General features: G+C 41.6%; 1 protein-coding gene across 1 annotated transcript; it reads right to left on the reverse strand.

Annotated features, from left to right (window-relative positions):
• Window positions 1–18,045: 18,045 nt before the first annotated feature.
• Window positions 18,046–54,672, reverse strand: LOC126418555 (endocuticle structural glycoprotein ABD-5-like). Its single transcript, XM_050085370.1, has 3 exons — window positions 54,623–54,672; window positions 34,125–34,246; window positions 18,046–19,516 (listed from the first exon to the last, which is right to left on the reverse strand). Exons 1-3 carry the CDS (start codon window positions 54,635–54,637, stop codon window positions 19,273–19,275), a joined length of 381 nt encoding a protein of 126 aa, XP_049941327.1. The 5' UTR covers window positions 54,638–54,672; the 3' UTR covers window positions 18,046–19,272.
• Window positions 54,673–72,089: the final 17,417 nt, after the last annotated feature.

The following is a 72,089-nucleotide window of genomic DNA, read 5'->3' on the forward strand; positions in this document are numbered from 1 at the left end:
AGATATCACACAATATTCACCGAATTTCACTGTCGACACGCACATGAGATCAATATTCGCCTGCTTTACGTCACGTGCAGTAATTCATATCACTATAAATCGTACGAACATATCTGAAATAAGTACGTAGTGTCCACCATTAACGATAATTACCGTTGCATATTATTACTAGTGAGTCTTGGGAAGCCTTATAATCGAAAAAACTGTTATTCTCAGGGATCACAAACTTTTTCTCTGACGGAACACTTCGAGAATCCTCGTAATTTGATGGAACATGCTTTTTTTTAAATTTTGAAGGTTAATAAAATCTATTAAAATGAAAGAAGATGTTTAGTAGGTGGTTACTTAAGTATAAAATCATGAGTAATAATACAAAGATCATAAAAAACAAATAATTTAATCTCATCGAAATGCCAACAGAACGCCATGTTATAGTTTTCCTCGGAGCACTTACTCTATTCCCAAGGAACACCAGTGTTCCGCAGAACACAGTTGGGAAACCGTGCCTCAGACGGACTGAGATTTATCGTACTGTATCACGGACGCCATTATGCCGTAGGTGTTCCATTATTCCACGACAAGTAGCCACATTCCGTTGAGCAGACAAGATGAAGAGCTTACGTTGATCCGTCAATCACAATGTCTCGTTGATGAACATCACTGCCTTCATCACTGCATTTACTTTGAGCTTCAGTATAACACTCAGACAGTACAGAGATCTAGTTCTACAATAATCAGTTTGTCCAAGAAAAAGGTACATTAGTATGTAGATGTTTAATGTGACCTGCCAGTTAGGGACTGATGACGTCTGCAGTTTGGTCCCTTAGGAATTCACACACACACACACACACACACACACACACACACCTGCCAGTGTTTGTACTGTTGCCTTGGACAAATTGGTTCTAGCAATACTAGAGCAGAAGAGTATCCGCATGTCATACTGAAACCGGACACAAAAATAAATACTACAGTATGTTGATTCTGCCAACTAATTTTTTCTTTGAGCAAATAGCTGTTACCCTTCCTTGCGACATCAGGTATTTACGTCCACAGGAAAGATGTGCGACTAAAGCGGAACAGCAATTGAAACAAGAACATATGAAAATCTTGCAGAGGAAGACTGATGTTGAGTGTCTCAGTTAATTACGTATCATAATGGAACTGAAAAGTGATGTGATATCGTGGTAAAATTCTGTAAGCAGTATCAGACGGCTATAAATATCACACTGGCGTTCATCTCTACTTTCACCAGAATGGGGGAAGTAACCAGACATGTCTCTCACCCAAGTACTATCAAGGATTTGCCACGTAAATCGAATGCTTCAGTCTCGAACTGGACAATGCCACGTGTGGTATAGGCAGACGGCAGCATTCCTTATTTTCCGTAGCCAGGATATAGACGGGCAACATCTCTGAGAAATATGGGGAGATTTTCAAATGGAAGACATTGCTTTGGCAGGCGTAAGTTATGGAAATACAAGTACTGAAATAAACAGGGTGTTTCTATAAGGGCGCGCAAAAATGTAACAGGAGATAGAGAATGCTCCACTGAACAATTTGAGATAGGGAACCTGGGGTCTAAGAAGTCCGTTAAGGAGATATGGAAGTAAACTTGTCTATCGCTTTGTCTAGCATTACTGTTTTCCAGCTTATTTACAACAAACATGCGTACAAGTTTCCACATACTATGCTGTTCTTTATGTGTACATTCTTTATTTCCTGCTAGGAAATAAGGGGGACGAGCCTGATTAATAGGAAATCATGAAGCAAGTTTTGTTTACTTTATTTGTCCATAAGGTGTTCTTTTGTATCGTATTTGCACTGTTCCATGACAGAACGTCCTATGAATCAACGTCAGACGCAGTCATTACTCAGTGCTATTCAGAGACGTACAGTACAATGCGATGGAGCAGTACCGGTATTGTTACTGGTACTGGTACAGTACCGATACAGTACTGGTCACTAGATTGGAAGAGGAGGTCCTATTCCACGGCCCACGAGATCATCTGCCCTGAATATCCTTGACTATATCCTGTGGGGATGTCTAAAATCACTTGTGTATGAGACCACATTGGATTACCCGGAATTAGTTGCCAGAATTGTAGCTGCCTGTGATGTAATTCGTAATACACCAGTGATACTTGTCAGGGTGCGTCACAAGTTTGTTCGCCGATGTCATGCTTGCATTGAGGCTGATAGCAGGCAGTTTCAGCACATTTTGTAAGATACAATGCAACTAGTACATTTATTGTGTCAATGATGGTATTTACAGTAAATGTAACTAATGCAAATAAAGACGTACACGGTAACGTTATTTTAATCCTATTATTTCCTTAAGCTGGCTTCTCCGACCTCATGTTCCTTACCTCAAATTGTTCAGTGCAACATCGTTTACGTTCTGTTATATTTTCGCACTCTCTTACGAGAACACCCCATATACACTTCATCTCTTTCCCCCGACGACCTTTTTTCTTCATAAATGACGTTAAGGATATCCATAAACGTTCAGTGTTTTTGCCTTTAGACAAATGGAACGTAGGTTGAAACGAACTGTCTAGATTGGCTGACGAAGTCGTTGTCGACGTCTTCTTCTCGCAAATTGCGACAACACTTACACCCATCTAATATGACTCCCGTAACAGGTAAAATAAAATGCTTTAACAGGGTACTAAAGTTGCCTCACCACGAGAGTACACACGAAAGACAGAGCACATCATCGATGCACTCTCTATGCCATCAAATACGCAAACGTGTTCGATTTCGTTTTTCAATAGACGTCCTATGCCGTGCTTAGGAGTCGCGAGGGGAAATTCGTCAGTTTCTACGTTGTTGTTGTGACCACGTGTGAGGACATTTCCCGTTTCCAACACTAGCATAGTACACCTCTCGGTACAATATTCACACACAGCCTTGACGAATACTTAACTTTCAGGAGCAGTGGCTTCTAATGTACAGCTTCTCACCCAGTGGGTAACAGGAAGAACAGCTACTCATAGCTCAATTTTGACGAGTATTCATCTTTATTCACTTCCTTTCCTTAGATTTGGTAAAATACAGCTAGAAGGGGAACACATCACCAGATTTCTTATAAAGTTTAACACATGTCTGACCATGAAGTTATTAATTTATTACGCATTTGCCAGCAAACTCTACTTCCAACAAAACTTTAAGCACTTTCCCACTGTATGTATTCGAGTAATTAATTTCCGCCACGAAATTCTTAATTTCTTTCCGAGTGTTTGTGCGCTTGCATATTTAATTACATAAAATTCTTGCGTACACTCGTATTTGAGGGGAGTAATATTGCTTATTGATAGCTGTAGAGTATAAATTCGTGAGGTCGTTAGTCAGTTGTTTGTTTTGGACAGCCAGTGCGAATTTGACACAGCTCAGTGAGCCTTGAGCAGCCGCTGGTGAAGTATCAGTGCAGCAGCAGTGCAGTAGCGAGTTGCATATTTAGCTTTCATATTTGTTTTGTAGTTTGATCTTAATTTCTTTCCTAGTGTTTGTGCGCTTGCATATTTAATTACATAAAATCTTTGCGTATTCTCGAATTTAAGAGGAGTAATATTGCTTATTGATAACCGTAGGGTGTAAATTCGTGGAGTCTTTAGATATTAGCAGTAGGATGGATAGGGTGTGTGCGTGCTGTGTGTCGGCGCAGGAGGAACTGGCCGCGGTTCGCGAGCAGCTGAGCGTGCTGTTGGCCACGGTCAGCCGCCTTCAGGCTGCTGCCTCGAGGTGCAGCGACGGCAGAGGGTCCGGCGCGTAGCTTGAGACACCCCAGGTGTCGCTTGCTGCATCCGCTGACTCAGCCGCCGAGGCACCTTCTAGTGTACCCGGCGCATTGGGGCCGCCCTCACCTCAGGGTGAGTGGCGGACTGCAACGCATTCGCGTCGCTCGAGGCGGAGCGCCAATGTGGTGGCTGGCCGGCTGGACTCGCCCGTTCATCCTGTCAGTGGAAAGGTGGCCGCTCCTTCAGCAGGGCCTCAGCAGGCACAAGGGGGCAAAGGCTTGCTGGTTATTGGGACCTCCAACGTTAGGCGGGTGATGGAACCCCTTAAGGAAATAGCGTACAGGGCTGGAAAGAAATCCAACTTGGTTTGTCTGTCGGGCGGCCTGATCCAAGATGTGGAGGCGGCCTTGCACGCGGCTATCGAGCGTACGGCGTGCAGTCGTCTGTAAGTAGTTGCTCACGTCGGCACCAATGATGCCTGTCGCTTGGGTTCTGAGGCGATCCTCAGTTCGTACAGGCGGCTGGCGGATTTGGTGAAGACTGCTGACCTCACACGTGGGGTGAATACAGAGCTCTGTATTTGCAGCATCGTTCCCAGAGTGGATCAGTGCCCTTTGGTTTCGAGCCGAGTGGAGGGTCTCAACCAGAGGCTTCGTCGACTCTGTGACGGTCTTGGCTGCAGATTTCTAGACTTGCACTATTGGGTGGCGAATTGTAGGATGCCCCTCGATAGGTCAGGGGTGCACTACACAAAGGAAGCGGCTACTCGAGTAGCAGAGTACTTGTGGCGTGCACATGGAGGTTTTTAGGCTAGGCAGTAGTGCGAGGTGTCCTGATGATCACTCACCAGTCGACGTGCGGGCAGGGAAATCAGAACGCGCTCAGTGTAAAGACACTTCAGCTATCAAGATATTTGTAGTAAATTTTCAGAGTGTTCGGAATAAAGTTCCTCAATTTACTGCCCTCCAGGAAGCGTGTTGCGCGCAAATTATTCTCGGGACTGAGACCTGGCTGAATCCTGAGATAGGAAGTTCTGATATATTTAGTGAGGGTTGGCGTGTATCGGAAAGACAGATTAAACACCGTAGGAGGTGGTGTCTTCATTGCAGTTGACAAAAATATTGTGTCTACTGAGGTCCGAGTAGAGTGTGATTGTGAAGTTATCTGGACACGTTTAACAGGGCTAGGGGAAATAAAGTTAATTGTGGGGTGTTATTACCCGCCACCGGGTTCCACCGTGACAGTTCGGGAATCATTGAAAGGGAGTCTACTTTCTGTATCGCAGAAGTACCCGGATCATGCTATATTAGTCGGAGGCGACTTCAACCTACCTAGTATAGACTGGGATGTCTATGGATTCATTACAGGTGGTACAGACAAGCCGTCGTGTGAATTACGTTTGAACACATTATCCGAAAACTGTCTTCAGCAGCTAAATCGACAGCCAACGCGTAATGGAAATATTTTAGATCTGGTAGCCACGAACAGACCAGATCCCATCGACGGTGTCAGTGTCGAGACAGGGATTAGTGATCATGATGTTGTCGTTACGACTATGGTTACCAAAGTAAAAAAGTCGGTCAAGAAGTCTAGGAGAGTATTCTTACTAGAAAGAACAGATAAGCAGTTGTTAGCATCCCACTTAGTAAGTGAATCGACTTCATTTACTTCCGATACTATGGACGTGGAAGAATTATGGGCAAATTTTAAACACATTGTAAATCACGCTTTGGACAAGTATGTGCCGAAAAAGTGGGTTACGGAATTTAAGTGAGCTACAGCAGTTATTTGAAAGCATATTTTTCATTGTGAAAACAGGACTAACTACGCAAAAGACAAGCGCGACCAACGATGGTTTACCTGTGCAATGAAAGTGTAGCACCCGAAAGTTTTCGTTTTAGAGAGCAAGATGGCTGCCGAGTGAGATCACAAGTATTTTCTTCGTCCGCTAAAAGAACTTATTGAAGAGGAAATAGTGACGAATTTAAATTTTCTTTGTTTCGTATATTTGCTGTAGTGTCAGTTCTTGTCACACAACCGAATATTAGCGACCCAGCAGAGCTTATTCTTGAAAAAACTTCATGTTATCTGAAGTCCCGATTATCGCGACATAACCTGAAATTTTGTATGACACAAGCACAAGTGAGTAGAGGGATTTTTAGCCAATCTTCTAAGAAATATTTTCACTGGTGGGTAGGTGGGGGGGGGGGGGGATGCAGTAGGGAGAATGTTGGGAGAACAGAAGAGGCTTTCTCCTGGAACTGCAGAGTATGCAGTGGGAATATTGTGATTGGGGAACAGGAAAGGAAAATCTGTGTCCTTCAGGCACAGTTGGAGGAACCAAGGAAGGAACTGATAAGGATCAAGGGAGATAGTGGGAGAAGGGTGGCAGGGAACTGGCAGCTGGTACGAGGATTGGAAGAAAGAGAACGCGATCTGATAGTTTTATCATCAACACGAAAAACAGGTATCTACAACTGCCAGAGTTAAGTGGAGAAGAGCCTCAGGTAGAACGAGGAGCAAGAAATGTGCAGCACACTTCAACCAATGCCAAGAAGCCTAGGAATATACCAAATGTTAGGAAGAAGAAAGTGCCGCTGCTAGGTAGTAGCCATGGGCAAGGTGTAGGCCCTCAGTTACAGAAAAGTTGAGGGCCAGCGTACCTGACCACCAGTATCTTCAAGCCAAATGCAGGGCTAAGTCATGTGATAGAGGACCTAGGGTCTTTAGGTAAGGAGTTTACAAAAAAGGCCCATGCGGTTACAGTGGGTGGGGCAGGAAACAGTTTGGACATAGATGGGGCATTTGACTTAGGTGGTGACCTGGACAAGATTGCTTCCCTGACTCATGGCACCAACGTACACTTTGTTGAGCTGCTCCGGCGTCATGGATCACACCTTGATGGAGCTGTGAGGCGAATCAGAAGTTAGGGATGGCTCTGACGGCAGCCAATTTTGTTCATGTTCCTCTGGTGCCCGTCGGGACTATCAAGAGATGGGGTTTCACTAGGCATGGCCTACATCTAAACAGGACTGGGAAGAGAAGACTGATGCAGCTGATTCATCAAAGTATAGGGGATGGATCTCGGGCCACACACAGTCAAATACCTGTTGTCATGGGTAGGAGAAGCAGGTCTAAAGACTACCTCCTGCTATTTAAGAAATACTGAAAGAACCACTCACAAGACAGATTTTAACACTTCAAGTATCACACATACCAGATGTCACAAAGAAAAGCAAACCATTGGAAAGAGTAACATGGAGCATTTGACAGACTTAACAATCCCCCATCAAACATGCAATCAATAAAAAATAAAATACAACGTTTATAAGTTGAGCTCCAATCTTTGAACTGCACAGTTTTTTCTGTTACCGAGTGCTGGTGTAGAGACACAGATATTCAACGTGTAGTATTATCATTGTATGAAATGGCAAACTCTAACCGCAGAACTGCTTCAAGAGGTGAAGTATCACGCAATTATATCAGGAAACGAACACTGTTCAAATCAAGACATGACCTCAGTATAGTAAGTGAAGACAAACTCTGCTATATATCAGCTACTGAATTAAAAGGACTTTATATCACCAGGAAATTAATCAATTTTTGTGTGTATAGATCTCTCAGACACTTTTTCCAACAAATTAACAGAAGTTCTATATAAAGTCTCAAATATAAGTTTCTGTGTAGGGACATTAACATCAACTTTAATAACATAAATGAATCCAGCAGCACCATCGTAAATATCCTTCACAGTTTTGACATGTCTCTATTGGTCAATAGTGCAACAGGGGTTACTACAATGACTTCATCAGTAATTGACCATGTGGTCCCAAATATGAACAGGGTAAAAGTGTGATGTAACTGTAAAAGATCTCGGACAATCAGACCATATCTGCCAAATAACAACAGTAAAATCAGGCATCGAACCATTCCCTAAACTAAAAGCCTACAAACGACGTCTATCAGAAATCAAAATAAAAGATTTTTCAAAAGAGCTAGAAAAACAAAGCTGGTACTAAGTCTATAAGGAAACCAATGTGAATACGAAAGTTTCTCAATTGTCCACATTATTTAAATTGAACTTTGATAAGGTATTTCCAAAAGTATGCATGTCTGTAATAACATCACACAAAAACTGATGGATAACTGCAGGTATTAAGAAGTCCTCACAAACACTTAAGTACCTCAATTCCATGAAAAAGAGTCGCAATGATCCAGAATTCTTAAATTTCTATCATTGATACCAAAAGATCTATAGGAAGGTGCTGATTGCTGAAAAAATTCATTTAATGACAAAGTAATACATAATGCAGAAAAGAAAAGCAAAGCAGTCTGGGATGTTATAAAAAACGAAACGGGGAGCGGCAAACAAATGCAGAACAACATACTGCTAAGGGAAGGGGATAAGGTAATAAATGATCCACAGCACTTAGAAAACTATTTAAACGAGCATTTTTCAAGTATTGCAGAGAAGTTACCGCAAAAATTTCCCAAAACAAATATAACACCTGTAAATAGTGTTGGACGAAATACAATGATGTTACGTCTGGCCAGAGAGAATGAAGTCAATAAAGCTTTTCAAATACAAAAAAATCAAAAGTCAGTAGGCTTAGATGGAGTACCAGTGTGTTACCAAAACAATGCATAGAGATTATACAAGGCCCTTAACAAATATAATAAATGAATCCTTCACACCAGGGACATTTCCAGAGCAGTAAAAACAGGCAAGAGCTGTACCTATGCCTAAGAAAGGTAATGCAGAGGACATAGAAAATTACTGGCCTATTTCCCTGCTGTCACCATTTAAAAAATAATAGAAGCAATTATGAAAAGCAGTTTAATAAATTACCTGAATAAACACAATCTTTTAAGCGAATCACAGTTTGGTTTCCGAAGTGACAAAAATACAGTGCCAGCCATAGTACAAAAGATGTACTTGAGGTTCTTGATAAAGATGAGTGTGTCACAGGCATATTTTTGGATCTTTCTAAGGCCTTTGATACAGTCGACCACAAGATTCTATTAAATAAATTAGAAGCATTAGAATAAAAGGGATAGCTAATGACTGGTTTCGATCATACCTAGCAGATAGGGTACAAAGTGTAGAGATAACACATACTTCAAATAGATGGAAACATTTAGTAAAACGCTTATCAGAACCAAAATACATTTATATAGGGATTCAACAAGGTAGCATATTATGACCAATTTTATTCTACATCTACATCTACATCTACATGACTACTCTGCAATTCACATTTAAGTGCTTGGCAGAGGGTTCATCGAACCACAATCATACTATCTCTCTACCATTCCACTCCCGAACAGCGCGCGGAAAAAACGAACACCTAAACCTTTCTGTTCGAGCTCTGATTTCTCTTATTTTATTTTGATGATCATTTCTACCTATGTAGGTTGGGCTCAACAAAATATTTTCGAATTAGGAAGAGAAAGTTGGTGACTGAAATTTCGTAAATAGATCTCGCCGCGAGGAAAAACGTCTTTGCTTTAATGACTTCCATCCCAACTCGCGTATCATATCTGCCACACTCTCTCCCCTATTACGTGATAATACAAAACGAGCTGCTCTGTTTTGCACCCTTTCGATGTCCTCCGTCAATCCCACCTGGTAAGGATACCACACCGCGCACCAATATTCTAACAGAGGACGAACGAGTGTAGTGTAATCTGTCTCTTTAGTGGACTTGTTGCATCTTCTAAGTGTCCTGCCAATGAAACGCAACCTTTGGCCCCCCTTCCCCACAATATTATCTATGTGGTCTTTCCAACTGAAGTTGTTCGTAATTTTAACACCCAGGTACTTACTTGAATTGACAGCCTTGTGAATTGTACTATTTATCGAGACATCGAATTCCAACGGATTTCTTTTGGAACTCATGTGGATCACCTCACACTTTTCGTTATTTAGCGTCAACAGCCACCTGCTACACCATACAGCAATCTTTTCTAAATCGCTTTGCAACTGATACTGGTCTTCGGATGACCTTTCTAGACGGTAAATTACAGCATCATCTGCGAACAACCTAAGAGAACTGCTCAAATTGTCACCCAGGTCATTTATGTAGATCAGGAACAGCAGAGGTCCCAGGACGCTTCCCTGGGGAACACCTGATATCACTTCAGTTTTACTCGATGATTTTCCGTCTATTACTACGAACTGCAACCTTCCTGACAGGAAATCACGAGTCCAGTCGCACAACTGAGACGATACCCCATAGGCCCGCAGCTTGATTAGAAGTCGCTTCTGAGGAACGGTGTCAAAAGCTTTCCGGTAATCCAGAAATACGGAATCAACGTGAGATCCCCTGTCGATAGTGGTCATTACTTCGTGTGAATAAAGAGCTAGCTGCGTTGCACAAGAACGATGTTTTCTGAAACCATGCTGATTACATATCAATAGATCGTTCCCTTCGAGGTGATTCATAATGTTTGAATACAGTATATGCTCCAAAACCCTACTGCAAATCGACGTCAATGATATAGGTCTGTAGCTCGATGGATTACTCCTACTACCCTTTTTAAACACTGGTGCGACCTGCGCAATTTTCCAATCTGTAGGTACAGATCTATCGGTGAGCGAGCGGTTGTATATGATTGCTAAGTAGGGAGCTATTGTATCAGCGTAATCTGAAAGGAACCTAATCGGTATACAGTCTGGACCTGAAGACTTGCCCGTATCAAGCGATTTGAGTTGCTTCGCAACCCCTAAGGTATCTACTTCTAAGAAACTCATGCTAGCAGCTGTTCGTGTTTCATATTCTGGAATATTCCATTCGTCTTCCCTGGTGAAGGAATTTTGGAAAACTGCGTTCAATAACCCCGCTTTAGCGGCACAGTCGTCGGTAACAGTACCATCGGCACTGCGCAGCGAAGGTATTGACTGCGTCTTGCCGCTTGTGTACTTTACATACGACCAGAATTTCTTCGGATTTTCTACCAAATTTCAAGACAATGTTTCGTTGTGGAACCTATTAAAGGCATCTCGTATTGAAGTCCGAGCCAAATTTCACGCGTCTGTAAATTTTAGCCAATCTTCGGGATTTCGCGTTCTTCTGAACTTCGCATGCTTTTTCCGTTGCCTCGGCAACAGCGTTCGGACCTGTTTTGTGTACCATGGGGGATCAGTTCCATCTCTTATCAATCTATGAGGTATGAATCATTTGCTGTTGCTACTATATCTTTGAATTTAAGCCACATCTCGTGTACTTTTACATAGTCTGTTCGGAAGGAATGGAGATTGTCTCTTAGGAAGGCTTCTAGTGACACTTTATCGGCTTTTTAAATAAAAGTATTTTGTGTTTGCTTCTGGTGGATTTGGAAGAAACGGTATTGAGCATAGCTACAACGACCTTGTGATCACTAATCCCTGTATCAGTCATGATGCTCTCTATTAGCTCTGGATTGTTTGTGGCTAAGAGGTCAAGTGTGTTTTCGCAACCATCTACAATTCGCGTGGGTTCGTGGTCTAACTGCTCGAAATAATTTTCGGAGAAAGCATTTAGGACAATCTCGGAAGATGTTTTCTGCCTACCACCGGTTTTGAATAAGTATTTTTGCCAACATATCGAGGGAAGGTTGAAGTCCCCACCAACTGTAACCGTTGGAGTGGGGTATTTATTTGTTACGAGACTCAAATTTTCTCTGAACTGTTCAGCAACTATATCATCGGATATAATTCTGATATAATTCAATGATTTTCCCAGCAGTGTTACTCATGGCGATAAAATTCTGTTCGCTGATGACAGCAATATTATAGTCGCTGAGAAAACACGAGATCTCCTCACAGAGAAAGAAAATAAAACTCTCAAGGAAGTTTACGATTGGTCAATAACCAATAAAGTGACACTGAACATAAAGAAGACTAATGCCATGAATTTCAGTTTGAAGAGGGAAAATGGCAGTGTTACATTAAATATAGATGGCACCTCTATAGACTGTGTAATAAATGCAAAATTTCCTGGAATGAATGCTGATTCTCAGTTGAAGTGGTGTGAACACACAAAGGTGTTATCAGCATGTTATGAACTTAGAATCCTGTCATCAGTGTGTAACAAGCGGTGTCTTTTAGTTACATACTATTCATGTGTACACTCACTTCTTAGCTATGTCATTCTGTTTTGGGAAACAAATGCACAAAATATGAACACAATCTTCAGACTCCAGAAAAGAACCATAAGAATAATAACCAAAAATAGTAGTCGAGCTCATTGTACAGATCATTTCAAAACACTGTCGATTTTTACTGCACCATGTGAATATATTTTCCACTCGGTTGTACACATAAAAAATAACGTTGGTAATTACTGCACAAACAGATCTGTCGACGACCGTGGAACAAGGAGTAGACTCATCTTACATTTACGAAAAAAATTAAAAAAAAACATAAAACTGAAAACAGCTTTTTCTATCAAGGAATAAAACTGTACAATAAATTACCCAAAGAGATTAAATAAATTGAAAAAGTACAGTTTAAAAAAACAGCTAAAGCGTACCTGTCGTGCAATACATTTGATAGATTCAAGGATTTCTTATATAAAAGCGAGTATGCGTTTGGTAAAAAAAAAAGTTATACGAATAAATAATAATAATGATTATAAAACATCCAACATTCCGTGTAACACCTTTACACTATGTTTTTTCCTTCTTTTTTCCTATTCTATAAATACTTACCAGCAAACTACTCATAGCAGAACACTAACACCTCTTCCTCTTTCTGAGGTCAACACCTCATACAGAGGGATGCTGACTCAGTTTTTCAGGATAGCAAATGGGAAGTTGTGATACAGAAAATGGCCCAGAGATCACCAGTGTGTGTGTTTGTTTTATGTGTGTAGTGAGTGAAGTGTTGTGAAACAATGTGTGTGTAGTGTGTGCAGTGACTAATAGTGAGATATGTGTGAACAGTGTGGCATTACATTATTTAATAAGTTATTTGTAATAAATTTATTGCATACCAGAAGTAAATCTAGTGATTGTCTCTAACTATTTGGCTGTAAATATTTGTGTATGTAAAATAGCTTATTTTAAATTGATCTAAACTTGTAAACACTTAGACATTTGTTATATCCTTGTAAAAAGAGATATACAGATGAATAAAGCTACTACTACAGCACCACTACTACTATTTCTACCTCAGAGATACCATCGATATCAAAAATTCAACTGTAAATATTGAGAGAGGAGAGGTTACTCTCTCACTTATTTTCCAAATATGCACCTTGAGCCAGACTCTAGAAAGATAACAGCCTGATCAGACTCTGATGGAGCCTGGTAGGGCACTAAAAGCATGAGGTGTTTTTATGGTTCTTAGCTCATAGAAACGACATATTTGGAGGTGAAAGCAATTGGCGGCATACCATCCCTCAGTAAATCTTGCCGGACCGGCCCACAGCCATACAGGACTGGCAGGGCAGTCCCTTGTCGAGACGAGGCAGGTCTCCAGCAGAACAATGCCGAGCTACCTGTCTTGGTGCCCGTGGAAGGCAGGGCTGGTGGCGACCTGTCTGAAGGAACGTGTCTACACAGTGGAGTCGTGAACTGGGCTTGTGTGCAGAGCCACATATGGTAAAAATTCACTTGTTTTTGTATTTGCCGATAGTGCAAGTAGGACTGTGAACCACTTCCCCAGCTGCCTCGGTTGTAGTCCGTTTTGCAACCTGCACCATGCAAGTAACGAGCAGCCCTTAGTGGCTCACCATCAGTTTTCTTTATCTTAAATAGCTTTGTGACTAATGCCCTTTTGGCATATTTATTATTTTATAAATGATGTATAAGTACTGTCAGTCTTTTATGATGATTTCGTACTTGTACCCTATCATACGGTTTTAGACGTTATTCTGTGACCATGTTATAGAATATAGATCATTCTTTGTTTTAAATTCTGAAGAAGACACTCCTAGCAGTGTTGAAAGCAGGTTGATTTGTTAAAAATATAGTAACTGAGGGCTGTTTCTCTTTCAATTGTAACTATTCACGGTCTCTGAACGTGCAGCCATGTTCAAAATTTTGTATGAAAAAATCCAGTGTCTGAGAAACGTTTGGAGATTGAATCTTGATTACACCTCATAGCTAGGACTAACAAGCTCCAAGGCACAGGCGATTTAGATAAAGATGTTTAAAATTGTATTTGTTCGTGGGAAGTGACACGACTTCGCGAAAAATCACCTTTCCCCTCCGCAAAAACTTAAAAAAGCCAGTAATTGGCGGTTTCTTTTTTTCCAGAGATACAGGTTTCTCAACCCTTGCCTTGGCTCGATTAGAGTTTGTGCTGTCGTGTCGGAGGGACGATGTAGTGCCTCTAGAGCCCTGTGATTGGCTCAAGTCGGCGTGAAGGCAGTGTCGTTTGTGCTCTTTGCGGGAAAAACGGATTTTTTTCTGATGAGCTGCGAAGCACACGGGTGCGGGACCTTGGCCTGGTAAGCACTTGTGTTCGATGCTCTGGCACGTGTGATTGGTTCTTGGGACCTGTCCTGACATTGACTTCACTTGCTAGTAATTTAGATGGGGGGAGTCTGTGGAGAAATTCTTACTGTACCGACAGGGAGGCTTCAAATGTCTCGGACTACTCGTCTGCTGAGGGCACACTTTCGTTTTTGGTTTTCCAGTCCTGACGTTTGATATCTTTGGGCGCTCTGTCGTATAAGTGAGCCAATTGGTCCTTGGTACGACCAGCGAACAGGTGTGTCACACACTGAAATCTACCATGATTTGAGGGCTCTGGTAGATAGTAAATTGCGATCCGTCTGCCTGATCGCTAGACCGTGAGATTTTTGCATTTATTTCGTGGCCGTAACCGATTCACAGGTGCCGCCTCACGTCTCGCCTCCCCGGCAAACATCTCGATCGTCACATCACCTCATGAAGCAAACAGGGTTGCTACTCCGGTATTGTCAGGGGCGTACAGCTCTCAATCGACATTTGCTCTCAGCTGCACCTGTGTAGTGAAACTACAGTAGAGTTGATCAGTCAAACTCTGCTCAGCGTCAGATTGATTCAGGTTGCGTTATCCACATCTTCACGGCCAGAGTACTTGACTTACTGATCACCTAGTTACACTGTCTTCGCCAACTATGGTCCACCCAGTGGAGAATTAAATCATCTGTTAGTTGTTTAGGGTATGCAATCTATAACTTCTTTGGTATAATTTATGTCTTGTTTTAAAAAATAAGTGTTGTAAATTTTACTTCACTCTCAGTCATTTTATATAGCCCCCACAGAGTTAACTTTCAATAAAAAAAAAATGTAGCCAGACCAGGATTCGAACCAAAATATGATGCTTCTAAAGAGCTCAAGCATTAACAGTTATGCTGTCTCCAAGTTTCATTGTTTCTAACGGTTCCACATTTTTCTCAGTAATTATCCTGTAATTGTTTCGATGCGGCTCGCCTTAAGTGTCTCACCTGAGTCAACCACATTATCTCAGAGTAGCAGTTACATGGATTGTACTCAATTATAGATTGAATGTATTCCAATCTCTGTCGTTCCCTACAGTTTTTGCCCTCTACATCTCCGTCTAAAACCACAGAACTCACTTCCTGGATCCTTAACATACTTCCTGTAATTCTGTCCCTTCTTCATCTCAGTGTTTTCTAAACCTTTCATCGTCGATTCTGCGGAGAATATTCTCATTTAATATCTAATATCTTTCTTACCTTCCACCTATTGTTTCCGAAGATAGCAACCAGGCCTGCTACCATGGGATGGGTGTGAACAACAGCACCCGTGGAAAACATGTGTTGAACGATTGTGGCTTTCTAAGTCTCAGTGGAGACGTATTACATGAATAAGATTGATTTACATTTTAGTGAATGTAATTCAACTGAAAAAAGTGGCATTACAAGCAATGTTTAATACCCTCTATTGTGAAATCATAGCACAGAAAGCATCCACTATCAGTATAACTGCTGTGGTACGTTGCACGGTCATGTATACAGCACAAGGACACAAACTAAAATGATTGCACTTAATGTTTGTAGTCCTGGAATAAATTCCTATTTAGAAGGAAGTTTCAAACCCCATTAGAAAGACAGAAGTTACTTCTCCCCCAAGTTACATAATAAGCCGTGGCGGCTCATTTCACTTTCCCACTGCAGTGCAGGCAGTTTACGTGCAATCTTCACACAGTGTGGAGCCGGGGCCAGCGGCACTGATTGGAGCAGCGGACACTGGGTGTGGATGGACACGACGTCTTTTCCGGGTCGTCGTTCACACTTTCCCTGCCAGGACACGGTAGAAGCCAAAGAGTTTGGTTGGCCTGTACCATGCATATCTGGTTATTCAAATCTGTGCAACGTTTGGCCTCTCCGCAAGCTGTTTGAGCAGATGTTCATGTTTATATTCATTGAGTCGTCATTCACGCCTATGTTATTTGACTTTGTATTTGGTTCTAGGACAAATTTATGTCCTGTCTGCTCTGTGAGTTTTACGAAGTGACTTGTCTCTGACCAGTATTGTCTCTAAGAGTTTACTGTGGCTAATATTGTTATGGCGATTTTTGTCACTATGTAACGTACATAGCTTTTGTGCATAGTTTTTTGAAGCCTATGAGTTATCTAGCTGTTTTACGGCAGAGAACAAACTGTTTGTCAATTTTAATATTTGTTTTCACCGTTTTTTAGAAGCTGGTGTGCTCTCTGGTATTATTAGTATCCGGCCCTTTATGTTTTGCGTGTTATGGCCTCCAGTCAAGACCTTAGCGAATTGTTATTTATATTTCGTCTGGGAAGAATTTACTGCTCTCTTTGATTAGTTCTCTTTCACACCTTACATTTTTAGTAAGGCTTAATTCCTGGGTCGTATAACATTACTGCAAAGGTTCTTTGTGTCTAGTCGTGGTGAAACGATAACTTTCAGTTGTAGTGTAATCAGTAAGACACTTCGGTGTTTGTTCACAGCACCAGATAAGCTACCGTTAGAGCATTCCGTGTCGGCAGCTTTTTGCCGCTTGGGCCTGGATCGCTTGCGGCTACGTGCACGGCTCTGGAGCATTTCCTAGCGCGAACAGCTATTTGTTTGCAGTGGCGTGTCATGACTGTCTGTGCTCAAATTGAGTACCTTGTGTTATCTGAGTTGCAAAGTAAATACAATTTTGCTGGTGGTCAAGAGGCATTTATTCGATTAAACTGTCTTTTCACGGGGAATTTTCCCTTTAATGTTGTTGTTTTGTTTAATATACATTGTAAGCTTGTTCTAAACTTTCTTCTAAATTATTTAGTGTAAAACTTTTGAGTAAGCCTTAAAGGCGAACTGTTATTTTTTGTTAACTAATTAATATCTATCTTTTGGGGGCCAACTTGATGTTTCGGTTCTGAGCTTGCTTGTAAAAAATCATTTAGAAGTCAGTTTTAATTGTTTGCTGGTTTATTTAAATCCTTTTTTTTAATTTAAAGTTTTTTAAAGGCCAATATTATTAAAGCGATATATTCTTGCCTCTTGTTTATGGCCATTAAAAAAGTAACTGTGTTTTTTAACATTTTAACGCTTTTCAGGTGTTTAAATTTAACGTTGCAAAATATCTTTGAATATGCCTATATGCTTTTTCTAAAGGTGACTTGTTGTTAGTTTGAAAAATAAGTGTTTCTTGTCAAATGAGTAAATGGTGTTAGTTAAAGGGACATAGTCCTTCCATGTCATCTCCTTGATCACATTAATTAACGATTACACTTAAGCTAAGTAGTTGCTTCGTTCGTAATTGAGGGAGACGAATGCCTGCACCACAACTGCCCAAAGGACGTGGAGCTCACTTAAGAATGGCTTCAAGGTGATCTGAAAGTTGAGTTCTCTATTACTGCAGTTTTTACCAACGTTACTGCTTTCGCATTTATAATGAATCTTATAGAGAAAATAACTGTTAATGACGGAATGTGTTCTGAAACTATTTTGGAGTACGTAGTATGTGTAGTTTTTGATGAATAGCATATCAATGTGTTTCTGGCAGGAGTACATGTTGGATAGAAATCGAACTAGTACAAGCTCTTTTTGCTATGCCATTAAGTGAACATTAAATTTGTCCTAAGATTTGTTTCACTTTCAAAGGCTTTCGAGGCAGCAAAAGTATGATAATGAACACAACTTTATTTATGTTACATTCCATAAATTAGCAGTTGTTAATATCGTAATATTAGTCTTTCACGATTCTAAGTTGTCACGGACAGAATCTTCGTAACAGAAAGAGATGAGATCGACAGAAAACATTGTACGAGTCCCAATCGTAACGTACTACGGGATAGGAACAGAAAGTTTAGGAAAGTTAAGTACTTTCTCAGAAGTTCTGAGACATGGCACCTACTCAGACATAATTTATTTGTAAATACCTTGATCGCTTATAACTCGTTAGTCACAATAGCTTATTCACAACTGACAGCTTCGGTTCACTGCCACCATCAGATCTGTTCTAAAAATAGAAAAAACACTAATGTGGGAATAGTACAGTTCATTACATACGGCGCCTAATAACTTATAAAAATATGAAATTAAGAATACTTGAAAAAGGATAACTTTCCACTAAAAGTATTCTGGTGAATTAGTTTTAATTAATGATTGTGAGTATTTTATGCTATTAAATTTATGATGCTGATTACTTATGTGCCTCAGAATTAGCTTCCTCTGCTCGTTAGAGTTGTGTATGTATAAATATAGGACGCTCTCAGGCCATCACTAGCACTTAACATTGATGCTTTTATCTGATTACTTTCAATGGCACGTTATCCTTTTTTATGTATTCTATCTGTTCTTACACATTTCTTTTTTACAGACACTTATATTTTCAGTTAATTAGGTTTCAATCTGTTTCAAATTATTATTCTCACTTTAGTATCTTTCCCTAGTTTTCGTAACGGATCTGATTATGGCAAGAAGCAGGAACCGATCACCATGAATTATTTGTACTGTTATATGCAATCAAGAGGCAAATTTATGAATGAAGTGTCAGAAACAAATGTAGACTCTTTTACAGACAGACGAAGTGGCTTGTCATGAACTTTCAACTTTCAGAAAAATTCATGCAGCGATATCGTCTTTCAGTTTGTCACACTACTTCAGAGACGATGACATTTCAAGAAGATTCTAAGGTGTAAATGTCCCACTGACACATTATTCATAAAGCTATCTTTGACGTGTGATATTAGAGCTCTAGGAACTGCGTCATATAGCTGCCGAAAAGACAACAATTTTTATTGGACACACATTAAGAAATATTTGATGATAAATCTGTTGACTCCATACAACGTGAGGATGATCCTTGACACTGATACCAAATGGATTAATTTTGAAACCATAGAAATTGATAATCTGTCAGTTTTCGTGACATGATCCGAAGGTTGTCCATTAAAACAGTGAGTAGAGCCTACGAGTTTATCTCATCTGTACCTTCGCCTGATCGCATTTGTATCAGTCTCATAATATCTGCAGGAAGGCTTCATTTGTAAAAGTGTTCTTCACACTATCTGAGAGGGACAGAAAATGAGTTTTGGGCATGTGGTACGTCGTATATTGGTAAGAACTGCGGGGTTCTTTAGCGGCCGATGAGCGATAGTTTGGCGTTGGGGCTGAGGAGGACTTGCTTCTCGAGCTTGGGCGGCTCCACCGTCTCGTCGACGGCCTCCAGCTTGGACTGGTAGCCGTCCTTGTCGGCGACGTAGTTGACTGTGTACTTCTGGCCGCTGGGCGACTTCCATAAGTAGCTCCCGACCGTCTTGAGGAATCCGTCCACTATTCCACCAACCTCCTGTCGCTGGCTGCCGTCACTCGACTTGTAACTGCAAGAGAGGATCTTGAATGAGAATAGTATGTTAGGTACGTGTTTGGAACCTCCTCCTTTATCATCAACTCGTTGAGATGAAATTCTAATCCTCCTAACGTGCGAGGTCACAATCTTTAATTGATGGTACATTCCTGTAATGAAAGGCTTAGGACAAGGCTGTAACGGTGACAGTTTAACACAGAAATGGAGAGCAAATACTACGTTGTTCATCTCATTTACACAAAACATCTAATTTGAATGTTATTTATATCCTTAAGGGCTATGTGCCATGAACATAACATACTAACAACCCTACACTTAATACAAATAAAACTGGACCAGTGGTTTTCAGACTTTTTCGGTCAACGCCGCTCTTGGTCCAAACGTCAATGTTCACTGCTCCTTTTGAATCAGAAGCCGACTCGAAATGTGGGATAAATAGACTTACGTTTACAAAGATTTAATAAGAATAGTAGCTTCTTCATTAACGCCAAACACTTTAATCAACTTTTAATGTTAATGTACCTCATTCATGTAGCGATCTGGAAAGGATGAATCGCTTCTTCATCGCCCGTTCTTCAAATCTAGGCACGAGACTGGAAACAGTGACTCTTATCTCTTTCTCCACACTCATTCCTGAACTATACTTCGCGTTATTGGCTGGAAATTCAGAAAAATCCGCCTTAGATAACGAGGTTATTACAAAAAGTGTCAAAACTCCTTGCAGTTTGTTTTTAAAAGGTGCGATTTAAAACTTCCGCTCGGATGCCGCCGATCCAGAATTTTTTTGCCTGCAAAATTGACGTAGACACTGAGGCCATCTCCTCGTCCGATAAGAATGCTCGACTCTTCAAGGCTATTTTTCAGGCACTGAAGACCTGATAATGGCAAGCGGAGAGGACTGTAGGGCGAGTGCTCTCACTTGAGTTGGCTTAACTTACGCGTTACCACTGTTTTCGAAAGATATGTTTCCCCATACACATACTTCATTCACTGATAAATGTCTGCGGTATCTGTCCTTCCACAGCCAAGGAACGAAGAACAACACGGTGCTCCTGATTGGATGCATCTGGTAATAACGTAGTCACAGCACACGTTAGCGAATTTACCGTCGCAGATCGGAAAGACAAGAACACCACACTTATCCCTCCCCTTTTTTTTTATCTTAGGTGGAGCCCCTTCACGACCACATCAGTATGATGGCCAACTCCTAAGTTCTACTGCCATCTCTGCATAAGGGTTAGTTTTCACTAAAGTTAGGTGGCGCTGGATGGGGCTACTGCGATGTTTTCGTACGTCTGGTTAAGATTAACCATTTATACGCGCTCATCTGGAGACAGCTTGGGTCGAAAATCGAGCGAAGGGTAGCGGTTTGAAGGGTAGAAGGAAAAAAGTGCCAAGGCAAGCACCAAGGGAAGAAAAAACTCTGCGATAGTTAGATCAGGTACTAAGAGCAGTAGCGGATGTCTTGCTGACTGCGACAGTTCATGCAAGGGTAGGTTATGTTAATAGCGGGTATCGTGCAAGAAGAAACCGTGTCAGTGCCATGTTCGTTATAATAAAACGAGTCCGGTGGGGCAACGCAGTGCGTTGACTTACGCCCTCTGCTGCGCTGTGTCTACAGTAACTTGGCACAGCTTCATCAGGATGGTGCTGAGTGGCGGCAGCTCGCTGTTGGTCGGCGTCTCCTGCTACTGCGTGGCGCAGTTCTGCCACAGCTGCTGCTCAAGCAGCTCTGCTTGCTCAGTGTGCTGCGTCGCAGTGTCATCGGAGACCTGCAGGTCGTTCTCTCGCGCTTGTTCGATGTAGACTGCCCTTCTGACTTCTCGGTCCCTTGCGGGGGCTGCCACCGATACCGTTGGAGCGGTGGTTGTCTTCTTTGCACCCTTCCCCTGCGGCGCTGCTGGGGCGGCTGGCGGGGCATGCGACTTTGCAGGAGCGTTCGTAGAGTTTCAAACCACTTCTGCTGCACTATTGGGCAACGGAAAATCCACGATGGCTGCGACAAGTGATCATCAGCGACGTTCGCGGGTTAATGTATGATGCGGCATTATGGGAGGAAGGATAATTGGCCACCATTTTATCGATGGCAATCTAAATGGTGCAATGTATGCTGACTTACTACGTAATGTTCTATCGATGTTACTACAAGATGTTTCACTGCATGACAGAACGGCGATGTACTTGCAACATGATGGATGTCCGGCACATAGCTCGCGTGCGGTTGAAACGGTACTGAACAGCATATTTCATCAGAAAGTGGATTGGTCGTCGAAGCACCATACCATGGCCCGCAGGTTCACCGGATCTGACGTCCCCGGATTTCTTTCTGTGGGGAAAGTTGAAGGATATTTGCCATCGTGATCCACCGACAACGCCTGCCAACATGCGTCAGAGCATTGTCAATGCACGTGCGAACATTACGGAAGGCGAACTACTCGCTGTTGAGAGGAATGTCGTTGCACGTATTGCCAAATGCATTGAAGTTGACGGACATTTTGAGCATTCATTGCATTAATGTGGTATTTACAGGTAATCACGCTTTAACAGCATGCGTACGCAGAAATGATAAGTTCACAAAGGTACATGAATCACATTGGAACAACCAGAATAAACTGTTCAATCGTACCTAAGTTCTGTATTTTAATTTAATAACTTACCTGTTACCAACTGTTCGTCTAAAATTGTGAACCATGTGTTTTTGACTATTACAGCGCCATCTATCACAAAGCGAAAAAAGTGGTCCAACTAAAACATTCATATTTCTTTACATACTACAGGAATATGTAATAAAAAATGGGGATTCCTACTTAAAAAATACGCAGTTGATATCCGTTTGACCTATGGAAGCGCCATCTAGCGGTCCAGCCATAGCGCCATCTGGTTTCCCCCTTCAAGCTAGACGACTTTCGTTCTTTGTAGTATTTCCGTTTGATGCTTATTTCGTGAGATATTAGGCCCGGCCACTATCAATGGCCCACCATGTACACACGCTTCGGAGTCGCGCTATCTTACAGAATCATGACACTATTTTTCAAAAGGATAATGGTCCTCTATAAATGGCATGCGTCTCCATGAACTTCGGCAATGTGATGAGCTACTCCCATGGCCTGTAGTGTTTCAGGATTTGTCTCCATTGGAGCGTGTGTGGACCCCACCTAGGCGCCTACGGCGTCGCAGTGCCAGCATTGAGTATCAAGGACCTGTTAGAACAGTTGTGGGCCAGCTTCCCTCTATAGAGGATAGAAAGGCATGACACCATTTCCAACCGAACCAGTGCTCGCATCCAGTTGACAGGGGGTGCAGCGTACTACTGATAAGTGGTCCCAGACTGCCAAGTCCTCTGTAAATTTGAGTCGATTGTGTGATCACAGAAGTAAGATCATACACCCTCTCAACCCGTGAAATTTAATCTCGTTTCTTCCTCCACTTGCGAGTGCTACACCTTTTTTCAGGAAATGTAGTTTTCCATTACAATCTGACATGTTCGATGTCCTTATCTCAGTGGTTGGAGGAAACTACTCTATATGTCTTTGAGTTGAAGATGAGTGGTGATGACCAAACTCGGTGATATCTCATTGAAAGGGTGTTTGATCGTGTCGGAAAACGAACGAGTTTCAAAATAAGCATTTGAACAGTCATTCACGTCCGCAATATGACTCGAAAGTCGTTGTAGCCGAAAGCAAATAACCATATTCCTCCATTGATTACTAATGTCAGATTACTCACTTAAAGATTCTCAAACATTTGCACAATTTTGACTCAAAAGACTTCAGATTTTAAGAAAAGTCTGAATCGCAGTCTTAAATCAGCCAGTTGTAATGGACAGTTCTCATTACTCACTGTCCACTAACATTAATACGAGGAAGGATCGGAGAGGAACGCACAATAATTTTTTTCTCCTGGTATTCCAGCTAGAGTGTTCAAATTTCACGACGATATTGTCTTAAGCTGGCACTGCGGAGAGTATTTTGTTTTCATGTACAATTCTACTCAGAGAAGCCTGAACTACAAAACAAACATGGTGCGCATGTTACTATCGTCCAATTGTAAAGAGCAGGGAAGTGTAGTTCGATATCTGTGAGCCAAAGCGCATAAACCGAGTGAAATTCATAGGAACATGCGTGGTGTATATGGGGACGACTGTATAGATCGGAGCCATCTCTCCAGGTGGCTTGCATTCTTCAAAGGCCGTCTGAACCTTAGTGATCCGTCATGCTCCGGACGGTCGGTTGCAGCCGCAACCCCGCAGGTTGGCGTATCCATTGAGCCAGAAGTTTTTAACGACTGTGGTGAGCAATTGCGAACAGCATTCAACATTTCCTATAGTGCGGCGTACGATTTTGTTCATCATACGTCGAGATTTCATAAAGTTAATCTTCGCTGTGTGCCTAAGACCTGACAGAGAACCGCAAGGGTCAGCGAATGAGGACAAGCTTGAATCATTTAACGCACTACGCAGCAGAAAAAGGCATGACTCTCTGAACAGAATTGTCATTGGTGATGAGTCGTGGGCGTACCACTACACGCCTGACATCAAGCAAGCCTCTATGGAACGGCAACATGCTGATTCCCCATTATGAAAAAAATTCTAAGTTAGTCAGTCTGCTAGCAATTTGCTTGTGAATGTGTTCCCGGATTTGAGTGGTGTGCTATTGGTGGACTTAACTCAAAACGAGACCACTGTAAACGCTGCAGCCTACATTAAAACTGCGGTTCAGTTCCGTCGTGTTCTTCGTGACAAAAGCCACAACATTAATTCCGACGGTGTCAAAGTTTTTCATGACAATGCTGGCACCCATGTGACTGCTCCTGTTCTTGAGAAAATTTGGATAGGAGGTGCTTCAGCATCCACCATGCTGTCCGCACCACGGACTTTCATCTGTTTGGTCCCATGAAGAAATTCCTGTCCCGCCAGCGCTTTGTGACAGGTGTGGAAGTGAAACTAACATTCTGCTGGTGGCTATACTCCAACCAAACGGACTTCTACGATCAGGGCGTATTGAAACCGGTATCACTATGGTAGAAATGTGATGAGAACGTTGGCAACTACGTAGAAAGGTAGATAAAAGATGTAAGTTCGTTTGTGATTTTTTATGTTTTGATGCCCGTAAAAGTTTTTGGTAACAAAATTATTGTGCGTCACTTTCCGATCTTCCCTTGTATTAGTGTGATCATCTGTAGATAGCCTGAATAACCCACTGTTACAATTAATGGATATTGCGTTCCTATGTGGCCAGCCACAGCAGCTCTCAGCAGACCCATCGGATCAGCGACACATAGCAGTAAGCGGCAATGTAAGAGGGTCATTCAATAATTAAAGATACAAACTCGTCTGGAGAGAAAAAAAACGTTTATTTTTAAAAAACAATACTTTTTCTCCTCTTTAGTATAATTCCCTAGAACATTTATGCACTTGTTCCAACGGGCTACAAGCTTTTTTTTTATTTTGGCTGCAAAGAACTGTTTATCTTCATGTCTGAACCAATTTCCCACAAACTTTTTCATGTACCCGTTGTCCTGGAACCTTTTCCCACGTAATTCGTCCTTCAGTGTACGAAACAAATCATTGAATGCTAAATCACGAATGTAAGGGGGATGAGGCAGTATTTCCCAGCCCATTTTGTCGATGGTTTCACGAGTTTCTTCAGCAATGTGAGGACGTGCGTTGTCTTGCTGGAGAATCACATCTCTCGTCTGTGATCCACGACGTCCCTCTCTCATGGCTGGTTTCACCATGTTTAAAAGCAAAGCCGAGTAGTATTGGCAGTTCATTGTACGCTGTTCTTCGAGGTAATCACAAGAAAACTGGACCTTCAGCATCCCAACACACCGTGAACATGACTTTTCCCGCTGATGCTTGCGTTTTGAAATTTTTCTTGTCGGGTGAGTTGGTGTGCTTCCATTCCATGCTTTGTCTTTTTGATTGTGGCTCACAATAGTGAACCCAAGTTTTATGACATGTTAAAATTTTGTTGAGGAAGTGCCCACCTTCCCTTTCATAACGTTCCTTTAGCTCTGTGCACACTCTCAACGTTGTTTCCTTGTGTAGCCGCGTCAACTCCTTTCGGACCTATCTTGCACATGTTTTGGGGTACTTCAGCTTGTTACAGATAATGTAATGAACTGTACCAGTACTAAATTGAACCTTATAAACTATCATTTCCTCAGTCACGCGGCGGTCCGCACGAATAATGTCATCAGTCCGACTTTCAAGTGAGGGAGTTGATACCGCAACTGGTCGGCCAGAACGGTGTTCGTTAGTCACTGAGAAGCGACCATTTTTGAACAGCTCTACGCACTTGTAAAAATTTGCACGATTCATACAACCTTCACCATAAATTTAGACATTCTACAGTATAAATTCACTTGTTCCTCGCCTTCAGCAAGTAAAAAGCGAATAACAGAACTTTGTTGAACTAATGTGGACGTTTCAAGCGGGCTCGCCATCTTGAAATGTATTTTTGAGGTTATAAACAAAAAAATGTTGATACATCAGCGGATGAGGGCTCATCCCAGCTATGTCAGCTTAAAGCCATGAAAGTACGAAACTGGCCCTACTAACAGTTTTTCCCCAGATCAATTTGTCTCTTTGATCATTGAATGACCCTCATAGAAAGATGTAATGTTGACAATGAAATTGATAACGAGACTCTAAAATGTAGTAATCTGGAGAACAATTAGAAATATTTCACTTAAAAAAAGCGCGAAAGAGGCACAAGTCAGGTGGTCAAATTTATGGTAACACCAAAAGCACTTCACATTATTGTGCATAAAACGCTGTTGGCACTCTCAAAACAACCTCCAGTCCTCTCGGAATGGATAAATATAGGTCTTTTATGGTTTTCAAGACGCTCTTATACCGTTCTTCCTGCAAAACAGTAGCAAATTCATGTAACGATTTTGGGGTTGGGTAGCGATCACGCACCCTTGTCTCCAAACTAGACCACAAAGTCTCAACTATACTGAGATCTGATTAACTTCACACGGTCGAGGTTCACAGTCACAAAGAATTTTTTTTAATGAATAGCGAATATGTTCATTAAAAAATATTCAGATATGAGGACCGTTATGGCCAGGGAGATGTGACAATTAATCCCCGTGCTCTTAAAACCAGTCCTGGATGTTGCGAGCTTTGTGAACAGTGTCTCAGTCATCTAATAACAGCATTCCTATCGTATCATGGAGTGGATCGTATCATCAAACATAGTCACATCTTTCTTTGTCAGTAACGCGACCTTGCAGAGTAACGACAGGGCCCACGATAAGGTTGTCCAAAGCCTCACTGAACCCCCGCCGTCTTTCACTCGTGGGACGTAAATTCGGCCAGAAGTTGGAAAAAATCTGGAGTAACACTCATCTGACCATATGAATTTCTTACGTTGCTACATTGCCGAAATGTTGTAATGGCTTTACCACTGCAGTTTCGTTTAACTGGGATTTATATAACTAAAGAATGATATTGTATTTACGGAACCCCCCTTTGCGTTCTTTTGGCGCTGATAGGGTTCGCGAGCGTGACCTATGTTACGATAACTCATCGCACACTTCCCAGCGCATTGTGACTTAGCGGAAATGTTTTTTTGCGTTTTCCCTGTATGAGGTACGAACGTTCAGCTCGTTGCCTTTTACAACACCCAACACTTCAGCTACCTTGTTTACGGAAGATCCCACCTTTTGAACACCAACAATTTTCACACGTTCCAGTTCACTTAGCTTCGATAATGCACTTAGAACTGCACTGTTCAGGTCACGGCTATCATTTGCCTGAGGACAATGCGCAGGTGCCGTTTATTGTCACATACACAGAGCAACCTGCAGGTTTCTCTAGCTTATATGTTCATGCATGAATTTCTCGCGGTGTTTCCAAACTTTTATCCAACCGATGGATATTACTGATGAAAAGCTTGCAGGTTTCCAGCGGCATTGCCCTGCCAAGACACCGCGACATCTCGACGAGTATCATACTCATAATTTTCTGCCGAAGTTAATGAGGAATGTGACACTGGTCGAAACTTCGCGGTATCTTAACGCCGTCACCCTGCAGGAAACTCGAGAGCTACTCATCAAGGAACACACTACTCAGAACACTTTACAAATAACATGTTAGTCTAAGTTCATAAGAACGATAATCGGGAAAGCTGACGAAAAATTTCTACGAAAGTTAAAACTGCGTATATGTTACAATATGGAAAAAATGCTTTACTAATGTTGCTGTCAAAACGAAGAAGACGATAACAGTTTTGAAAATAACTCTTTTTCTCTTGGGTCATCAGTCCTCTGACTGTTTGATGCGGCGCGCCATGAACTGCTTCCCTGTGCCAACCTCTTCACTTCAGAGAAGCACTTGCAATCTATGTCTTCAATTAATTCCTGGACATATTCCAAATGTTCAAATGTGTGTGACTTCCTAAGGGACCAAACTGCTGAGATAATCGGTCCCTAGAATTACACACTACTTAAAGTGACTTATGCTAAGAACAACAGACACACCCTTGCCCGAGGGAGGACTCGAAACTCCGGCGGGAGGGGCCACGCAATCCGTGACATGGCGCCTCAAACAATGTGGCTATTCAGTGCGGAGGATGTATTCAAATCTCTGTCTTCCTCCATACTTTTTGACGGCTACAGCTCCCTCTAGTACGATGGAAGTTATTCCCTGATGTCTTAACAGATGTCCTATTATCCTGTCCCTTCACCATTCAGTGTTTTCCACATATTCCTTTCCTTTTCTATTCTGGGCAGAACCTCTTCATTCCTTACACCAGTCCATCTAATTTTCAACCTCCTTTTCTGTTCCGGTATCCCCACAGTCCATGTTTCACTACCATACAGTACTGTGCTCAAAATGTACATTCTCAGAAATTTCTTCCTCAGTTCAACATGTCCTCCTTGCTCCGTCCGTCATAGGTTATTTTCCTGCGTAGGTAGCAGAACGTTTTAACTTAATCTACTTGGTGACCACCAATTAAGTTTCTCGTTGTTCTCATACATGCTGCTGCTCATTACTATCGTCTTTTTTCGATTTACTCTCAATTCATATTCTTTACACGTTAGATTGTTCATATCATTCTGTGTATCATGTAATTCTTCTTCACTTTCACTCAGGGTAGCAATGCCTTCATTGCTTCTTCGATGTACAGATTGAACAGTAGGGAGGAAAGACTACATTCCAGTCTTACACCCTTTATGATCCGAACTCTTCGTTCTTGTTTGATCACTCTATTATTCCCTCTTGGCTCTTGCACATATTGTATATTACCCGTCTCTCCCTATAGCTTACCCTTATTATTCTCAGAATTTCTAATATGTTGCACCATTTTACATTGTCTAACGCTTTTTCCAAGTCCACAAACCCTAAGAACTTGTATTTATTTTTCTTTATTCTTGCTTCCATTATCAACTGCAACGTCAGAACTGCTTCTCTGGTGCCTTTACCTTTCCTAAAGCCAAACTGGTCGCCATCTAACACATCCTCAATTTTCTTTTCATTTCTTCTGTATACTATTCTTTTCAGCAATTTGGATGCATGAGCTATTAAGCTGATTGTACGGCTCTTGCAGTCTTCGGAATTGTGTAGAAGACATTTTTCCGAAAGTCAGATGGTATGTCGCTCGACTCATACATCCTACACACCAATGTGGATGGTCGTTTTCATCCCACTTCCCCCACTGATTTTAGAAATTCTGATGAAACATTGTCTATCCCTTGTCCCTTATTTGATGTTAAATCCTCCAAAGCTTTATTAAACTCTGATTCTAATACTGTATCCCCTAGCTCTTGTAAATCGACTCCTGTTTCTTCTTCTATCACATCAGAGAAATCTTCCCCCTCATAGAGGCTTTCAATGTATTCTTTCCCCCTATCCACTCCCACCTCTGTGTTTAATAGTGGAATTTCCGTTGCATTCTTAATGTTACCACCCTTGCTCTTAATATCGCTGAAACCTGACTCTCCTGTATGCTCAGACAGTCCTTCTGACTATCATCTCTATTTGGATTCCTTCAGATTCTTTATGCAGCCATTTCGTCCAAGCTTCCCTGCACATCCCATTTATTTCATCCCTCAGTGACTTGTATTTCTGTATTTCTGAATTTCCCTGAACGTTTTTGTACTTTCTACTTTCATTGATCTATTGAAGTATTTCTTCTGTTACCCATAGTTCTGTTACCCACAGTTACATTCTTTTTAACTATGCATTTGTTTCCAACTTCTGTGATTGCCGTTTTTGGAGATGTCCAGTCCCCTTCAACTGTGCTGCCTATTAAGCTATCCCTTATTGCAGTATCTATACCCCTAGAACTTGAAGCGTATTTCGTCATCTCTTAGTACTTTTGTGTCCCACTCCTTTGCTTATTAACTCGTCCTGATTAATTTCTTGCACTTCAGCGTGCGGTTGATAAATACCACATTATGATCTGAGTGTATATGTGCTTCTGGGTACGCCTTACATTTCAAACATGATTTTGAAATCTCTTTTGCAAATATATCTCCTCCTATTGTGATTCTTGAACAGAGTATTCGCTATTACTCGCTGAAATTTATTACAGAACTCTTTCCTCTCTCATTCCTTGTCCCAAGTCTATACACTACTGTAACCATTTCTTCTACTTCTTCCCCTATAACTGCATTCCAGCCCCCATGACTATTAGATTTCCATCTGTCTTTATGTACGGTATTACCCTTTCAATATCCTCATATACTTTTTCTATATCTTCATTTTCAGCTTACTATGCCGGCATGTACACCTAAATCACCTTTGTTGGTGTTGGTCCACTGTCGATTCTAACAAGAACAACCCTATTACTGAATTTTTCTCTGTAACCAACTCTTTACCCTAGCTTTCTATTCATAACGAATCCAACTGCCATTATACCATTTTCTACCGCTATTGATATTACCCTATACTCATCCAAAGAGAAATCATCGTCTTCCCCTGCCATTTCCATTGAAATTTTGCCTTCAAAATGGCAGGGGGACTTCGTGTCGAAATATCGGCTGTTTTCGACGACGTCATCGAGCTGCATTCCTGTGTGTTATCTGAACAAGGCTACACCCTGATTATAGGTCAATGTTTCCTACATAGCTCATGCTTTCCACAGAGGGCGTCAAATATATTAAAAAATGTTAACACATCGGTGTTAGAAGCTACGGAATTATTGGTCTAAGGTATTCAAAGTGGATATCCAATGATTATGACACGCGTCTACTGATACGTTACTGAATAACTGTGTTTTATCAAGCATTCAGGAATGAAAGGAAATATTGGAGTGTAATTTTTGATTAATGTCCCCTACGCTTCGCTTATAACCAATAGTTATGAGGATGGGTGCATACAATAGGACCTAGGTCACCCAGTCGATTAGTTCTTAAGTTGCAACAGGATATCTCTAAAGAAAATCAGAATTTTTTTTTAATCTCTGTTGGAACTGCGATGATATTGTTGACAATGACGAAGTGTTTTGACGAGAAAAGTCCTTTCACATTCCCGCTTAAACCACAGCGTATGATCACCGTCTGTGTGTGTGTGTGTGTGTGTGTGTGTGTGTGTGTATGTGTGTGTGTGTGTGTGTGTGTGTTTAGGGGGGGTGGGTGGGGGGGCGGTTCTCAATACTCTCTGGTTTCCTCACGCCACCGCCTTGGTCGGCTGTTTCGTGAACATTAGTAGATTAATGTTTGCCGTAAGGCTAATGAAAGAAAAAAATACTTTTGTTAACGATCTACAAAAACTAATTACGTTGATAATTTAATCTAAGCTTAACCCTTGGAACCAAGGTAGTTTATTAGCAAGAAGGACAGAGAAACAAAACGTTTGTTTTTTAATTTCATGCTGTCGATATTGACAATATTTTGGGAAAAAATTTTGCACAAATGTTAATTTTACATTTCGCAAGTGCAAGAAAATGTGGTTTTCCATACTTAAGGATGATTTTAGCCAAAACCGCGAGTGACGCACATGGGCAGTGGCTTAGGTGAATTTTGCAGGACAATTTTTAGATTGTTTCCCGGCTTGATACATCAGAAGTGTCCTACATTATTCTGATACTCTTCACCTCACCTACATCACTACGATATGCTGTAAACAGTTATCGTATACACACTGTATACCACACTATAAAAACTGCAGTTATTTATCTCTTGTACTGAAACAGAATACACGACGGTGCTTTTGCTTTTTGAATTCACAGGTATGAGAAAATCAAATAGTCCACAGAAGAAGCACAACGTTGACGTAATTGTGTAATTGATGTCCGTGCAACATTGGTACTAACTCAATAACGAACCAGTGTATGTAAATTGAAGGGGGTCCCTGCTATCAGCTGCAGCGGGGCATTAAGCGCAACCAGCGGCGACGAGTGAAAATGTGTACGAGACCGGGATTCGAAACCGGGATCTACCGCCTACTATACAGTTGCGGTAACCACATCACCATTCGGGACACAGCATATTCGCAATTGCACGTATTATCTCATTAGGCCTCATTGCCGATCCACACTCCCATCGAACGGCACCTATATGCAGTCGCTGTCTCTTACCATCAAGTGTTGAAAAATATTTGGAGATCTCGTTGCCCTTATAAAAATATACAGGGTCATTCAAATGCTCCTACTCGTGGGCTTTATGCTACCCACAACACCTTCGCCTTTATATCTCGCTTGCTACATCAGTAGTGCAGGAAAAATGAACCTTTTTGTAGGAAATTTAATGTAGCTAAATTTTGAACTGGGATACATTTTCGCTAGAGGCCATAGTTTTCAAATTAATCAATAAGAAAATGCGACAGTGACCTTCTGGCTCATTTTTATTGAATAACTCGAAAACCACAGCCTCCAGAGAAAACACATTCCGGTACCAAATTTTACATTAAATATGCTGCAACAAGGATCTGCTCATTTTTCTGAAGCACTAATAGTTTGCATGTAGTGAGGAAAAGAATACGGAAATCTCCAACACGATTTTTGAAGGTGTTGCAGGTTGCATAAAACCTATAGTAGAGGCAACTTAATCACCATGCAAATACAGGGTGTCCCAAAAATATTGTGATAAGCTTTGAGGGTTTGTAGAGTGTGTCCTAAGGAACAAATCGTGGATAGGAACCCATGACCGAACACGTTACCAAATGGCGCTGCAGAGCTTTATAGATGCCAGCGCCTGCCAACAGGCCATGCCTTCGGCATTAAACGTGACTTTTTACACGGATGGATCGTAGGAGGAACATCCAGCAACGTTGTTTTTTATTCAGTGATCGTGACTGTTACGATCGCAAGTGGAGAAGATGGAGCTAGCAGACACATCTGGTCTCATGTGAACGTGGCGCTCTATTGCATTGGTGGATGATGGTTTCGGGTTTCCATCTGCAGGTCACTTCTCCCCTGTATACTTAAAAACAATGGAGATTTTATTCCTAGAAAAACACAAGCAGTCGATGGAACTGCGTACAAAACTGTTATCGACCAAGGCATCAGAACACACATTCACAGGAGACCATGTCTTTTTGTGCAGCAGCTAGCTTCATCTTCACCAATAGCGATAGAGGCAATCAGTCTCGATCACTGAATAACAAACAAGTGTGACACTCCGCCTACAGGCAGTCAGCATAAAAAGTCACGTATGCTGCCGAAGCATTGGCATAGTGACAGCCGCGCGTAACTACGATACTCTGTAGCATCGTTGGGTGATGTTATCCGACACGCATTTCTGTCCACTGTTTGTTCGTCAAAAGATCTTCTACAACGCCTCTAATTTGTTTCGAAAACATTTTGGGACATCTTGTATATTACTCTCCGTGCTGATCTGAATATTAGGCTGATGCAAGTGTCGCACTATCAACTCTGATGAAATGTCCGCTCGTATTTACCAGGACCTGGTATGAATTCGTAAAACTGAGATCACTCTTTATAATTTGATGCGGCACTTTTATTTATTTAACATCTGAAAACATGAGCTTTACAATAACCGTACGAGGCTGAAATTGAATTTACCATCGTCCAATACACCCAGAACGCCAGGCTATTCTAATTTTAGCAAATATACTTATCATTGCACTCTATAACTCATCATAAATTGCGGAATTGATATAACAGATTCTTGTGTCATAGACCACTGCTAACCAGACACTGGATCAGACTTCGTTCAAATGACTTGGTGGTACATCCCTGTTCGGGAGACAAATTGTTATGACCACATTTTTTTTCTTTACGTTCTTTGACAAATCTACAGCGAAGGTTATCAAACAGAAAAATAGTGTTTTGTGTTTTGTAGTCCAAAATTTCTCTTTTGTAGTGGGATTTATGACTCATGAACATAACATGAAGAACAAATACCAACCAACGGAACACTAGAGTGTAAGTTCTCTCATTTTGGATTTGACGAAAAGTCCTTTCTTTCACGTACAGTATTAGTACACGGAGCAGAAAACATTGAGAAAATGAGACACTGTATTTCTCTTCGAAAAGATCAAAGTCTATGGTTATTCTTCTGTAATTACATGATAATGAGCAGAAGCGCTCTAAACGTCTTTAGAAAGGTTGTTTCCACTGAATCCTCATAACTGGAGCTGAGTCCTTCCCAGAGTTTTTATGATATTCAGTAAAGTTACTTATATTTTAAATGTGACTCTATACCTCCAGCGCCAGTTGTCGACGCCATTGAAGTCGTTCTCCTGCTCCAGAATAGTAGCGTCTTTCGGATTGTCACGTTGGGGTGCCGCCAACACAACAGTCACCAACATCGCTAGGAGGAACAGCTGAAAGCAAAAAGCAGAAAATAAGTAGAAGTGCTGCCCGACGTCAAATGAGGCTCCGTTTCAATCAGAAAGCACGATTTTGTAGCCCTGATTTATACAAGGACTAACGACCGGCTGGCTATTCATTACTTTGGGTGTACGACGTTAGTCGGAATGTAATCACTTCAAGTTCATTGTGAAAGGAATACTAGTCAAAAATGATTAGGAATGTCGTATTCACAGCACACACAAAAGTTGTAACTGGGGATGGTAATTAAAGATGTCGAAGAAAGAAATGGCGTACATATGTATACAGGTTTTATAGTGTGAGCTCAAAAATGTCAATGATATAAACGTGTTATAGAAAAACGAATAGACACCAAACATAAAGGCTTATTCAACGTGCAATAGAACAATATCAATGGCAAGGGATTTATAGGCCCACCCTGATATGCGGTGGTCAGACAGGTCCCATATAGTCTTTTATAAACACGGACTGACAGGGAGGAGAGCATTATTAAGCGCTCAACTGAGAATGCTTCTGGGACATCTAAAACCGATACAAGTATTTTCCCCAGTGGTAATATGGAAGGACGATGTACTTGCATTGTAAACGAATAATGGTGATCGATTCTATGATAAGGCAGTGAAGTTGGCCATATTACAGTTGCCACAGAAGGCTATTTTAAATAACATTCCGTTTATCAAAGTAGAATTTGGCTACCCACACAGATTGACGTAAGCAAATACTGATGTAATGTATTGGGTAAATCCCATTGCCGTGGAGAGGGAGAGCAGCTAAAACCATAAAATGAAACTAATACAAAAATAGTTTGCTACGTACATCGAATGATATGTTAATTAGTAGATTACGGCTATGGAATCGAGTTCCATTTACCTAAAGTACCTTGAATGTATCTAGAAATTTTTCAATATTTTAATTAATTATCATCGTATAAAATATAATAGTCAGCTATCCGTTTGGCTGACTATTACATTTTATATAATTGCATACACGGTTGCTGAGCTCATAGTGACAAAATGTTTAAATTATCATAATTAACATTGTCTTTTTTACCTAACAAGTTACTTATATAGAGGTATCAAGGTATTTGGCTGTTGTACTTCTAGTGAGGTAACTCAACTGTTTCAGTATGAAGAGTAAAAAAATTGGTTGAGCTATGCACTCTATCAGACTTGGTGGGATTACTTAACATATGTACTGTGTACTATGTTACTTGGAGTCTAGATCTCAAGGAGGAGACACTTCCTGCAAAATAAAGACTTATGTCCAGCACAGGCAGACTCGTTTCCCCACCATATTCCCCCACCCTAGACCGCCATCTTGGGTTATGTCACTGAAGGGGTGAGAGTACCCTCTGGAGGCAGTACTGTATACTAGGTTAGTTGATTTCTGGACCCCATGGTAAACACACTGTACTGCCATTTCCTGTACTGCCATTTCCCCCCACCATCTTGGATTACATCATGGAAAGAACGACAGCACACTCCAGTGGCAGTAGCATGTCCTAGGTCCTGACTTCATGGTGTACATACTGTTTGCCGCCATCTTAGATAATGATACTTGCGTCATCAGCTGACTTCATGGCTGTCATCTTGTATTACGTCACAGAATTGACGACAGTGCCCTCTGGTATTGGTACTGTGTACTAGGTCATTTGGGCTCTGGACCTTGTGGCGAACGCACTGGATGGCAGTAGTGGCTCAAATTGTTTGAGTGAGGACTGGTACATGATTTCCACAGTTGACGATTAGCAAGCATGTTTGCAGAGTCTTCTAGTGGTTTGCGTGCCTGTAGGCTGTGTGGTGTGACCCAAAGCATGTCAGAGCATGTGTTTTCTATCAGTGTAATAAGGATACTATCTCTAAAAATCCGTCCCTAAGTAAATTGTTCAAAAATAAATAAAGTACACTCCCTCCTCTCTCCAACAGGGTAGCACTGGTCCTTTTCCCGTAAATCCCTAGGAGGAGGTGGCAGACAGGTGACTGAGGTTAGTCCAAATGCCCTTCCTTTCCCGCCATTTTCTTACATTAATAGATATAGCCCAAGTGACCTTTCTTTACCGCCAAAATTCAAACTTGGCGCCAGTTCCTAGGAGGAGGCGTGGTCAGGTGACTTAGGTTAGTGTAGGTAGTCCATGTGACTTCCCGCCATTTTCTTAGGTTAGTAGAAATAACCGTGGTGTGATGCATTATCCTGTTGGTATTTGAACTTCCTGCCATTTTTCTAGGGGAGGGGAGGGGGATTAGGTTAGTGGAGGTAGCCCAGCTGATCTATCTTCTCACCAAAATTCAAACTTCCCACTAAAATCCGCCAGCTTGAATGACGCCACAGCCGCCATTTTGGATGACGTCATGCGGTGTTGCTACATCTACAAGCCGCCATCTTGTATGACGTCATGGCCGCCATCTTGGATACATCTGGCAACAATACGGAGTGGGGCCGCACCCCTATAGCCCTACTGCTGCCTTGCAGTGAGTGTGACCCAGCAAATGCAATGGACTGTGCAATGCCACCTCGCCATCTTTCCTGCGTCTTTATTTCTCCGCAGTTCACTATGAAGTACCTGGCTGAGGGTTCATTGACCACATCTAAGCTATTTCACTACCATTCTACTCTCGAACAGCGTGCAGGAGAACAAATGATTAAATGTTTCCTACGAGCTCTGATTTCTCTTATTTCATTAGGATGATCATTTCCCCAGTTCAGGTGGACACCAACAACATAATTTCGCGTTCGAAGGAGAATCGTGGTGACTGAAATTTCATCCGAAGATCTCGTGTTAAAGTGAGACGCTTTTTTTTAATGATTGCCGCCTCAATTCGTGTATCACACCTGTGACACTCTCTGTCCTTTATCACGATAATACAGAACGAACTGGCCTTTGAAATTTTTCGATATATTCCGTCAATCCTATCTCAAGGTTAACGCACACTGGATAGCACAGGAAGGACAAGTTTAGTGTAAGCAGTTTCTGTAGTAGATCTGTAGCATTTTCTAAGTGTTCTGCCAATAAAGATAAGTGTTATGCATTTAGTTAAATTGAGAGCTTTTAGATATGTGTGTGATTTATTGTCTAACAGATATTTTGCACATCCTTTTTAGTACTCATGTGGATGGCTTCACACGTTTCAATATGTAGAATCAGTTACCAGTTTTTGAAATATACAGATATCCTGTCTAAATCATTTTGAAATTCCGTTTTGGACGATGACTTTACAAGAGGGCTGCTCATTTTGTCTCACAAATCGTTTGCACAGATCTGGAGCACAAGAGACAGAAAAGCCAGTAGGGAGAGCGCGTCCCCCTTTTATTCGCCACCAAAACTCAGTTCTCCATTTTTAAGAATTTCTGCACAAAATCGTTCATTTTTTGGAGAGAACAACGGAGATTTCCCGTAAATTCTACAGAAAAAAGATTTTGTGCATATTTTAAGTCAGACGTATAATTTTCGAAATATGAGGGTTGGATTGGATTCTGCCTTTGATATTTGGTCATTTATGCAAATAAAGAGAGTAATTTGGTATGTGGAAATATTTCGCAGATTTTCCACTTGAAAAAATTTCTTGTGCCTTCAGTACTGTTCGAATCAGGATTAGGAGCCCAACAATGAAAACGGGGAGTTCCCATTCCCATCTGTCACCGGTCCCGTGGAGCTGTCGCTGTCGTTTCTAACAAAAAGCATCCAGTTCAGTTGACTTTATGTCGTGCGCTTATTAGAGCCGTGCGAAATAATTACGCCTGTTGTGTTATGTAATGCTGCTTCTTACGCTTTTGTTCTGTGGACTGAGGGAGAGATCATGCTCGACCCTACCATCTGTTTTATTTGAGGTCAATTTATTTCGTAAAGAAAGGAGTCAAAAGTGACGAAGGCGTTAGAAAATTTTGTACGTGTCATCAAGGAACGGAAGCATGAAGCTCGTACTCTTCTACAAAACGTTGACATGAATGAAGTGAATAAGCTATGTCGACGAGACTATATTAAGAAACGTAGGGTAAAGAAATTAGTTAACCAAACATTGATACAAGCAGATGATAGAGGTTTAAGATCGTCTTCGTCTTACCAAATTGAATTTCAAGATAGGTTCTTTGATAAGTAGTGAGAACTGTGACATGGAATTTGAAATAAAAAAGTTTCCAGTCCTGAGGCCACTGCGAAAGCGGGAGAAAAATACATTTTCTCTCTCTCTCTCTCTCTTTCTGTCTCTCTCTCTCACTCTCTCTCTCTCTACCTCTCCCTCCTCTGTCTCTCTCTGTACATAAAACACGAAATAGTCGTAATTGTGCCACCTTAACTCATAAAAATTTTCAATATTTTAATGTGTTCGTGGGTCAAGCAAGCAATGCTTTCATACTCTCTCGTTTGCCACCCACCACTGACGCAGGACGCCTCAACTCCTTCCGAGCGTGTCTACAAGTCCAGCTAGGATTGGGTAACAGCTTGGATCCCAGAAACTATAATTGGAGGGAATAAAACTCATCACGCTCTCCAGTTCAAATGGAATGACTACCATCTACAGACAAGATAATACTAGTAATTTCATGTTGCTGCACTCAAGGTCGCGGAAGAAAATGCATGTATATGAAGGCTGACTTATTCTGCACAGCAGCGTGTAAAATCTGTCGAGCATGGAGATGAACCAGCATAACTCGCACTGCTTTGACAGAAGTTTCAGAGGAGAGCTTTCTTGGAAATAATGATGCACAGCGGCTTATTTGTTCAACAGATATTGCAGTATTTTAGCTGTGTAGGTGTTGTGCATACAACGAGACGACAAATGTCGTGGAATAGCGTTATGCACATGTGCAGATGGCAGGTTTAAAAAGGCAGTACATTAGCGGAGCTGTCATTTGCCATCGAGTGATTTATATGTAAAGGTTTCCGACGTGATTAGCTGCACACGACGGGAATTACCAGGCCTTGAACGCGGAATGGTAGCTGGAGCTAGACCCATGGGGCATTCCATTTTGGAAACGTTTAGGGAATGCAATATATTCCGAGATCCACAGTGCCAAAAGTTTGCCGACGATACCAAATTTTAGGAATTACCTCTCACCACGGACAACGCAGAGACTGACGGTCTTCACTTAACGACCGAGAGTAGCGGCATTTGCATTGGGTTGTCAGTGCTAACAGACAAGCAACACTTCGTGAAATAACCACAGAAATCGATGTGGGATGTACAGAATGTAACCGGTAGGGCAGTGCGACGAAGTCAGGCGTTAATGCACAGGGTCCCCTTGTCCAACTCAACCGATAGTTGACTGGAAATGTTTGTGTTCGGCTTCTTGGAGACCTTTTGCAGTCATAGACCATTAGCAGTCATTCACGGACTTTACGCTCCCACAAGTCGACGGAGTTTTTATGGATGAGAATGCTTCATTTCACGGAATCACAGCCGTTGGCGATTGGTCTGAAAAACATTTGGACAACACGAGCGAATAATTTGACCACCAGAACACCGGACATGAATCCAGTCAAACACACATGTGACGTAATCGAGAGATCAGTTCGTGTACAAAATCCCGTACCTAACACTTCCGCAATTACGGACGGCTATGGAGGAAGCATGACTGAATATTTCTTCAGAGTACTTCCAACAATTTCTTGAATCCATGCCGTGTCAAGTTGCTTCACTATGCCGGGCAAAAGGAGGTCCGACACGGTATTAGGAGGCATAACGTGACTTTCGTCACGGCAGTGGATGATCATTGTAAATATATTATAAAGACAGTAGCTGTTACATAATTCTAGAACTGTTATTAATTTTATTGACAAATAATTTTAGGTCCAATATAAATATTAAGGTGCATAACACTGAATAAAAATCTGTATTACAGAAATGTTCAGAATCAATAAATGTCAGTTTTAAAAGCAATTTCTCTCTCCCCCTCTTTTTTCTTTAACCCACTTGTTTTAGTACAGACATTTATGTGATACGTATATGTTTCTAGATGTAGATATATGTTTCTAGTTGCATATAAAGCAAACAGGTCAGAAGAAACAGAGGAAATATTTAAATGAATTAAAATCGAAGTTGAAAATTTTGCCCAACACGTAGGCTAATGTATTTTTACTCTTCCAGCTAGAATGTCTCGGAAATTAGTTATCGTCCCTAAGACGAGGATATAACCTTCTTTGAACAGAATCTCACTATGAATATTTTTTGTCATGGCAGATGTCTGTGAAAAATGAACCGTTTCTCGTAAAAACCGAAAAAAGGTAGAAAGAAATAGTCTTTCACCTCTGGGGAAGGAAATTATTTGTCTCTTAAGACTACATCTCCTATCAGTGTTTTCCCAAACTTCAAGAACTTTATAAATTACTTCCCTGAGTTTGCGTATTTCGTCTGGGGTGGTGGACGAGGCTCCATATTACTGCCGTTCTCAACAGACGATGCTGTCAACAGCAGCTGCGGCCAGGCTGGACCACGGCTTACGGAAAATGTCTCTCGCCCATTGGAAAATTGAAATCCATTGGATGCGGGGACGCTGACACACCGGCACACGCCATCGAGTACGACTGATCAACTTTTCTCTCGATGTCCAGCACGGTTACAGCCATTGCTGCAGCCAGAGCCTGGTTGGAGTCCAGGCCACGAGCACACATAACAACAACACTCCCAGCACCTGAAGAAGATCACTGGCTCGGTCGTCGAAATATTGTGCAGAAAATGGAAACGGCAAGTCGGCAGAACGCCCCAACGCACATTGTGTACATTTTCGTATGCTCTTTATACGAAGACTGGAAAATACGGTCCGATCGCTGACGACATTTGTCGTAGCGTTATACCAACTTTCCAACACTCTCGTCATAGAAGGCAGCCGCCTGTGCTTTCCGAAAATTCTCTATGCTGGTCTGTAGCGAGTTCATACCCAGCGTTTCGTGTGAATAGAGATGACACTCAGGACGAGCCAATTAGGGCTGTGTTGTGGGTTATCTAACACTTCCCGTCGAACAGGCTGCATAAGCTTCTTCACTGCCCCCGCAGACGGCATCTGAGAATTGCCATGAAGCAGGGAGTACGTAGCGATTGTGTTATGTGGGCTACATACCTTGAGGTGAAACCTCTCAGCGGGCCCTCATACTTGGTGGGAGACACTGTTGTTCTAGGAACCTTTACTCGCTCATTGCGTTCAGAACCTGAAACGAGCGATTTTATGCGATCGCCGGGCATTTAGAGACACTGCCCAAAGCTTTGTAGGATTTGCACAGTGGCTTCCATTTCGCGCCCAATCAGATCACATTTTCCGAATAGCCCTTTTAAATACTGTGAAAGGGTACTACTTTTTATTTTGTTTCCATTATCGAGCGCAAGTCGATCTGCATCCCAGATGTCGTTTCTCATAGGCAGCGTGATCGTCATCCAAGAAATGTTAAATTTTATTTTTCATACTTATGTGTGAACGACCTCATCACCAGGACGTGCAAGCCGAATGGGTGTCTACGGGTCGCTTTTATCGTCATGGTGATGCGGTGGTAGGGGCATTTAGACAGCATACTACTCTTCCTGCTGTTTTGCAGACTTTCTAGACAGTGGAGCCGCTATTCTGCGGACAAATAGGCCCACAACGGAACTTAGGAGGCTGAGTGCACCCCGCATGGCATCCATCTACGCTGACCACTCAGTTGTGCAGGCGGACGTTCTTGCGTATGTTCGCTATCAAACTGATTGTGCTATAGTTTTGGCATTTATCTATCCATGCCGTGTTCCGTATTGTGTGCATCATACTCTTTCTAAAGTTCGGTGGTTTATCGCTAGTGTCTTAGACCACACACGCTACTGCACACAAGTATCACTGGCAGTAGCAGTTTGGTCCTGGCAGAGGTTCGAGTGTTCCCTCGGGCATGGTTGTGTGTGTTTGTTCTTAGGATAATTTAGGCTAGGTAGTGTGTAAGCTTAGGGACTGGTGACCTTAGCAGTTAAGTCCCATAAGATTTAAAACTCATTTTTCAGTAGCAGTTACGGAAAGATGGTACTGAAAGATGAAAGAAAGCAGAAGCTCTCATTTCCCATAAGTGGTCTCTGATAACTTTCGCCACGCTATTGAACCAAGCGGAATTGCTACTTAAACAGATTAAAAAAAGAAAAAAAATCCTGCCAAGTAAACACGTTAACACAGATCCAAGGCTGTCAACAACTACTAATTATGTGACAGTAGAGTCCAGCTGTAACATAAGCTTTTCTACATCTTATCTACTTAGGTACCTCTGGCTTGATATTTAAATTGGAAGCCTAGGTCTAGTAGATCTGACATCTTCAGGAAGCAGGTTAGTTGGCAAGCACCTACACGCCACATGGTCCTAGAAGGTGACACGTTAGTCCAGCGTTAAAGTTAGTAAGTAGATTATCAATGCAGACATTTTTCAGAGTTTTTACTATCGACTTGCTGGGCTAGAATTGTTCATGTGCTTTCAGAAATTTGCTGAAGAATATTCATGACCTTGTGTTCTACAGCTTCCGATGTATAACTGATGGAAACGTAGACGGAAAATAATACTCGTATCTCCCAATGATCTCAAGGTATATGAGATTCCCTTACTGTTCGTCTCCAAGGAAAAGTTGCAGGTAGCAGGCGTTTTTGTAAAGATAGCCTGCACATTCGTTTGACGTCGAAGAAATAAAATCATCTTGATCCATAACCATTTGATGTGTTACATATTCCGAACATGTTAGCTGTGTGGCACTAGCTGTAAAAATGGAAGGCACAGTACTACAAGTCGAGCCATGTATATTAGTATCTGTATTTAAGTTCCATTGTAACCTAACACTTCTGGTGTTACGTGGTAGAAGCAGATTATGAAACTTTTCTTCACTGACAGATAACGCCAATAGCAATATGTTATCTTCTCCCATCCTTTCGGGACACGATATCAGGTCGAATGAAGATACACTACTGGCCATTAAAATTGCTACGCCAAGAAGAAATGCTGATGATAAACGGGTATTCATTGGACAGAGACATTATACTAGAACTGACATGTGATTACATTTTCACGCAATTTGGGTGCATAGATCCTGAGAAACCAGTTCCCAGAACAACCACCTCTGGCCATAATAACGGCCTTGATACGCCTGGGCATTGAGTCAAACAGAGCTTGGATGGCGTGTATAGGTACAGCTGCCCATGCAGCTTAAACACGATACCACAGTTCAGCAAGAGTAGTGATTGGCATATTGTCACGAGCCAGTTGATCGGCCACATTGACCAGACGTTTTCCATTGGTGAGAGATCTGGAGAATGTGCTAGACAGGACAGCATTCGAACATTTTCTGTATCCAGAAAGGCCCGTACAGGACCTGCCACATGCGGTCGTGCATTACCCTGTTGAAATGTAGGGTTTCGCAGGGGTCGAATGAAGGGTAGAGCCACGGGTCGTAACACATCTGAAATGGAACGTCCACTGTTCAAAGTGCCGTTAATGCGAACACGAGGTGACCGAGACGTGTAACCAATGGCACCCTATACCATCACGCCGGGTGATACGCCAGTATGGCGATGACGAATACACGCTTCCAATGTGCGTTTACCGTGATGTCGCCAAATACGCATGCGACCTTCATTATGCTGTGAACAGAACCTGGATTCATCCGTAAAAAAATTACGTTTTGCTATTCGTGCACCCAGGTTCGTCTTTGAGTACACACCATCGCAGGCGCTCCTGTCTGTGATGCAGCGTCATGGGTAACCGCAGCCATGGTCTCCGAGCTGATAGTCCATGCTGCTGCAAACGTCGTCGAACTGTTCGTGCAGATGGTTGTTGTCTTGCAAACGTCCCCATCTGTTGACTCAGGGATCCAGACGTGGCAGCACGATCCGTTACAGCCATGCGGATAAGGTGCCTGTCATCTCGACTGCTAGTAATACGAGGCCGTTGTAATCCAGCACGGCGTTCCGTATTACCATCCTGAAGCCACCGATTCCATATTCTGCTAACAGTCGTTGGATCTCGACCAGCGCGATCAGCAATGTCGCGATGGGATAAACCGCAATCGCGATAGGCTACAATCTGACCTTTATCAAAGTCGGAAACGTGATGGTACGCATTTCTCCTCCTTACACCAGGCATCACAACATAATTTCACCAGGCAACGCCAGTCAACTGCTGTTTGTGTATGAGAAATCGGTCGGAAACTTTCCTCATGTCAGCACGTTGTAGGTGTCGCCACCGGCGCCAATCTTGTGTGAATGTTCTGATAAGCTAATGATTTGCATATCACAGCATCTTCTTCCTGTCGGTTAAAATTCGCGTATGTAGCACGTCATCTTCGTGGTGTAGCATTTTGAATGGCTAGTAGTGTAGTTGCTGCCATGTTTTCCTGCAACATGGAGAGGAGGAAGTATTGAATAGGATTGGGGAGAAGAGAAGTTTGTGGCACAACTTGACCAGAAGAAGGGATCGGTTGGTAGGACATGTTCTGAGGCATCAAGGGATCACCAATTTAGTATTGGAGGGCAGTGTGGAGGGTAAAAATCGTAGAGGGAGACCAAGAGATGAATACACTAAGCAGATTCAGAAGGATGTAGGTTGCAGTAGGTACTGGGAGATGAAAAAGCTTGCACAGGATAGAGTAGCATGGAGAGCTGCATCAAACCAGTCTCAGGACTGAAGACCACAACAACAACAACATGGAGAATAACTATATACCACGAGGGCGTGCTGGAAAGGGGTAGCTCCGAATTTTTTATGTGAAAAAGCTTAAAGTTTTTTAAATAAAACAATATTAACATCCTTTGTCTTCATTCTTTATGTCTACATAGCTTTTTGTCAACGTAGTCATCCAGACGAGAAACACACGCAACCAGTTACGTTTGTTGATACCGTCGCTGTAGAACGTTTGACTTTGTTGACTGGGCCACAATCTCACCTCTCCATACACCACTTCATCACTGTCAAAGGGAAGTCCTCGCAAACTGTTCTTTACGTTTTGGAAACGAAAGAAAATCGGATGGGGCTAAGTTGGGAGTGTATAGAGGATGATCGATGACAGTGAACGCCAGGCGTCGGCGTTTGCGGTCTGTCATTGCTTTGCTGAAGGAGAGGGTGCTCCACGTGTGGACGAACTCTTCGAATTCGAAATTCTATCGCAGCACGCTGTTTCTAACGTACCAGAGTAGCTACGCTGCTCACCACCATGGTACACACTACAATTCGAAACAATCTACCTACAGAGGTCTTAAAAGGTGTGAACGTGCAGAATAATTATGTAGAATGTTACGTACGTTGGTTTTATTTAAAGAACTTGGATAGATTTCACGTAAGAAATTATGAGGCATTACCTTTCAACACACTTTCGTAGGTTAATTTAGTGTCTTGGCTGACTGTTTAAGGATTCACGCGAAAATGTAGTGAGTGGGCTCTTCATGTGATCAATTGTCTTAATAGCTGGCCAAAGAAGTACTATTGAGTATAGTTGCACTATCGCTTACGAGCACAATGTCTGGAAATTATTTGACAGTTGCTGTGCTCTTAATATTTTTTGTCAGCTGCCAGTCTTCTGATTTCTCTGCTGTGCCAAACTCCTCATCTCAGAATACTATTCGTAACCCACGCCCTCAATTATTTGCTGGATATATTCCAATCTCTGTCTGCCTCTACAGTTCTTACCGTCTGCGGATCCCTCTAGTACCATGGAAGTAATATCCCTATATCCTAACACATGCCGTACCAAATTTTTGTCCCACATTCTTGTCAGTGTTCTCCATATATTCTTTTCTTCGTTGACGCTGCGGATTTCCTTACCTTACCATTCCACCTAATATGCAACACCGTTCCGTGGCACCACGTATGAAACGCCACGAATCTCTTCTTTGTGGTGTTCTCACAGTCCGCGAGTCACTGCTGTACAAAGCTGTGCTCCAAACGTTCATTCTCAGCCTGGTCTACTTCATATTGAGGCCTAAATTTGGTACTAGTAGATTTCTTTTGGTCAGAAATACTCTCTCTGCCTGTGAGAGTGCTTTCTACGCCCCCTTGCTTAATCCATCATACGTTATTTTACTTTCACGCTAGCTGAATTCCGCAACTCCTTTACTTCGTAGTCACCAATTTTGAAGTTAATCGCAAATTTTATTTCTGGTACTCCTCATTACTTATTTCGTGCAGCCATATATCTCCATAGTTCCCTTGGCATAATGACAGAGTTACCTGCTACGGGCGATGGCCTTCAGTTAATTTTTATGCGTTGTAGGCCTACTGTTTTGCACGCAAAACACCTCGACTTTTTCTCATAATGAAAACGCAAGAGGCTGAGGAGCCGGTGACGACACAGCGTGAAATACCACGTTCCAATATACTGCGCAGCTTGAAATGAAGAATCTGGAATGTAAGATTTTTGTCTCGTGGATAGGAACGTGAGTTGCGACACCGTTATTTCACCACAAACAGAACGGAGCAACCATATTGTATTAAGCTGCGTATATGGTGGGTTTTCTGTATTATGCAATAAGTGATATGAAGATAAGGTTCTTCAAACCATTGGCCAGTTGAGGATCTCTCTAAGGTGCGTCATTCTAGCTACCATTTCCTTAGAATGAGTGGAAATTACATATTGGTGATGAGGGCTTCCAACATTTGATATATTAAGTGTTACATCTTGTGTACTCTGAGAGTATACCGTTTCAATGCTACGGCATTTGGTGATCTATCAAAAGTGCATTGTTTTGATACAGTTTGTCACAGTTGAATATCAAATAGTGGCGTTTGTAAACAGTGACAGTGTATACCACACACGAAGGCTTGGTTGTCATCTTGAAGTCATAGTTAACTTGAAAGTGTAGTGGGCTGTGAAGATAAAGGCAGCAGATTGGAGATGGCAACGTCTCTATGGTTTTTTCGTCTTTTGTTTTCTAAAAGATTCTGGGTCTTAGTTACTAATTTAAGAGAAGTATTACTTGAGTATTCGATGTAATTTATCAACAATAACCTATTTTTAGCAATTATTATTCCAGCGGCCAATGACTGGAATATCTCTCCACTGGCCAGATATCTTACAGTAATAGACAGTTTATGTCAGAAAGAAACGCAAGTTAGACACTGGAAGTTTCTGCTATTATGAATGAAATTGCGAAACGAATGTAGACCCTGAAATGTATGTGATGAAGTACTTTACTTCAGAGCAATGGTAGTCAATGGAACATCAAGAACAGACAACACATGCATAATTAAAGGGGCCGACCAATTGATCACTCCAGTGTAGGTGCAAATCACACTCGAATTCTTACGCGAATCGGCGAAATGTCGTGACTAATGAGGACAGTGGACAGGGACACGATGTCAGTAGTGTATGGATAAGTTGAGAATTTTGGTCTGTCGGGAGGCGTGGTAGGGTAGTCGGTTCAGTTGCGATGACTTTTGCGCCCGGATGGCGCAGTAGTCTGCGCTTCTGGCTACTAAGCTACAGATGCGGGTTCAAATCTCGATCTGGCATAAATTTCCCAATTTCCCCATTGCCTTAAATCAGTAACCACTAGCGCCTAATGTTAGTCATTTCCTTCTGTCTCCTAGTAGTATGTATGTCAAATCGTTGTGCAACATTATTCGCTATTGACGAGTCCAGAATTTTCTATGCTTTTCTTCGACATTCGCTATGATAATAGGCAGCTGTCTTACGCGGGCCCCTTTTCGTAAAAAAAACTATGTAAATCATGTGCCAGATACCGCAAACTGCCTCTTGAGAATATTGCGGTCGCAAATCACGATGAGGAGCACGTTCCATGAGATGTAGGAAGTCGTTTCATAGCGTGCAGCAACCACGACGGACACCACATCTGGCGTGTTTCGAGACGAGGAACACGTCCCGTGTGAGGACGGTTAGCGTGCAGCGCGCACAGGGAGACGAGCCTGATCCAGATCGAACCTGTTCTTGCGAACAGCCTGGCGCTGGTCAACCAAAAAACCTGTCTGTTGTGTTTGGCGTTTTTTCATGCTTGTTCTGATAAATTCTGGGTTCTTCCTCAATGTCTGTCTGAGAGAATACGATAGGTATATAACACTCAGAATAAAGTTACCACGATTCAGAGACAAATGACTCACATGACTTCCCTCCCTAAGGTTTCGTTGAAGACTGTTGCTCCAGAAAGTACATAAGTCCACAAAGTTAGCCAAAAAATAAAAGTTGACAAATCCTGAAAAAGGGAGCCGCTAATGGTGGGATAAACGCTAGGGAAAAGAAGATTAACAGCAGCTGAGTAATCAGAATGCTTCCACTTGGAATTTTTATAGTTTCGGAATTAGCATCTGAAGATGAAAATGTCATTCAGACGCATAAGAGAAATCCTTAGGTTCAGGTTTAACTGTAATCAGGCCGTAAGTTGATTATATTTGTTCACATGTTACGCTGATCATTTACGTTTTATCTTATAAAAAAAACATGTATTTCAATTTTTTAATGTCCAAACGATGACCAGAATAACCATGTATCGTAGCGACACTGCTTAATATGTCAGACCACGTTTATTTCCTACTTTAAATTGCGTGATATATCACCAATCCTGTCTAGTCTTGATATTTGCTCTATATTTTTGTAGCAGGGGAGTCCACATCTAATACAAAGTTTCTCAGGAACAGCTATCTGCTGCACAGAATGTCGTTAGCTGGGATAGAATACCCTTTCGTTCCACTATTGTCATCCCATTATACAGTTTCATGGTACAAACAAATTTCCTCTAACGGGAGAGTAATTTGCTGCACCGTCACTGTAGAATAGTTATGTTGACGAAGCAACAACTTCACCTCTGTTTGCACCGCTTTGTCAATATCAAACTGAAGTCTTCGAAGGAACAGTGAACCCGTGGCTTCGGATTGTTGCAGATGTCGTAGCACAGTTTGTGGTGTGACGCTGTCAAGCTGAAGGAGTGCGTGGAAGAAAGCTTAGAGTACGTGATTTTAGTTTTCTGAGCTGTTTCTCATGCACCGAGATAATTACGGTACCGCATGTTACACGCTATAGTTCTGTGCCATTTAGCGGAAGAGGGCTGCAAATAAGTAGACGTGAAGGTAAACATGAATGTTAACAACGATTGTTTTAGTTATAAAGCTTTAAGAGGTTCCATATAAAAACTCGGAGGGATTACTTTTCAGTAATCCCTCATATTTAGCTTACAGTCAATACGCTCTAGTCAAACGGTGTTAAAATGCAATGGTTTGGCCAGACTCTAAAATTGAAACTTCACGGCAAGTGTCTGAACTATTAAATGTAACATGAAGAATAAGAAGAATTAAAAGAAAGGAAAGGATGGAGTTGATATTCCATTTGAAAGATCATCGAGACGGGAGACTTGTTATGAGAACGAAGGAGGAAGAAATCTGGCTGCGGTCGTGTTGAAGAAAGTAAAACAATCAAGGAGTTGCAGAATGACAGGAAATGTAAATGAAAACTGTCGGTCTTACCTGTCAGTAAGAGAAAAAGAAACGATCACACGTAAAAGGAGAAGGTTGAGAAATCACCACTACTGGCCATTAAAATTGCTACACCACGAAGATGACGTGCTACAGACGCAAAATTTAACCGACAGGAGGAAGATGCTGTGATATGCAAATGATAAGCTTTTCAGAGCATTCACGCAAGGTTGGCGCCGGTGGCGACACCTACAACGTGCTGGCATGAGTAAAGTTCCTACCGATTTCTCATACACAAACAGCAGTGGACTGGCGTTGTCTGGTGGAACGAACGTTGTTGTGATGCCTCGTGTAAGAAGGAGAAATGCGTACCATCGCGTTTCCGACTTTGATAAAGGTCGGATTGTAGCTTATCGTGACTGTGATTATCGTATCGCGACACTGCTGCTCGGTCGAGATCAAGTGACTGTTAGCAGAATACGGAATCAGTGGGTTCAGGAGCGTAATACGGAACGCCGTGCTGGATCCCAACGGCCTCGTATCACTAGCAGTCGAGATGACAGGCATCTTATCCGCATGTCTGTAACGGATCGTGCAGCTAAGTCTCGATCCCTGAGTCAACAGATGGGGACGTTTCCAAGACTACAACCATCTGCACGAACAGTTCGACGACGTTTGCAGCAGCAGGGTCTATCAGCTCGGAGGCCATGGCTGCTCTTACCCTTGACGCTGCATCACAGACAGGAGCGTCTGCGATGGTGTATTCAATGACGTAAATGGGTGCACGAATGGAAAAACATTTTTTCGGATGAATCCATGTTCTGTTTACAGAATCATGATGATCGCATCCGTGTGTGGCGACATCGCGTTGAACGCACATTGGAAGCATGTATTCGTCATCGCTATACTGGCATATCACCCGGCGTGATGGTATGGGGTGCCATTGGTTACACGTCTCCGTCACCTCTTGTTCGCATTGACGGTACTTTGAACAGTGGATGTTATATTTCAGAACGTCTCCGTCACCTCTTGTTCGCACTGACGGTACTATGAACAGTGGACGTTATATTTCAGATGTGTTACGACCCGTGGCTCTACCCTTCATTCGATCCCTGCGAAACATTACATTTCAGCAGGATAATGCACGACCGCATGTTCCAGGTCCTGTACGGGCCTTTCTGGATACAGAAAATGTTCGACTGCTGCCCTGGCCAGCACATTCTCCAGATCTCTCACCAACTGTAAACGTCTGGTCAATGGTGGCCGAGCAACTGGCTCGTCACTATACGTCAGTCACTACTCTTGATGAAATGTGGTAATCGTGTTGAAGCTGCGTGGCCCGCATTTCGTGGTCTTGCGGTAGCGTTCTCGCTTCCCATGCCCGGGTTCCCGGGTTCGATTCCCGGCGGGGTCAGGGATTTTCTCTGCCTCGTGGTGGCTGGGTGTTGTGCGCTGTTCTTAGGTTAGTTAGGTTTAAGTAGTTCTAAGTTCTAGGGGACTGATGACCATAGATGTTAAGTCCCATAGTGCTCAGAGCCATTTGAACCATTTTTTGAAGCTGCGTGGGCAGCTGTTCCTGTACACGCCATCCAAGTTCTGTTTGACTCAGTGCCCAGGCGTATCAAGACCGTTATTACGGCCAGAGGTGGTTGTTCCGGATACTGATTTCTCAGGATCCATGCCCCCAAATTGCGTGAAAATGTAATCACATGTCAGTTCTACTGTAATGTCTTTGTCCAATGAATACCCTTTTATCATCTGCATTTCTTCTTGGTGTAGCAATTTTAATGGCCAGTAGTGTAAATACTGAGAAATGCATTTCATTAATCTGTAAATGTTCTTCTTTCAATTCATATAGGAAAAGAACACATTGTACTGCTTTAACGCTTTTCTGCCCAGCGTGACATGTATTTCACGTAACATTCTACCATTGTTTTCTTTTGTTAGCGACAACGCTTGTATTTGATATGCCTATTGTTGCATGTCTCTCAGTTAACGAAGCTCTACTATTGATATTTAAGCGAGTTTCTACCAGTTGAAAGCAGGAAGGGGATAGTGTCAGTCTGATAGTTCATTTACTGCTAACATTTTCTCAATAGGATTATGTCTAGAAATTAGAAGTAAGTACTATTTTCTGAAGAAATATACCATACAATTTTTAAAACAATGTTAAATGTGTTGAAATTTATATTAAAGGTTAGCTACAAAATGCATTTCAGTATTATGGTTCCAAATACAGTTTTTAATTGAGTGTTGCACGTATCTTCCGCTAAGCTGAACGTTTAATATAAATTTTCCTTCTTTCTTAGAGGCTTGTCTTTGAATGAAATCCTGGTTGTTCTTGAGAAGGAGGAAGGAGATGTAACGAATATATTTTTACTGGGCCTTCTGAAGCTAATGTAGAGTCGGATTAGGATTCTGATGGAAAATAATGCGGAGAGATAGACAACCTTGGACCAAGGCAAATTCGTGCTGTTGCAGAAGCGGTATTAACAGATAAAAACAGGTTAGGTGGTGAACCTGAGACCAAGTGCTCTGTTGATCATAAATGAGGAAATGCCAATTCAAATGAGGTCGGAAAGATACAGATGTCAAAAACTGTAATAAGAGCCGGCCGGGGTGGCCTAGCGGTTCTAGGCGCTACAGTCTGGAACCGCGCACCGCTACGGTCGCAGGTTCGAGTCCTGCCTCGGGCATGAATGTGTGTGATGTCCTTAGGTTAGTTAGGTTTAACTAGTTCTAATTTCTAGGGTACTGATGACCTCAGAAGTTAAGTCCCATAGTGCTCAGAGCCATTTGAACCATTTGTAATAAGAAATTGCAAGAGTGATCACAGTAAAGACAGAATTTTGTCTCCAGTTCAGTGCTTTGTACTGTTTTGGAGTGACGAAATAATTGATTTTCTCAGTATTGAATGTACAAAATACGCTTTGTTCAAAGACTGCCCAGATCCAAAAGTAACACTTGCAGAGATAAAAGATTTTCTATGAATTCTAATTCTCTCGGGCTATAAACTTCTACCTAGCAGAAGATGTTACTGTGTATCAAGATCAGATGTGAGAAATGAAATGATGCAGAACTTGATGAGAAGAGACAGATTTGAAACAATTATGAGATTCAATCATTCATGTGGCACAACACAAATCAATGTAAAGGATAAAATGTGGAAACTTAGTCCATTAACAGAGATATTTAAAAAATATTTTCTCTCCGCTTTGCGCCTGAGCGAGATTTAGATTACAATGAGAGCACGGTAAAGCATTTTGCCATTTGATCAACCCAGTGAGCTCTGTGAGCCGATGTTCAAGACAAGAGAAGAAAAGAATACTTGTACCGCGACCATATGAATACAACAAAAATATGCGGGCAACGGACAAAACGGACGAAAATATAGCGTTCTATAGAGTGAGCATCAGAGGAAATAAATGGTGGTGGCCAATTATTCCGTGGTTACTGAATGTGTCTCTACATAATGCGTGGCTTCGCTACAGAAAGACACGTATGAGTACGCCAAAACTGCAGTTTTGGCGTTACATTGTGAAATGTTACCTGACATCCAATGCAACAAACACTAGAGGTCCTGGTCGCCCTGTAGGTAGAGTGCTGTATGATCAAATACGGCGAAAGAATCGTCTGGTAGTTATGGTGCCACAAAAAAAAGCAAGATGCTGCGCAGCAGAAAACTGCAAAGGAATTTCAGAATAACGTACTGTAAATGTGTTGGTTAGTGCACACAGCGTTTTAGACAATACCACACAAAATGAATGCTGTTGTCAGAACCTAATGTAAATGACATACACTGCTTTATTTTATTTACTGTCATGTATTTCACTTAAAATGTACGATCTGATTGGCGTGACATATATGTTACACCCCATTTTGCTAAATTATTAATTACTTTTTTGTTTAGCTTGTTGTAGTACATTTCATTAATGACAAGGAACAAATAAATATCTGATTTGTAAAAGAAGAGACAATTAATTCAGGCAGAAATGGACTAAAATGTGAAAAATTAATTCGGGTTACAAACAATATGCATGCGAATCGTAAGACAGCTACATGCTCTGAATCCGATTACAGTTTATTTATATTGACAGATGTTAAACATTGGTTCTGCCGCGTGGGCAGGGGGGGGGGGGGGGGTCGGATGCGAAAGGGGAAGAGAGACATTTATGTTGGATCTTTCCTGTGCTGTGTGAAACTGGACTCTGCAGCATTACTGACGGAATGTTTTCCTTAATTCTTAGATAGTAGAGTAACAATCTTGGGCCACGTAACAGTCTGCTACATAGAAAATTCAGGCAGAATAAGTGATCTGACTAACCTTCATATTTGCAGCGCTAAATGCGTTCGCAGGACAACAATCGATCATTTCTATCATCAACGGAGAAAATTGCTCTGGGGCAGGGGCACAAATTGAGATCAAAATTGTTGAGGTGAACGCGCGAGACGGTGATTTCAACAGTCAACTATCAGTTGACATTAGGATAGTTATCGATGAAATATAAAGTTCAATGGCTAAGGAAGAAGCGAAATACGCTGATGCTTAGTTGTAAATGCCACAACAGCGAGCGTCCTCTAGGAAATCACGACGGACTAACAGTAACTTTGAAATCACACCTGACGAGCATACGTCCATTGTTGAGCTACTACACCGCCTTGTTGGCAAATGTGAAGGTGAAATCGATTAACACCAGCACTGCAGCACAGGCCATCACACTACCAGAAGTCTCCGGTGGAACGTACTCTCCAGCTACTTTGATCGTAAAGTTTCGCAAGCGGCTGGTAGCGGTAAATCCCAACTTAACTCCAGGTCCCGACGTATTCAAGGACGGCTCGGTCCTAAAGGATACAGCGTGGTGGCAAATGGAGACTGAGTGAAAAGGTCGCAGGAGCAAGAAGATGCGCAAGGTCGAGTTGAAGAGTCCAAAACGAGCGCGTCGTCCCAGCGGCAAATTCTGAAGGTCACGTCAGAGCAGTCTTGTCTGTATGCACACGTATGCGTGGGAGGCGACCTGGGCGCGTTACCTACCGTACCGGCGGCCATTGCTGTGGCAGATGCTCCTGTCGTGGATGAACGAGGACGACTGAGCTCCGGCGCCTGCCACGCCGCTTTTATACCGTCGTCACGTGTAGGCACCATGTCCCACTTCCACTTGTGCTGCGTCTCCAGGGTTACACAAGTATGGTATCTATGAGTTCCCTCTCCAGTCGACTACCATAAAACTAGAAACCATTGAGGAAAGTAACATAGATTATTTACAAACTTTTATTTCCAATTTTTATTTTACATTAGGAGATTGTATAACACGCTCCCGAATAAACTGATTTGCAGTCCTTACTTCTCGATCTCTGCAGTGCCACAAAAAGCAATATGTGAGAAAATTTCTCGGCAAGTACTACCTTTAAGTACGTACGAATTCATCTTGTTTATTGTATCAAGACCGTGTTATTGGTGTCTTCTTCTGTTGCCTCATTCAGTTTCACTCTTATACATTTTTAGAGTACCTAAAGTTTTCTGAATGTAATAAATATAGTAGTGAATACTTCTTGATTGTAACAGTTACTGGAGCTAGTTTTGCAACATACATCTACATCTATATCTACATGGTTACTCTGCAATTCACACTTAAGTGCCTGGCAGAGGGTTCATCGAAACATTTTCATACTCTCTACCATTCCACTCCCGAATGGCGCGTGGGAAAATGGAACACCTAAATCTTTCCGTTCGAGCTCCGATTTCTCTTATTTTATTATGATAATCATTTCTCTCTGCCTACGTGGGTGTCAACAAAACATTTTCGCATTCGGAAGAGAAAGCTGGCGAATGAAATTTCGTAAATAGATATCGCCGCAAAGAAAACCGCATTTGTTTCAGTGACTGCCACCCGAACTCGCTTATCATATCATTGAGACTCTCAGCTCTATTGCTCGATAATACGAAACGAGCTGCCCTTCTGTGGAATTTTTCGGTGTCTCCGTCAATCCTACCTGGTAAGGAGCCCATACCGCGCAGAAATATTCCAGCAGAGGACGGACAAGTGTAATGTAGACTGTCTCAAAAATGGCTCTGAGCACTATGGGACTTAACATCTGTGACCATCAGTCCCCTAGAACTTAGAACTACTTAAACCTTACTAAACTAAGGACATCACACACATCCATGCCCGAGGCAGGATTCGAACCTGCGACCGTAGCGGTCACGCAGTTCCAGACTGAAGGGCCTAGAACCGCACGGACACACCGGCCGGCAATATAGACTGTCTCTTTAGTGCGTTTGTCGTATCTTCTAAGTGTTCTGCCAAGAAAGCGCAGTCTTTTTTTCGCCTTCCCCAAAATATTATCTATATGGTCTTTCCAATTTAAGTTGCTCGTGGTTGTAATTCCTAGGTATTTAGTCGAATTGACAGCCCTTAGATTTTTGCGATTTATCGTATACCCAAAATTTATCGGGTTTCTTTTAGTACTCATGTGGATGACCTCGCACTTTTCCTTGTTTAGTGCTAATTATCACTTTTCGCATCATACAGAAATTCTCTCTAGATCATTTTGTAACTGGAATTGATCATCTGATGATTTTACTAGACGGTAAATTACAGCGTCATCTGCAAACAATCTACGGGAGCTGCTCAGATTATCACCTAGATCATTTATGTAAATCAGGAACAACAGAGGCCCTACGACACTACCTTGCAGAACGCCAGATATCACATCTGTTCTACTCGAAGATTTACCGTCTATCACTACGAACTGTGACCTCTCTGAGAGGAAATCACGAATCCAGTCAGACAACTGAGACGATACCACATATGCACGCAATAAGATTAATAGTCGATTGTGAGGAACGGTATCAAAAGCCTTCTGGAAATCTAGGGATATGGAATCGATCGTCATGTGTCTTCTTTTTCTCTTATGCTACTATTTTCTACTACAGTTCCATACATGACCAGGTTTTACACACGCGCTTCCGCTCCTGTACGCATACGTCACATGCATTTCACAAATAATGTAAAGTATTTCCTGCATATATTTAAGATATTTCACACATATCTGTTCACATTTTCCGTGTGCATCTGTAGTGAATTTTCCATGCAGTTCCATCCCCGTCCTGCAGAAACTGCCCAGTGTTTTACACCATGGGACATGAGAGAGGACGTTAAACGTAATGCTGATATTCCACGGTGTGGCCTGATCTTGAGCCCCAAAGCATGCTGACACAACACCTGCCTCGCTACGTTGCTGATTCTCGCCTCCTGTTTGACAGAATGAACATCACAATTGCCCATATGTTGCCAAGGTTGTTTCGAGTACGCTGGAGAAGTTTTGATGGGAATCCTTCACACGTGCTAGATACAGTCCTGACGTCTCCTCAAACGATTTCCAACATTCGTAGCCGTCAATTAGCTTCGGACGACGAGTGCACGCCTGGGACAGCATACATCTTTCCGTGAAGGCACTGGTCATCTTGTCTCACAGTGGAATAAATGTATTAACAGTTATGCCGAATACTTTTGAAATGCTGAACAGCTCACTTACTTTTTTCATCTTCCTCGTTTCCATTTGACTGCTCCTTTCATACTAGGTTTTTTATAGCACCACTAATACAAAACTAGCAGCCATTTGAAAAATGATCAAACATTTTGCAAGGGTCTCTTTGTCTTTATTAGGACTCGGATCTGTCTCTTTTAGATGCTTGTTCGGTTTGACATAACTGATAATCATATTTTGTACTCATTCGTTCACAGTAAATCAAAAGACATGTACGACGATCCTGTGAATAATCGTAGTCGATACAGAGCAAAAGACATGCCGGAGTGCAATGTAAGGAGACAGATATAAACTCAGACTTTCATGTGCTATCGATTTGCGTGTGATTTCGGAGATGCAAGACAAAGAAGTGTTGAGTGTCAGAACATTTGCAATAATACTGTGCCTTCATAAAATAAGTGATTATTCCTTCATATAAACGTTTAGATAATGACTAAACTGCCACACATTCTAATAGTAGTATGATAGTAACATATGTACAAATAAGTATGTAACGTGCAAACCATAGCAGCATAACTCAGAGACAACGAGGGTGTAATATCATCCCGGGCTCTATAAACTATGGCTGAGTCAACGTGAATCCCATTTGCTGTGAAAAAAAAAACTGACAATGAACTCATATGACCTAGAGGTGCTGAGAATGGTCGCAACAAACTCTTTCTTTTTACTTTATTTAAAGCCGTAGAAGAGGCTTATGTAATTAATTATATTCAGCTAAAATTCACCAATGGAGCCACAAAAATTAATACGAATCCCTGGATCCTCAACTGTTGATTATTTTAATCTCGATTTTTAAACTGCTAATCACGCCAAAATGGTGGTTTTCTCGAAATCTGAGGCTGTTAGCATATGGTCGTTTACCTGAGACATTTAGCCCCGAGAAACGCCTAGAAAAAGTATCGAGAGAAGATGAGCGAAAGAGAGAATACGGAACATGTCACAATAAGGGCATACATTTGCAAAATATTAAATTAGAAACTGAAAAGTAGCAAGAAGATGCAATAATAGTGTTGTTCACTCCAATAAGTTCACTGCTTTACATTGGAAAATCTGCAGAATGAATCTGTACGAAGCTGACCAGTACGAGTATAAAATCCAAAGAATCACTGTTTCTTCTAGAGCCTATGATTAGGTCTGCGAAATCATTTACTAAGTGTGTCTTGGCTACACATTCCTAATGGGGGTGTGTAGACATCCACTACATCCACCCTGTGTTTTGTAAACTTACAGAGAATAACAAAACAAAAAGAAGAATTTTATATTTTTGTATCTCTGGAAACGTTACTAGAGAATTGTTTGTCATACATTTACATACAGCAGTACATATACTTAGGAAATGACAATTAACTTCAGAAGATCATTAGTTTGCGAATCCATGGATCGTATTTCTACGACGCCGTTATGAATAAAGTTTTTTCTTGATTCACTAGAAAATGTAGCATAAATTTACCAGCTATGATTTAAAATTGTGTTTTTCATTCCAGAGGCAATGGTTTTATGCATAGTTGCAGTAAGGGTTCTTCGCAAGACGATCACTTAAGTCTATGAGCTAATTAGGATTTTCCATTCATGAAATACAGAATGTAAGATATATTTAAAATGAGATATCATTTTGAGCGTTGTTTCAGTATAGTCTACTTTTTATTCATGTACGAAAAGGAGGTTATCTCTTGTGTTTTACTGGAAAGTATCAGGATAATTTCCCCAAAACATACATTTTCTTTATACTTCTGTTTTCTCTAGCTCCGGAAACAATTTTTGTATTACAATCCTTGAATATGCCTCAATATAGTTCATGTGTGCTGTCAGTCACTCTACATCAGGTTATTACACCAGAACACACATGTTATTGATATTCTCGTAATTGGTAGTGTCATTATTGAAGCAACATGACTTTCAGCCCGTATATAAACGTTTCAGTCTTTGTGTAGATCCCCTGCCAATCATTATGTGGGAACTGTTATGTATGTTTCTCTTACGCAACTAATTTTTTATTACTACATTTGAGTTAACCACCTCTATGCCTCGGTATGTTTTAGTCGTCATGCGGGAAGGACTATAATGCGGGAAGCACTATGAACAATTTGCAATACAGTCCCAGTGTATTTTTCACGATTTTAATTCTAATCACCTGTTTTAGACTATCTGGTGGTATATGTTGCATAGTTACACTGCTAAAAGAATATTTCGTCCTAAAAAAATCGTTTTCTTTCAACTGCGCCGGCCGGTGTGGCCGCGCGGTTAAAGGCGCTTCAGTCTGGAACCGCGTGACCGCTACGGTCGCAGGTTCGAATCCTGCCTCGGGCATGGATGTGTGTGATGTCCTTAGGTTAGTTAGGTTTAATTAGTTCTAAGTTCTAGGCGACTGATGACCTCAGAAGTTAAGTCGCATAGTGCTCAGAGCCATTTGAACCATCTTTCAACTGCACCTTTATTTAATGGAAGAAATGAGTCGCATGGGTGAACGCCACGCTTGCAGGGACTTTGTTGACGAACTACGCGGTGTAGATATTTGATGCGTGTGTAACAGTGACACATCGACTCTCCATCATCAATCAACGGATAAATCATTTAACAGCCCGAGACAAGAATAGTTGCACTTGTTACTCTCCAGTAGCTGTTTTTTTGAGATTTAGGTACTCGTTCTTCTTTCTGTTACAGCGTAAAAGATTTCCGAAGAAAGGACTAAGCTACTATGTATGTCATGTAGTGTGAACATAGAAGTGTTAACCACTTGTCTAGAACCACACACAGAGCAAAGCTTCCTTAGTAATGCCATAGACAGTCTTCTAAAATAACTGATAAACACTAAGAAGTGGTAGTATGGAGTAAAGGTGGGAACAGAAATTCAAAACATCAAATTCTTTAACCAGATTAGTGGAAAAGAAGAGTTTGACATGTTGGCCACGTATATGCACTCACCGCTTTTGCTAGACGATGGAGTGATAGACGCTACTGGTTTGTCTGATTTAGAAAGATGGAACAGTTCAGTATTACAGGTTGTATTCCATGGTTTGGTAATATGAGTTTTTAATAGACGAAAAGTATTAAAACATGGTGTACATAAAAACTGCGGTGGAAATACGAGGACACCTATTCAAGAATAATCAGGCGAGGTGATGCCCTGGCTGAACGTTCAGTTTTGAATTCGCCAGTCTTTTTTTTTTTAAATCTATTGACCCTTCAAAGTTCCAGTTAATGTAGATGTCTAATATTGCAGTAGTTTTTGCACTGTAACCTGCAATTTCTCCTATTCCTATACACGCAATGTATCTTGACCCGTTTCTGGGATTTAGTGTAAGCCAGATGATTTCGGGTCGGTAAAGAATATTTCAGCCCGTTAGAAACCTTATCTTCTGTCCAGCACAACACAGTGTGACTCCAATCTGTCTGTCTGCCATGGAAGAACAGGCATATCATCCATCAGTCAGCAGTCCATAAGCTAGGCGCCGATTGCGTGTTTACACTCTCACCATCTCCTGAAGATGGTTGGCTCTGAGCACTATGGGACTTAACATCTATGGTCATCAGTCCCCTAGAACTTAGAACTACTTAAACCTAACTAAACTAAGGACAGCACACAACACCCAGTCATCACGAGGCAGAGAAAATCCCTGACCCGGCCGGGAATCGAACCCGGGAACCCGGGCGTGGGAAGCGAGAACGCTACCGCACGACCACGAGCTGCGGACTCTCCTGAAGAAGAGCCAGTATTTGTAACATCATGAGTATAGCGTGTGTGACACGTACGTCCACTGGACTCGAGAATGAATAAATTTAGGCACCCGCTTTAAGAAGAAAACTGAATCACACTTGTAAACAGGGAGAATTATACTGATCCAATAAGATTCTATTACTCACACGACAAGATAAATTACTTTTTTGAAGTCAAGGTTTGTTTCTAAGTGAAAAACCTGAAATCCTTACCTTATAAGCTTTTCTCCGCTTACAAGAGCGCGGCAAACGACTCTTGATCCCACTGAGAACCATTATATTACAGTTACTTATGTTGAAACTGTTTACAATTAAGGTAAATATGACAAAATAACAATGTCGGCTCCATATTTTAGGTACTTGATTTCCAAAAGGGCTTTTACACTGTACCACACAAGTGGCTTGTAGTGACATTGCGCGTTTACGGAATACCGTCTTCGTTATGTGACAGGATTTGTGATTTCCTGTCAGAATGGTCACAGTTCGTAGTAAATGACGGAAAGTCATTGAGTAAAACAGAAGTGATATCTGGCGTTCCCCAAGGTAGTGTATAGGCTCTCTGCTGTTCTCTATTCATATAAATAATTTAGGAAACAATCGGAGCAGCCGTCTTAGATTGTTTGCAGATGATGCTGTCGTTTATCGTCAAGTAAACTCTTCAGAAGATGAAAACATATTGCAAAACGATACATAAAAAATACCTGAAAGGTGCGAGAATTGGCAATTGACCCTAAATAATGAAAAATGTGGGGTCATTCACATGAGTGCTAAATGGAATCCGTTAAACTTCGGTTACACGATAAATCAGTCTAATGTAAGGTCGTAAATTCAATTAAATATTAGGAGTTAGTATTACAAATAATTTAAATTGTAAAGAACACAAGAAAATATTGTGAGACAGGCAAACCAAACACTGCGTTTCATGGGCAGAACACTTAGAAAATGTAACAGATCTACTTTGCGCTTGTCCGTTTTCTTTTGTAGTACTGCTGCGCTGTCTGGGATCCTTACCAGATAGGATTAACGGAGTACATCGAGAAAGTTCAAAGAAGCGCAGTGCGTTTTGTAGTATCGCGAAAAAGGGGAGAGAGTGTCACGGACGTGACACAGGATTTGGGATGGACACCATTAAACAAAGGCATTTCCCCTGCGGCGCAATCTTGTCGCGAAATTTCAATAACCAACTTTCCCCTCCGAAAGCCTACATAGGCAGAAACGATCATCATAATAAGATACGGGAAATAAGAACTTGCACGGAAAGACACAGGTATTCGTTCTTTCCGCGAGCTATTCGAGAGTAGAATTATAAAGAATTATTGTGAAGCTGGTCCGATGAACCCTCTGCCAGATAGTTAAATGTGATTTGCAGAATATCTATGTGGATGTACCTCAGCACAAGTTTATACCAGGAGAAAAAAAAAATTTTCATAGAAGTACATAAGGCATATAAACATTCAGATTCAGTTACAGGTACAAATAAATGGCCAATATGTGATATCCTCTTCACACTGGGTACTGGACCATCTGGACATTCGAAGGACTAATGTATTACTGAACACTAGTGCTGAATGGTATACATGTAGCAAATAACGAAATCCAAGTGCAAGTAGCTGAAAATGCCTCTATGGAGCGCAGTTGTTACTTCAGTAGAGCAAGGAAAAAACTCATGCTACAGGTACATCCACCAACAAATAGCAATATCATAAATATTTGTGAAATTCCAGTCCTTTGGGCAATGGGAAATAGTGATCGTACTCCTGAAGTCATTAATGATCAAGTGTGGGCAGACTAAATGAATAGTGTGTAATTAGTTCTTTCATGTTACATTATATACAAGTACAAGAAAACTATGCGACAGGTATTACCGAATAAAGTTGTGCATTTGTAAAGATGCTGTCCTCAGATTCGGGAGTACGGAGGCTCATGATCTCTCCGGCCATCCTGATTTATGTTTTTCGTGATTTTCCTTAGTCACTTCAGACAAATGCTGGGACTGTACTTTAACAACAACATAGCGGACTACTCGTACTCCTCTCTTTAACCATTCGCGTCTGTATGTGTCATTCCCTTCTACTAGAATAAGCTGGCAGGTCCTATATCTCTCTGAAATTATCCTTGGCCGAATAAATAGTTAACAGTGCGAAGTTAACTGCACAGTAGCGTCCCACAGTGCATGGAAGGATTTAGGTAAATACTGGGCTGTACTTCTCCAAAAGGACACAGCCGCTTTCGTTCCTCATCTTTGTTCACTCAGAGTTTGTGCTAACCCAGTTGTCAATAAGACATTAAGTCCTAAGGTTCCTTAGGAACATTTTGATAGGTGCCATGTATAAGTTTTGGTATCTGAATCGATTGTGAGCAAGCAGCGATGTTGTTAGCTACATCGCAGAGGTTAAGTGAGTATCTTTGAGCTGCGCAAGGGCGCAGGGGAGCAGACATTAGCTTTAGAGAGACAGAGTCGGAGTTAAACTGTGTTAGAGTTAGGCTGATAATGTAAAACAGTGTTAAAAGTGATGAAGCTATGGGAATATTATGATTCAAATTAAATGTCACAATGTATAATTTCGTTCAATCAACTCGATTATGAAACTGATATGCGAAGGAAGAAATCGAATGTAATCTCAGGTAAATACAATAATGACATTTTTTTTACTACTGTTGCGCCATCGAGCGAACTTGGTTATTGTACTTAAAGTTGTTAGATTTGAGAGGTAGGAAAGTGTATTGTTTGGATGTTGAGAGGTTCGTTAAATTTAAAATTTGCGTTGAGCACTTTTTCTCAACATAAAAAAACATAGTGCTGTCATTTTTGGGCATATTTCATTTTCTTGCCAACCTTTCTCTTACAATTCGTTTTAATGGATCATCCAACCAAGTATGTTTGATTTGCAATTAACAGAGAACTTATTGCAGTATGTAGTTACAGTAATTTTCAGCTTTAGCATAGCAGAGAGCAAGAAAGAGCAGTGCTGCAACGCGCTGTCCAGATTTGCGCAGAATAGAGGTAAGAAGAAAAGATAATGATTTTTTGTTTGAATCAAGGCCAACTTACGTTATTCAGACACAGTTTTTATGATCAAATTTCACAAAGCCAATTACTCTAGGTGTCATGTCCAATTTAATTATTCAGGCTATTTATACTGTCCAAAATTCTTGCAGTCATATTCCTAACTTTTACAGCATGAAAGACTTTCCTTTTCATTACGACAGTTACTCACTTTGACAGTGGACCTTGTCTTTCACATTACGTCAGCACAAGTTTCATTATGACACTTCATTTACTATTATAGCTCAGAGCTTATAATCAGAAACACAATACTTCAGTACTTTTATTTATTCAGATAACTTTCAATATGGATTACTTCCCTCTTGTCATTTTGTCCTGATATCAATAGGATCTTCGTTCAGTATTTCCACACATACATCTACATGACTGCTCTGCACTGGTAGAGGATTCCCAGAATCACTTTCAGACTTTCTCGACCATTCCACTATCGAGTAGCACATGGAAAAAATGAAAATTTAAATATTTCTGTACGAGTTCTAATTTAGTTTATGTTATTACGATAACCATTTCTCCTTATACAGGTTGGATACAACAAAATATTTGGCATTTAGATCAGGATGTTGAACACTAAAATTTCGTGAAAAATATTCCCGTAACGATGAAAACAGTTAGTTTAATGATTAATGACTACCATCCAGCTATCTTCTCCTATCAGTAACATTTTGTACCCTATTTCATGACGGTGGAAAAAGAGCTGCCCTTCTTTGATCTTCTCGATGTCTTCCATCTATTCTATCTGGTAACGATCCCATACAGTACCACATTACTCCAGAAGGGAACGGACAGGCATATTGTAGGCATTGTCTTTAGTGCTGTTGGTTCTTCTAAGTGTGCTGCCAGCGAAACACATTCTCTGATTCGTGTTTCCTGTAACACTTTCTGTGTTGTGGTTCCAATTTAAGACGCCTGTAATTATAGTTTCTAAGTATTTATTTTAATCTATAACCTATTAATTTGTGTGATTTATTGTGTAACCGACAGCCAAAATTTAACGGATTGTTTATATTATTCGTGCCGAGGACCTCACACTTTCTAATGTATTACCGTCAACTGACGTTGTTCTCACCATACAGATATCTTTTCTAAATTTTTCAATCCATTTTGATCATCTGATGACTTTAATCGACGGTAAATGACAGTATTATTTGCGAACAATCTAAGACGACTGCTGTTTCCTAAGTCTTTAGCTCATATTAGAAACAGCACATGGTCCGTAACACTTTCTTGGTGCTGCCCGAGGTGGCCGAGCGGTTCTAGGCGCTACAGTCTGGAACCGCGCGACCGCTACGGTCGCAGGTTCGAATCCGGCCTCGGGCATGGATGTGTGTGACGTCTTAGGTTAGATAGGTTTAAGTAGTTCTAAGTTCTAGGATACTGATAACCTCATCAGTTAAGTGCCATAGTGCTCAGAGCCACTTGAACCACTTTCTTGGTAACCACAGATATCACTTCGCTTTCACTCATGACCCGCTGTCAATTACCTTAAGCAGTGATGTTTCTGAAAAGAAGAAAAAATGCGATCATGAATCCAGCCACGCAACCGAGATGATACACTGACTTCAGAAGCGTGACATGTCTGGTTAGCGGATCCAGAGACAGACCATTGCAACAATGACTGGAAACGTCGATTTTGTATTGTGACATTTATTTTCCAACGTGACGCGGCACGATACCGAGAAAGCGTCAATGTTAACTCATCTCACGACAGCTCATATTTTTGTGTTGTCCGTTTAGAAAACTGATTATAGATACACTTCTTACAAAGAGGAAAGCTGTGCAGATTATAATCTCACAGCTAATCATGGCGTGACTGCAGTCCTTGAATCCAAGGTTTTTTCGACTGGCTGTCACCAGAATGACCACAAATTTTGAGAGGTGAAGCCACTGTTGATTCGTCAGCCTCGTCATCGTCCCTTCTGAATAGCTCACTTAACTAAGATCACGCACTGAGATTTTAAGAATCCCAAATGTTTCATTCGCAAACAGAAAGAAATGCATGTAACCTATCACCAACAATAGAAGGTGATATAATGAAGTAGACCTTTTGGTTTGATACGTCAGTATTTTAGTCCCTGACAGGAGTGACATACGTTTTCAGCAAACAGGTCACTGTGTTGGCATTATAAATATTCATAAACGACACTTCTATTCTGCTTGAAGGCGCTGTAACTGTTTTGATAAGTTCAAGGACATCGTAGCAAGCCCCTGACAGCACTTCATCATGTAACTTAATACTATTCACTGCGACAACATAGTTCTTGATTATGCAGATCTTGAAACGCCTCTTGATTCTTTGTATCTGCCTTTTAAATTTACGCACATTAATGATATAGAATTAGGAAAATGAAAAACTCTTCATAAGGAGGATTTAGCTTATATAACTAAGTTAGCTCAGATGTGTAAGATAGTGTGGTCATTAGAGTTCGGTTTAAGTAGGCAAGGGAGGGAAGTTAGCCGATTTCTTTTCACATAAACCGTCCCATGACTGTGATTGACCAATGAAGGGCAACCACAAATACTTCTCATTAGCAATGGCTGTTCATAGGTAAAGACTGAATGTAACTTAGTCCTTCACCAGGAAAGTAAGGAAAGATGGAAAGAATACATTAAAGAAACACAAACATCATGAAGAATGGTAGAATAAAAATCTACGTTCTGCTACATATAAAAACTTGGAATTGCGGTAGGATATAGAAGAGAAAGCTTCTGAAATTGAACTTCAGGACTACGCTACTGCAAAGAACTTAGGATCCCTGCAAAATTAGAGAAGAAACAGAAGTTCTTTAAATTTCAGGGAGTTAAAATTTAGTTGGCAAAGCAATATTTCTGCTGATACCACACAAAAAAAGACGACACACCACGAAGGAATTACCCGAATGGAACGGTAATCGGTGCATGTGACATACATGTACAGGCAAACAAATGTTTACAATTTCAGTAAAATTAGATGATTTATCGAAGGGAAAGAGCTTCAAAAATTGAGAAAGTCAATAACGCGTTTGTCCACCTGTGGTTCTTATGCACTCAGTTATTAGGATTGGCATTCACTGACAGAGTTTTTTCAATGTCCTCCTGAGGCATATCGCTCCAAATTCTGTCCAACTGGCACGTTGGATTGACAAAATTCCCAGTTGGTCAGTGCCCATAATTCTTCACACGTTTTCAGTTGTGGAGAGTTCCGGTGACTTTACTGACCAAGATAGGGTTTAGCAAGCAGCAACACGAGCAGCATAAACTCTCGCCAGTTGCGAGCGGGGATTATCTTACTGAAAAGTGAACCCATGATCGCAGAGTATCGTCGATGTACCAATTCCTTGTAAGGATGCTGCGGATGACACCAAAGGGGCTTTCGTATGAAATGAAATGGCTCCCCAGACGTTCACTCCCTGGGTTGTCGGGCCAGTTACATTGGTATCCCACAACTGTTCGGAGTGTCTCCGGGCAATTCTCCGCTGGTTATCGGGCCACAGTTGGAAGCGGGACTCATCACTGAAGACAGTGCTCATCCACTCAATGAAATTTCAGGCCGAATGTGCCGGACATCACTGCAAACCGGCTCGTTGGTGTACAGTGGCCAATCCTAGTCATCGTAAGGGACACGGTGAGCTCAGACCTCTTCCTATGAGCCGCTTATTAATTGTCCTTTTGATCACTGAAACATCTGTTGCACATCGGATAGATGATAATGTAGAACTGAGGCTCTGAGAGCCTCTCTGTGTGTTGCTCGGCTCTCAAGTTCTCTCCAGGTCGACCGCTTCCTACTTGATGCTGTGTTCGACTATTGTTCACCCACTCCTGCCAATATATCTGAATAGTGACATCGCTCCTATTCGATAACTCTAAACAGCTTCTTTGAACGTAGCTACACGCCCTCTCTCAAATGCTGACATCTGCGTATACTGTTCATGATATATGTACAGTCAGTTCCACAAGAAAGTACATACCATAATTTTAAATGTAAAGTCCGCAGCGACATCTCTGTTAGTGGTCTCGAATCTGTAATCAGTGCGCTAGTGTATAGATAAGCAACGTGAGCGCTGAATGTTTTGTTTTGTCGGTTGCAGTGGAAAATGAGTGCAAAATATCTGAAGCGTCACTTATTTATATTCATATAATTATCAAAAAAGCCTTCTGAGATCCGTTCCACGTGGGAGTGGCCTGCAATGTCTCCGGATGCAAATCCGATCGGAAACTTTTGGTCGTATATTAAGATGAAGCTTAAACGAAGCGACGGTCATATTAAATCAGGACAATATGGAGATCGTTACCGAGAGACTGTGAAGAAAATCTCGTGAAAAGCAGACCAAAAAGGTGCCAAGGTGTAATCGATAATGGAGGCAATTGGATTGTTAGGTAATTGCCGAATTAGTAATAACATGTATTTTCACGTAAATATATTTCATTTCATTCAATAACGGCGTACGGTTTCTTGTGAAACTGACTGTAAATTGAAGGTGCATTGGGGAAGAAATAAAGGGAGTGCATCATTGCTATCAGCTGTGTCGGTACATTACGCGGAATCAGCGGTGACGAGTGAAAATGTGTATCAGACCGGAAATCAAACCTGTGATTTCCTGCTTACCAGGCAGGGCGTTAACCATTGCACCATCCGGGACACAGCGTTATCACAACTGCTTGGACTACCTCAGCACCTCTCATGGCCGATTCACAGTTCCATCGAGCGCCATCTATCTTCAGTCCCTGTCCATTTCCACCACTCTGAGATTCCCACGGGAGGTCGGACGTATTTGGGCATCCGCACTGAAGAAGGTGGATCCATTGCCCTGCTAGGTGAATCAATTATGTGAATATATCCAAAAAACCGACACCACGCTTTCATATAATCGATCACTTCGAGCTGTGACATGAGGTCATACCAGAAGGCTCACCGCAGCATAACGCCCGGACTCACATTGCTATGTTTCTCCAAAATCTTGGAAAAATGGGAACTCTCACATGGTCACCGCTATAGTCGACAACGATGGTCATGCGGGGTAGTCCAGATACGTGATTCATCACCGATTATAATACGACGTCATTACGTCATTCATCAACAGTTTCTGCTTCGCGGTCTTGCATAGTCAAGTAACAACACTACGCTCGAATAATACGAATGCACTCTAATGGCTTTTCTGCGTGTCACATAATTATAATAATATGAAATAAATTCGGGGCAATCAAATGAATTTAGTAGCGAAATGTCAAAATTTGTGCCAGACCCGGACTCAAGTTATTAATTTCCCTTTGTATGAGGCGTCACCCTTACTGTTTCGGCTATCCGACCACGCTTTCCACCCGACCCAAATCCCTAACTTGTCGACACCTCATACGCAGCGCCTTCTGACTATCATATTTATTATTCGCCACGTAACAATAAATTCTCGGAAGAGTTCAAGAGAGAGAGTGCATCCGCACTGAAATCATCATACTGGCCGACATGCCGTATATACAGGGTGATTATAATTAAAGTTAAATTTTCTAACCACTGTAGAAATAACACGACTGGCCAGAAAGATATCAAATTGCAACGGAATATTATCAGAGAAGGGGGAAAATACATGGCAAAAGATACATAAATAATTACAAAATACTGCAATAGCTGGGGCTGTACGCATCATAATTTACTAGTGCTCGACTACAAATACCAATGAATCATACAACAATTTCTAAGGTGTACGTTTGACGTTAAACAAACTGTACTACTCATTGTGCATGGCTGTAAAGGTGTGATAATGTTAGTTACGTGAGCCCATCCACCACGGTAGGGTCACTTCACATCGGATGGGAACGAACTGGCTTAATTGTCCCGAGGCCTAAAAACCGCATAAAAATCATCATTCACATCGGTTTTTAACTGCCCTGAGGCCAAAAACAGCATAAAAACCATCAATAAATATCAAATAGGATTATTAATTTCCGTGTGACTGCCGCAAAACATGTTCAACATGCTGTCCACCGTTTTCGGAAACAAGTTGAAATCGAGAAACAGCATGTTCCACAACTGATCAGAGTCTTACCGGTGTCACGTTCAGAATGTGTTGCGCAATGCGTGCCTTGAATGCAGCTAAGTTTGCAATCGGAACGCTTAACATAACATCTTTCAAATAGCCTCACATCCAGAAGTTACACGGATTAAGATCAGGTGATCGAGAAAGCCAGGCTGTAGGGAAATGGCGGCTGAAAATTCTAGCATTATCGAAATGCCGCTTCAGCAGCTGCTTAACTGGATTTGCAATGTGCAGAGGTGCGCCATCTTGCATAAAAATGATTCCATCCACTCATCCACGCTGTTGGATAGCTAGAATGACGTGGTTGCGCAAAAGGCACTCGTAGCACTTACCGATAAAGATACAGGTAATAGGGCCGGAAGCACCTGTCTCTTCGAAAAATTGTGGCCCTATAATAAACGATGCCGTAAGCCCGCACCTTTTCAGGATGAAGAGGTAATAATGATCTGCGTGTGAATTTTCTGTTGCCCTTATTCGACATGTCCTGTCAGATGGAAGTGGGATTCGTCTGCCCACAAAATCTTCCATGACCAATCATTGTCCACTTCCATGCGAGCAAGAAATTCTAAAGCAAATGTCTCTCTTGCTTACCGCTCAACAGAATGCAACTCGTTCACTTGGGTAATTTTGAATGGATAGCAAAGAAGGATGTTTCGTATGATTTTACGCGCCCAGCTCATGGGTTTGTACGATGTTTGGGCAATTCACCGTGCACTACACGTTTGCACACCACCACTCGTCTCCTCATGCATTCCTGTGGCCACTGCTTCCACTGACATCGAATCAATTCGTTTCTTCCCTCTACCAGGTTTCACACCAAAAGAAGCCGTCTTTTCGAATTTCCGAATCATTTTCTCCAGATCCACGGCAGTCACCGAACCGACGCTATGTTTCAGACCCTTCAGTGTCGGAACTTCTGCAGAGCGACGTGTGCGCAGTCATCATTCCTGTAATACAGAATTTACAAGCAGAGCACGATCCTGCATTGAGACATTCATGGCGAAAATCGAAGGAGCGAAAGAAGGATAAGCCTTTTACCCAGCGTGTTTATACCATCTCGAATGGGTCGTGCGCATGACAGGTGTTTTCATTTACGTATTCTGACACATACTGCGCCATCTACTGATCATTTTTCACACTGTGTTATTTTCTTCTGCCATACGTTTTCCCACTTCTCCGATAATATTCCGTTGCAATTTGGCGTCATTCTGACCAGCGGTGTTATTTCTACTGCGTTTTGAAAGTTTAGCATTTATTATAATCACCCTGTATTTCGAAGATGCCCGAAAGAACAGTCACCACACATTTAAAAATCGACATACTCGTTGTTGGTGAGTACGCGTTTGAAGGCAGTACTTTTCTTCTGAGTGTTTCACTTCTTGTCAGGCTATGTATTTGGAAAAATTAAGGACAATAGTATGGGTATCACATTTCGTAAGAGGCAAGACGGTAGCGGAACATGTGCAAAGACATTTGGGAACGAAAAATGAAGCATGTATAGCGACAGAGGCAATTAAGAAAAACAGATTACCGCGAATATAGCTATAATGACGTAATAAGAGACACAAGGACAAAGTGACAAATTCTTGTTTTAGAGGAGCTTTTATCAATAATTTTGTTCTTAGCGGTCGTTATCTGGGTACATTATGGGACGCGTTGCTCCACCTTGATGAAAACATTTCACTCGTTCCCTCCAAAGTAGTTTCGGCAAACGCCTACCGTCATCTGTTGGTTTTAGTTTATTCTATAGTGTTTGAAGTATAGCATTGTTATATAAAGGAACATTAAAATTGTTTTGAATTACTTATAGATAAGGTTAAAAATAAGTAATTTTCATTTTCAACCTTTCCTCACGTAGCCTGTCATCCGAAATATCTGCGCCCGTAATAAATGAAACTGTTATGTATGCTACAGCATGCGTCCCTTATATGCACTTAGTATAGGAACCATTTGTATACCCAACAGAAGGATTATTCTGGTGTCGCTATCCTACAATTCTTTTACTTTTTTAATTCTTCCGACTGGTTTTATATGGCCCGCCCTCAGAATAGTATTTCCAACCTACATCCTCATTATTCCAATCTCTGTATTCTTCTACAGTTCCTAGTTTCTGCCCTCTACAGCTCCTTCTAGTACCATGAAATCCATTCCCGGATCTCTTT

Source organism: Schistocerca serialis, chromosome 9, assembly GCF_023864345.2.
Source record: "Schistocerca serialis cubense isolate TAMUIC-IGC-003099 chromosome 9, iqSchSeri2.2, whole genome shotgun sequence".
Taxonomy (NCBI): Eukaryota; Metazoa; Arthropoda; class Insecta; order Orthoptera; family Acrididae; genus Schistocerca; species Schistocerca serialis.

Excerpts from the sequence above, each read along its gene's own strand:
- LOC126418555 (XM_050085370.1), bottom strand. Across the intron at positions 19,517-34,124 it reads GTCGACAACTGGCGCTGGAG|TTACAAGTCGAGTGACGGCA; the intron begins GTATAGAGTCAC and ends CCTCTCTTGCAG.